General features: G+C 40.3%; 2 protein-coding genes across 3 annotated transcripts; one reads left to right on the top strand and one right to left on the bottom strand.

Moving 5' to 3' along the window:
• Window positions 1-18,242: 18,242 nt before the first annotated feature.
• On the bottom strand, window positions 18,243-24,228 carry LOC130161080 (uncharacterized). The gene is made up of 4 exons (XM_056364049.1): window positions 23,870-24,228; window positions 22,608-22,691; window positions 20,901-21,057; window positions 18,243-19,389 (listed from the first exon to the last, which is right to left on the bottom strand). The coding sequence occupies exons 1-4, from the start codon at window positions 23,882-23,884 to the stop codon at window positions 19,385-19,387; spliced, it is 261 nt and encodes an 86-aa protein (XP_056220024.1). The 5' UTR covers window positions 23,885-24,228; the 3' UTR covers window positions 18,243-19,384.
• Window positions 24,229-36,872: 12,644 nt separating this feature from the next.
• Window positions 36,873-58,830, top strand: pdcd6 (programmed cell death 6). Of its 2 annotated transcripts, none has more exons than XM_056364047.1 (5): window positions 36,873-37,090; window positions 44,498-44,559; window positions 53,966-54,010; window positions 57,677-57,847; window positions 58,613-58,830. In XM_056364047.1, the coding sequence occupies exons 1-5, from the start codon at window positions 37,008-37,010 to the stop codon at window positions 58,813-58,815; spliced, it is 564 nt and encodes a 187-aa protein (XP_056220022.1). In that variant the 5' UTR covers window positions 36,873-37,007; the 3' UTR covers window positions 58,816-58,830. The 2 variants fall into 2 exon arrangements, with proteins under 2 accessions (XP_056220022.1, XP_056220023.1); XM_056364048.1 differs by having other exon boundaries at window positions 36,878-37,090; window positions 57,677-57,835.
• Window positions 58,831-68,536: the final 9,706 nt, after the last annotated feature.

The raw sequence follows: 68,536 nt of genomic DNA on the forward strand, positions 1-68,536 counted from the left end.
ATTTTTGGAGAAAAGCCAACATGATTAGCTGTCAGTAAAGATGGAAAATTATGAAAATGATGAGACATGATTGGTCCACTGCGCTAAATTTTGCAGATGGGCCACAGTTATTGGCTGATGGAAAAAGATGGAAATGATACAGTCTCAAAACAAAAACTCAGAAGCAATTTAACGTAGCAAAGGTCTTAAGATGAGCAGATACAAATTGTATTAAAAAGGCTAGTTTAAATTAGTTTGAAAAATTAATACAGAAGTCACAAATTGTATAACAAAATCTACAACCTCTTTAAGATGTTTAAAACTGTGTAACATGTTAATGTGTAAAAGTATAAAAAATTACAACTACATGAACAGAAGAGTGGTATATACACTATTTTATGTCAAAAATTTTGATGGATGACCCCCCCTATAATGGGTTATTGTCTAGAGGTCATCAAGGTCATGATGATGAGAGGGGTGGGTGTGGGAAAATTCAATGTTGTACACTTTCCCAGGGGGGGATATGTTAAAGATGTGCACTGATGTGTGAGGGAGTGCATATATAATACCTTTGTGAAACAGCAGTTTTAAAGGAATAGGTCAGCATGCATCTGTATTCACTAGCAACAAGTATTGATGACTATGTGTAGGAAATGTACGTTCTTAAAGCATAAAAACTTTTTGAAACAAGTCTTGAATACCGGTCCTCCCCCCTCCCTCTCTGTCTCTGTCACTCACATGCACGCACACACACACACACACACACACACAGCTGTGAGTCCTCCCCCCTCCCTCTCTGTCTCTCTGTCGACCAAGGGTTCCCTGATATATGCGATGACAAACTGACGACTATTGGTTTTAAGATCCGTAGAACTGAACCCAGAATCAGAAATGTCCGTAGCAGACCAATATTACAAGTCCCTGTGTTTACGTACACAGCAACCGGTGAAGGGTGATCATGAGCGATACTACAGCGCTAGCAACGAAGTGCAGGACATGCTATGGGAGCCTTATCCTGCAGAATATTTTGTCGCAAAAATTAATCAAACAAGAATTAAAGACATCTAATAGTGTAGACCAATCCCTGAAAATCTCAAGCATTTAACCTAACTAGTTCAAAAGTAAGTATTTATGGAATTTGCAGTTTTTTTTAACAACATTTGGTTATTAGGGCCACAACCCCAGCCTCCATATCTCAGAAACTAAAGAAGATGCAAGCAAGTTGTCAGGTATAATGAAATTATTTCCACCAAGTTTGCATGACCCATAAGAAAATGTACTTGTCTAATGTGATTAAAAATGATCTCCAATATCCCATACATGTTTTTTTAAGGCATAACTGGAGCATGCCAGAATCAAATGAATTGCATTCCGCCTTTAGTAACAATCAGTCTCTTACATCCCACCCCCTCTTTAAACCCTCCACCAACTCACAGAGAATGTGCACATAGACAGGGACACTGAGTTGGCATGTGAGTCAGACTCACAAGGTAAGTATTTTAATATGGTCTGAAATGTAACCATGGCCATGTATTCAGGATGTCCATTTACTGTAGGGATGCCACAATTAAGTTAATTTGACTCTGATCCTTTAATATTGGGTATCTGCTGATATCGAGTCTGATCCTACAAATCTTATATTTACCAAAATGTTGATAAATATGCATCTGACACGTTATATTTGTCATTAGCTATTTGATTCAGATATTCCAGGTCCTGGGCCACAAATATTAAGTTGATGAACCTATATTAATAATAATCATCTTATCTCACTCACTGCGCTACAGAACAGACCTTAGCAAAAGGAAGTGGAATAATCTAATTATTATTGTTTATTTATTATTAATCGTTTTTATTATCATTATTAGTGCCAGGGGTGCTCAGCTCCGAGGCACTCCTCTACAGCTAGAATAGCTGAGAGGAGTGCCTCGGGGCGGAGCATCTATTAATATTCCTTCGGGCTTATTTTTATTCTTCCGCCAAATTTTGGCGCGTAACTCGTCCCGCAGCTTTGAGAAAACCCTGGTAATATATACATCAAAACGTGCGTCTTGATCCCGAAAGAGGTGCTATGACTTTTGGTGTTAAAATTCCAATTTTTCCATAAGTTATTCCCAAAATACTGGGAATAAATAATGCATTAGGAATGCATTGGAATTTTCTTTAAAAACCCATAAAATTTCACCTTTTTTCTACAAAATTTCACCTTTTTTCTACAAAATTTCACCTTTTTTCTGAGTCACCCAGCTCTCTCATACCTGCATGTAGAAATGTGATTCAAACTATAAAAGGGAGGAAAACTTCTGCTCTCTCCAAAACACAACAACTGTTTTTACATAACATGTAAACTTTTCAAACTATGAGCACTCAAAGGAGGAGGGGAAATCACTTTTTCTTCAAAGTCAGAGTGACGTCAGTTGACTAGAGTGCGTGAAGCAGTAAAAAATAACCTTTTTTTTATTTTTAACTCGAGCTCACGGCCAAACCGTAAAGAGGAGACAAATAATTCTTTCTCAAAATGTATACATAGTTGTTGGGATTCATAAAATGTAACTTTGACAGGCAGGGTCTGCACAAAATTTAAACGAGGGTACCGAGTCCGGCAGCAATACCTGTCTCACTCTCATTGACACCTAATGTAAACATCTTTTTTTTTCAAAAGAATCTCACTCTGTCTTCGCACTGAGCTTACTCACTCATTTTAAGGAATATCTGAATAAAATAAAAGACTGTAAGAAACTTCTGGCTTCAGTGTCTGTCACGGTGTTTTCGGTTTTTGAAAAGAAGTAACGGTTTTCTCATAATTTGCAATTGTTTGAAGCCATGTAGAAGCCAAATTCTGGGCAGATTTTCACATTGCCATGGCAACGGCAGCTCCTGACCTGTGTGCGTGTGTGCATGCCTAGCAAACAGATAACCAACTCTCCAAGCTCCACTAGCTTTACATTAGCCGCATGTTAGGTCTTAAATTACATTTAGTTAGGTCTTAAATATGTATGTCCATTTACTGCTTCCTTCGTTGCTTTTTTTTTTTGTTTTGTTAAATGAGTGAATGAAGTTGTGACGGTCTCCGCTGAGACAGAGGAGAGGAGAAGCTACTAGCCCTCTCTCGCTGTCACTTCTAGTCGCGTTGCTCTCCTCCCCAGTAATGTTAAATTTAGCACAGAAAAAAAAAATAATAGTGGTAATTTAAATAGTGGTTCATGGGATTTATTAACCCTCAGGGGTCCCTCTGTCCTTTTTTGGAAATTTTCTTCACTTTTCTTTTTTGATTTGATGATCATTTTGGCTGTGTTACAGCTGAAGGTATGGATTTCTGCAAGAAAGTGTCTTTTTTGACATATTTTTAAAATCTAATGTCAGTTACTGTTACAGGTCTATTATACACTGGTAACACATTTTGTACCCTCTGGGGTTCCTCACGTCCAAAAAGGACACACAAAGAAAATGCTATAAAATCATCATATATCAATATTTTTTTCTTCTTTTTTTTTGCATACATCTCTTAAACCACTTCAGTTCTGCACAAACCTACCAAATGTTTATTAGTTTTCAGGATTTTAACCCTTTAAATGCCAGTTTGAAGACATGTTGCCTCTTGTTTTATTAAAAAAAACAACACAGAATATGAGATATTTCCCACATAATACATGATGGAGGGATGTGACATTGTTTTATATCAGTCTTTTATATCAAGACATTTCTCAAAACCAGAATATGATCAAGGTGACTTTTGAACACTGGAAATAAATCATGTACTCATCCTGTGGCACTCAAAATTTCCCTGGAATTTTCTAGTTATTATTATTATTATCAACAATGAGCTACATAGCTACATACATTTTCCCTAGGGGATAATTAAAGTATCTATCTATCTATCTATCTATCTATCTATCTATCTATCTATCTATCTATCTATCTATCTATCTATCTATCTAAGTGTCTAGCCTTCTACCTCCAGTGCTTTGCTGGAGCTGACAGTCAAGTAAACTCCTCTCCACAATGACCACGCTGGCAAGAGGTTTCAAGTTCACTCCCTTTACTAAAGCCAATCAGAGTTGGTTAAAAAAAAAAAAACATACATTGCCATTACAAACAATAAACATTCTCACCATTCAGATAGAAATTTATAATGCTATTCAAACCACCAGTGAAATCCACCATCACGAACTTAAATGCTAAATATATCATATTTCATAACCAGGTGTGGCCCGTTCCCTCGTTATTTCATGCTAAATTAAGCAGATAAAGGTCTGGGGTTGAGCCCAAGTGTTTTGCATTTGGTAGCAGTTCGTCCAACTAAAGTGGATGCTCCTACTAGATTGCTGCTAAAGAGAGACCTGCTCATCATCTTTGACCTCTTCACCATCATCGGTGAAGGCTCGAAGATTAGGTATTTGAGAATCTACATTGAAATTTCTGCCACCCCTCTCAGTACAATGAAGGTTAATGGAATCATGATTATTGATGAAATACTGTTAGATGTAATCAAAAGAATTTTTGCTATTCTTTATACCAGTTACCATTGATTTTATTGTATCCATTCAATTTAACCCTTTGTTGCATATTTTGCAGCCTTAAAATGAGTGTTTATTGACTCCTCAAATAACATTTTTCACTTCCATAGAGTGAAAAAATTGTTGTTAATTGTTTTGCAGGTCAGCAACCTTTCAAGAGAACGATGTGGGAGAAAGAGGAGATCCTTGCTGTCAAGAAGCACATGATGTCCTTCATCACTTCATGTCGTGTTCCGGGGAATAGCGACTGTGATAAGTGCATTCAACTGGAAAAAGTAGCACTCAAAAACAGAAATTGGTTGGCCATAAAATTCTACATCAAATATCGAATCACAGCTCTCAAGAACAAAGTATAAAGTGATCATATAATGTATGTTGGCACCTGTTATGGGGGTTGTGTCACAACTTGTTAAATCTTATCCTTCATAAATTGTTTTGATGGCAACAAAATGACATTGAAATACCATTCAATGTATCTGCTAGATTTAAAGTATCAATGTTGTAGGGGGTTCAATGTGACTTCTTTCATTCTTTTTTATGGCTCTGAGCAATGGCTGTCCGTCTGCCTCATTCTTATGAACGCATTATCTAAGACTGTTGGAATTTCTTCTAATTCGGTACAAACATTAATTTAGACCCAATTATTAACTGATCCAATTTTTGTGGTCAGAGGTCAAAGGTCACTGACCGCACAAAACACATTTTTGGCCATAACTCAAGAATTAACTGCAAGTGGACCAGTTGGCAGAGGCATACAACTGCAAGGCAATAATTCTAGTTTAACTCGTTGCCTGAAGAAATCTACTATAACATTCAAATAAAAGACTTAAAAATAAATCCAACGGCCTAAGGTCTCTCATTTGGAGCAACATCTGTTAATTTCAACCAAGGAAATAAAAAATACAGGATTGTACTGCTAATACAGCACCTGGTGTGTCGATAATCTGAAGTTTATTAGGTACGTCAAAAAAATATTTTATGATGGCATGCAATTTTTAATTATTTGCACTGCATTTCCATTTTAACTAGTTTTTGTATTCAGTGATGTTGGTCTGACCTTTTTTATTCAGGATACTTTTATCAGTTTATCAGTTACTTAAAATCATTGCTGGGACTTTACAGAACCTAAATTGTGACGTAAACTGTCAAGCTCCAGCGGATGTATATCATACAGTTGCATGGTTGCACGGTTCCCCAAAGTAAGCTTAACCTGAAAATGTATTAAGTGGTTCCCCAAACTAAGGTTAAGCGGAAAGTGTGTTAAGTCTGGTCAGGTGTCCTTATAATGCCACAAAGTGGCAAAGTGTGTGTGTTTTTGTGTGTGTGTGTGTGTGTGTGTGTGTGTGTGTGTGTGTTGTGTGTGTGTGTGTGTGTGTGTGTGTGTGTGTGTGTGATTGTGATTCTGGCTGTTACTGAGCAATATCCATCAGCTGGAAGACAGAGCTCACATAAGTCTATGGGAGAAAGGGGTAACGCCTATTAGAACCTTCAACAGACCATGAGTAGCACAAGACCTTCATGCACAGAATATGTGGAGCAAGTAACAAAAAAGTCAGTTCTGGTTTTCTCAGGAAATTAGCTACTGAATTTGTATTGAGGTCTGTGGGAGAATTGGATGGTAATCCCGTCACTCAGAAAACCCCCGCCCACAAGTCAATAAGCCGCACACTGACATTGACTCTACTGTAAGAGACACAGACTGTTAAGCCACAACCCTGACATCCGCACATCAGGTATGTATTTTCTTTCCTTGTTTGATTGTAGATGAAATTAAATACTGTAGCTATTTTGTGTTGTTTTTTTCTCCTTTTTGTGTTATACATAGGATGTGGTGTAAGAGGAAAAATAAAGGGAAAGCTGATGTCTGTGTATTTTTTCAGATTTAGGGTTGTGTGTGTTGAAGAAGTTGCTCTTTTTTTGTATTAATGGGTGATTTTTTTTCTAACTTTTCATAGGTCTGAGAGAGGCATGTTACAGCCATTAGCACCAGTGCAGGAATGTATCCAAGGTGGTGGACGAGACAGCTCAAGCTGTTGAAGCACTTCAAAAGTAGTTGGACAGGGCAACATGGGCACATGTAGAGTTGGAGACAGCGTGTGCGGACCATTTCAATTAGTTTGAACAACAACTAGAATGAAAATGGACAATGAATGGACATTAGTCCAATCATTTTTTCAGAATGATGTCTGGTTGAATAATAGAGCCAGTACACCAATGACACACTTACAGCTCAGGGATACACTGAATTTGTTTGATGAGACTGTACAGTCACAGGCAAGTTGTATTCTCCATACAGTGCCCATGTGTCTTAGGCAGGATGATACTTTATCAGACACCCTATATGATCAGGGTCACCAGAGCGTAGCCGCTCATCCACAGTGTGACAATATAAACAGTCAATTCAGGAAATTGGACATCACTTTGATCGACCATATAGATAACCGTTTCAACAATTGGAGACCTCTTTATTCAACACAATCCAGACCCAAAGTGAAAAACAAATTTACACAGAAAAAACAATTAGGAGTCACGAAATTATAATACGTCTTATGCACAGGCTTTCAAATCAGAGTCAATAGGTCTGGATTCTCAGTTGTGATTGTTGTTGTGTCATAGAGGTCATTTATTAGCTGAAAACACGCCCTAAAAATAATTTCAAACATAGTGGTGTGTCCTGCTGGGGTAGCGTTAGTGATAGTGATACCAATTTCCCTAATACGACCCAAGGTTGCTAAAATTAACTGTTATCCATCAAAGCATTTTTATACACCAGGGTCTGACATGTCATTTGACCATGCATCCATTTGTTGATGGCTTGATTCACAACACAGAAGACTGAACTTACTATTAGATCAAAGGTTTGCACCTGTTGCTGCTGCTGCTGCTGCTAGTGAATTTGAAATACCACTTGTTTCTGCAATGTCTGAAAGTGTTGCTGCTGCTGCTGCTCTGTCTGATGGTAACTTGCAAATTGGTTCTGCAATGTCTGAAAGCGTTGCTGCTGCTGCTGTTGCAGCTGCTGTGTCTGATGGTCACATGCCATATGATTTTATGATAGACCCCTACCTAGGTGTTGATGATCACAGGCCGTATAATTGCATGCTAGATTCTGACCAAGGTGTTGACCCCACAGTGACTGATTGGGTCCAGATGTTAGATCATGACCAAGCTATTGCTACAGTTCACGCTTCTGAGTCTGGTGGGGGTCACATGCAAATAGGGGGATCCCTAGAGGGTGAGGGATGGGGAATCTGCAGGATGTGAGAGAGATCAGATACAGGTCAGGGACATACTTGCTTTTAACGCTTCCAAATTGCTGCAACGTCTTGATTTTAGAGACATTGATCTAGATAACCCGGAGCGCGTCTGAAATTGGGGCATGTGCCATATGATGAGATTTAAGTAAAGAAAGTGTGCTTTCTGTACAACCCTAACAATAGTGGTGACAACAATCTGTGTTTCTCTCTCTGCCTTGCGCATTTTGCCTATGCTGCTATGCCTCACTCTGAAAGATTGGAATATGCTAAACAACTGCACGGGGCTGTGGGATTTGATCACATGCACAAAGTACCCCTCTCTGATGTTGCCAAATTTGAGAAACACCTAGGTGTGAAAATTATAGTCTTCCACCACACTGCTGAGCGTAAATGACTGCAGTGTTTCCAAACAACCGAAACCCTCCACACACAGACTATTTGGCTATACCTACATGACGACCACTATTATTTGATTGAAAATCAGACTAGTTTTTTTTGGGGCTTCATATGTCTCAGTATTGCTACAAAACATATGAAAGTCCGCTCTACCACATTTGTAAGCATAGGTGCAATGTGTGCTTTACAGAGTGTCATAACCACCAGGGCAAAAGCATAAAATGTCCCAACTGTAAGCGCATTTGCAAATCACAACACACCCAACATAAACGTAAAGAGACTAAACATAATGTAATACCCTGTGACACAATGAGGCACTGTAAAGGTACCATAATGGCAAGCCTGAGGCGAATTTTGTTTACGCATTGGACATGGAGGGAAACAACTTTTGTTTCAACACATTAAAATGTGTGAGCGCCCTCATAAAACACTACAGGCGCCCGAAATACAGCGGATATACATTCATTGCACATAACACGTCCAATTTGATAATTACATACTGTTGGAAACTTTGTCAAAGACGGAATCGCACCCATGGTGATGATGAGAAGTAGCAGGGTCATTCTCATGTATGACAAAGCATTCTGACAGCAGTGGATTGATTCGTTTAGCTTCCTACCTATGTGCCTCACAAAAACACCGGCAGCCTGGTTTTGAGGATCTGGAGAAAGGCTATTTCCCCCACAAGTTTAACACCAGGGCCAATGAATATTATGTAGGGCCCTACCCAGATCCTTCCTACTGTGGATATGACAGTATGCGTGAGTGCGAGAAAGAGAAATTTATTAAGTGTTATGACACAGTCCGTGAAGAAACCTTTTATTTCCAAGCGGAAATCCAACGCTACTGTATTAATGATGTGGAGGTGTTGTGCAAAGCATGTACAATTTACAGAGAAGCATTTCTCAAGTGCACACAGACTCGTTCGCTTTCACCACTCTGGCATCCAGCTGTATGGGTGTGTTCAAAGCACTGTTTCTCCCCAAAGACACGCTGGCGCGCACGTATGAAGGTGTGTACATAGAGCAGAATAAGGTGCATTCATATGTGTCTATGCATTGGCTTGAATAGCTGGCTCATACAGAGAACAATGAGGTAAAAACACGCGCTCAATGGCGGTAAACAGTAATTTGGGCCATACTTTGTGGATGGGCACAATGCCTCTGCAAATAGGTGTTATGAATTGTGTCAAATGCCACGTGCAGTGTCATTTAAGTCCTGTCACCTATGGCGAGCTATACCGCATGTTCAATTAGAAAATAGTTGCCTTGGGAACACGATACAGTCTACAGATTGTTGTGAAATGGGAGTGTGAATGTTAACAAAGTCAGACCCATCAGTCCAAGATTTCTAGCCAGCTACAAAAAGACAAAAAGGCTCAACCCCAGAAACGCACTGTTTGGCGGTCATACAAATGTAATGAAGTTACACCATGAGGCCACAAATGATGAAAAGATTCATTATTTTGACTTCACCAGTTTGTACCCGACTGTTCAGGGGAAAAAAGACTACCCTGTTGGGCATCCCCAGATTATCTGTCGCAATTTCAAACCCATTAGTAATTATTTTGGGTTTGTAAAGTGCACTGTGCTCCCACCAAGAGGTCTGTACCACCCTGTTCTGCCCTATAGGTGTCGTAACAAGCTCATGTTCCCGTTGTGCCGCAGGTGTGCTGAAGAGCTGAATCAGACCAGTGAACGCAGGCACTGTGACGGTGACAGACAGCTGTCTGGCACATGGGTGTCATCTGACCTTGAAAAAGTGCTTGAAAAGGGGTATCAGATTGTGCACATTGATGAAGTGTGGCATTTTCCAAACAAGACAAACACTTTGTTTAAGGACTGTGTCAAAACATTTCTGAAATGCAAGCAAGAGGCATCGGGTTACCCCAGTCATGTGAAAACATGAAATACATAGACAAGTATTTGGAAAAGGAGGGCATCGGGTCAGATCATGATAAAATCTGCCTTAACAAGGCCTTCAGGAGCTGCAACAAACTCCTAAACTCACTGTGGGGTCGGTTTAGCATGAAAAACAACATGCCATCATGTGAGTTGATTACAGAACCAGACAGATTTACACAACTAATGTTCAGTGACCATTATGATATGCGTCAGTTCTGTTTCATCTCAGATGATGTGGCTATTGTGCAGTGGTGTCATGCTGACGGCAGTGGGTCCAGGATAAGAGATGGAAATGTCTTTATAGGAGGCTTGATAACGGCCTATGCCAGGCTCATGTTATATGACTTATTGGACAAGCTGCAGCAACGGGTTTTGTATTGTGACACAGACTGTAGTTTTTTCCTCATGGCCAGGCGAGTTGGTCCCACCCCTTGACGGACAAACTCAACGATGGTGGTGGTGGCCCTGAGGAAGACTACATCACAGAGTTTGTCAGGGGGTCCATAGTGCTATGCCTATCGCGCATTGCACGGAAAGACACACAGGTAAAATTCAAAGGCGTAACACTGAACACCAAAAATGCAGCAGTGGTTACTCACGAGTCACTGGTGGGTTTAGTTCACGTCTTTGTGGCCAATCACAATACAGATGCACACATGGTGACTGTATCTGATACCATCAAACGAGATAAAAAGAAGTTTCATCTAAAAAATTAGTTTTTAAGACGGTCCAGGTTGTGTACAAAAAGCACAGTGTGCTGCCTGATTATTCTACATTTCCTTATGGATACTAAACTAGATCAAGGGTTTGATGGCAGACTACAACATCCATTTAGTTTGGTAGTGAGCATTCCTTCAAATTGTGGGAAGACATTTTTGTCAAGAGAGTTATTACCAATGCATTGACAATAGAGATTGACAACATTGTTTACATTTACTCGTGCTGGCAGCCTTTATATAATCAACTTCTTCAGATAAGAGACATTAACTTTGTGAATGGATTGCCTGAATCTCTGTGTGATGATGTACTGCTACCCCCAGACAAGAACAATTTATAATAATTTCTTATAAGAGACGATTTAATGAATGACGCTAGTAATAATATTTATTTATATAATATATATATATAAATATGTCCATCATAGAAATCATAGAAATCTCAGTTGTATATATTTAGTTCAAATTTTATTTATTCAAGGTGAGGCTAGACGAACTATTAGTTTAAACCTCAACTACCTTGTTTTGTTTAAAACCCTAGGGATAAATATCAGATTTCCTTATAAGCCAGACCAATGTGTCCGGACAAAATATTTTTAGAGGCCTTTAATGATGCCACAGGGGCTGCCTAAGGGTATCTCCTTATAGATTATAAAGCCAAGACACCAGATTATGTAAAACTCAGAACGTCTTTGCTTTCAACTGGTTGTCTACATCCTTAAGAAGCAGAAGGGGTAACAATGTTGTCACATGTGCAGAGAAATTTGGTTCTGTGTTATCTAAATCACAGCCAAGTGTGCGAAGGGTTATTGTTAGTAATGCAAGTGCAGACTTTATAAACGCACTGTGTAAGATAGCTCTCAATGTAATGAGAGGTAACATCCCGCTGACTGACAAACAGTACAAACAGCTAAAAAAAGAAAAAGACAATCATCAGACTAGTTGCAGACAAAAAAAGTCAGATATTTGAAAAAGACAAAAGACTATCAATCAGACTGGAAGAGGATTACCTTACTAGGCGCAGCTATTCCATTTATAACAACTTTTTTGAATTGGGGGTGACAATGGAGCACAGCCAAAAGATGTTTTTGGTTCCACAACATCAATTGGATTCATTAAAGTGAGAAAAAAAGTTATTGAGTTTATCAATGTCCATCAGTAGAAGTAATAATACAAGTGGCGCAAGTCACAGAGCAACACGTTAAAAAGGACGAGGTTATAGAAGAAGTGTTAAAACACATGCCTAAAAGAAGTAGAAAAAATGCTGAATACATTTTGGTTTACAAAATGTCATCTCTTGGACAGATCAGGGAGAAATCATTGTCAGAGGTTCACATCTGTATGATTTGGTAAAAAGACATTTCGTAACCCTTGGGATGGACTATGTTTTTAAAAACACTGGCTATCCCAAATTTCCCGAAAAACCCCAAATGTTATTTCAGAATTTAAAAGGGGTGATGACCCAGCTAATGAAGTTTCATAACCCATGACAGCTCAGACACCAGCTAGCTGACTCACATAGGTCTACTGCTACCCCTCTTAATACACGTGGGTCTAAGGGTTTTAAGTCACCTAGATTGGACCTTTCTGGTTGGTTGTATTTTTGATTTCTATGAAAATTATCATTGTTACATTTTTAAAAAGTAGTTTAACTTTATTTTCCATATTGCACAGATATAAAATGGTATCTGTGGCATACACCTGGTAATATTTTTTTTAACAAATCGACACACCATAGCATTATTACAGGCAAGATTAGCTCCATACATGTTTATCAGTTTTGTATAAGGTATCCCTTCTGGTATGTGACATAGGAAAAACACAGTGTTGACCACAGGCTGTGGCATTATTAATCTGAACCTGTCTTCTACAATAAGATACATCTGTACAGTTTTTCACAAGGAAATCGTTAATCTCTGACGGGATATTGTCACAGTAAGGTGGGTTGCCAAAACTGCCAAAGAAATATCCTTGTTTGTGTTTCGTAAAATAAATAGCCGACCAATGCTCACCAGGCATGTTAGACGGATGTGTGTTTACAATCAACATAGCGGGGTATTTACAAACATTGTATTTTGGTAATTGATCGCATTCAAACTCCAAAGAAATTTGTACCATTAATAATTCTTTTTCTAACAATACTAGTTAATTCTATTGTATTCCTTTTTAATAGTATACTCAAAAAAATGACTCATTGGATGAACTCAATTAAATTGTGGGCAGGATTTCCATCCAATAAATATATGTAGCCCCAACTCAAAACAAATACATCTATGCAATATAATGTATTTGAGTTAATCTAACTCACTTTTTTTATGTTAGTCCAACTCAAACTAAAAGTATTTATTTAATATAATTTAATTGAGTTACTTCTACTCATTTGTGTCAAAGAGAGCTAAAATAAAGTAACTACATAAAAGTAGTTTAAATGATTTGTGTGTGTTCAACCTAAAAAAATATATAATTCATTGGAAATGAAAGTAAGTGAAATTAATTAATTTGATCCCCTTCCCTTAGGAAACACATGAGACCATACCTGGTTGAGGTGCTTTTATTCAAAAGCAATCAAAACTGGATCAATAGTGAAGCTAAAAGATTATTCGTTAGAACCAAGACCTCAAAATGTAATCAGTAAGGTCAATAACATTCCTTATTAAACTTCAGTGCCTGAATACACTCTTGTACAACCCCAACCAAGAAAATGCTGGGACGATGTGAAAAATGTGAATAAAAAGAACACACAGTAATTTATAAATTTCCCTTAACTTTTATTTCATGGCAGGGAGTATGAACACAAGATAAGTAATGTTTTTTTTTTGTCGACATCATTTGATTTGTAAATAAACATCCATTTTTGCCATTCAGGCTTGCAACACTTTTCAAAAAATACTGGGACAGTACAGCATTTACCACTTTGTACTGTTCCCACGTCTTTTAACAACACTCAAAACACGTTTAGGGACTGAAGTAATCAATTTATTAAGTGTTTCAGGCGTTAGTTTGTCCCATTCTTCCTGCAAACAATGTTTTAGGTGCGCAACAGTTCGGGGTCTTCTTTGACGCATTTGGCGTTTCAAAATGCGCCAAACATTCTCTATAGGAGACAAATCAGGGCTGCAGGCAGGCCAGTCAAGCACCCGCACCCTTTTCTTACGCAGCCATGCCTTTGTTATGGCTGCAGTAAGAAGCCTGCTGCGGTTTGGCATTGTCTTGCTGAAAAATGCATGTGCGTCCCTGGAAGAGGTTTCGCCTTGAAGGCAGCATTTGCCCCTCCAAAATCTCTATGTACTTCTCAGCATCGATGGTGCCATCGCAGAAGTGCAAGTTACCCTTGCCAAACGCACTGATACAACCCCATACCATGACAGACCCGGGCTTTTGGACTTGTAGCTGGTAACAGTCCGGATGGTCCTTTTCTTCTTTGGTCCACAGCACACGCCGTCCATTTTTTCCAAAAAAGACGTGAAAAACCGATTCGTCTGACCACAGTACGCGTTTCCACTGTGCGATGGACCATCCCTGATGTTTCCGAGCCCAGAGAACTCGACGGCGCTTCTGAACACTATTTATGTAGGGTTTTCTTTTCGCATAGTACAGGTTTAGCTGGCATTTCCTGATGTAACTACGTACTGTGGTGCTTGAGAGTGATTTCCTGAAGTAGTCCCGAGCCCATACAGTTATGTCACTTATTGACGAATGACGGTTTTTAATGCAGTGCCGTCTGAGGGCTCGGATATCACGGCCATTCAGTTTAGGCTTGCGTCCTCTGCCTTTGCGCACGGTAATTCCTCCGGACTCCCTGAATCTTTTGACTATGTTATGTACGGTAGATGAAGAAATACCCAAATCTCTTCCTATCTTTCTTTGAGGAACGTTTTTCTTAAACAGTTCAACGATTTTTGCCCTCACTTTTTGGGAAACTGGCGATCCTCTTGCCATCTTCGCTCCAAAAGGACCAGGCCTTACCTGGAAGCTGCTTTTGTACCAAATCATGATTGCAGTCACCTGTTGACATCACCTGTTTCAAATCACATCATTATTTAGTAAGAATACATCATTACTACCCATAAACTGCCCCCGTCCCAGTATTTTTTGAAACGTGTTGCACGCCTGAATGGCAAAAATGGATGTTTACTTACAAATCAAATGATGTTGACAAAAAAAAACATTACTTATCTTGTGTTCATACTCCCTGCCATGAAATAAAAGTTAAGGGAAATTTATAAATTACTGTGTGTGCCTGTTATTCACATTTTTCACATCGTCCCAGCATTTTCTTGGTTGGGGTTGTAGTTAAATACAGCAACATGACTTTAAAAGAACACGTTAACAAGGGTGTTATAATCAAGTACCTTGGAAATATGTCAGTACTGCCACAACAATATCAAAACTTCCCAAGCCCAACTATCCTAAATGCCCCACAGTTGTTAACAGTGATACTATGGAGGTGGATGGTTTGCACCATTCTCAAAACAGGATGTCACTGGTTGATTTTGATACCACAATTGGCACAATTACATGCATAAGCAATTACAGAACAATGCTCTACTCCCTATGGCTCTCTGTCCAACCAAAACCACATATCTATGCGGACCAGGTTCCATTGAGTTAAGACTCAGCTCAGTTCAGACCAGGTTCGGTTAAGTTCAGTTCAGACTAGGTTCAGTTCAGACAACAACAAAACAAAAACAACAAAACAAAAACAAGTCCCCAGTCCCAGTGTTATTTGTCACCAGTCTGGCTCACCAAACTCATCTCTTCGGAATGTGTAAATGCCAATAACTGTGGTGGCAATGTCATTCTCGGCATCCTCAGCAGCAGAGGGCTGAAAAACAGAAACACACAACACTCATGTTACATCCAAACACAATTTATTTGCATAGAGCCAAGTTGCAAATAAGATAAACCTCTGACAAACATTGAAATATTGATGAATACAGCGAATATTGCAGAGGTCAATGCTGTAGAGAAAAATGGTGAATATGGGTGCACCGGCGAGTGTTGTAAGATTCAACTTGTGTGTGCAGGAGAGCCAAGAGACATTTTTAGAAGTGTCTGTCTGTGTTCATCTCATTTCTTTAGAAGATAATCTCCGTTTTGATTTCAGTTTCTCTTCTCTGTCGCTGTTTTCACATTCAGGTATCTGCTATGTTCTACTGTCATATTCGCTTTGAGCTATATACAGGTACATCTCAAAAAACTAGAATATCATGCAAAAGTTCTTTTTTTCCCCCGTAATTTCATTTAAAAAGTGCAACTTTCATATATTGTAGATTCATTACACATAAAGTAATATTACAATCATGTTTTAATTTTGATGATTATGGTTTACAGCTCATAAGAAACCAACAATCTAGTATCTCAAAAAAATAGAATATTACATAAGACCAATATAATATAGAAATGTTGACCATATGAAAAGTATGCTCATTTATGCACTCAACACTTGGTCAGGTTCCTTTAGCATGGATGACTGCATCAATGCGGTGTGGCACGGAGGAGATCGGTGATCAGTCTGTGATCAACCTGTGATCAGCACTGCTGCGCTGTTATTGAAGCTCAGGTTGATTTGATAGCGAATTTCAGCTTATCTGTACTGTATATAAATTTTGATATATCCACTCCTTAGTATTTCACTTCCTTTTTAACTGGAATCTAATATAAAACTATCAGAGGATGGTCATATATGGAACCTAAAGATTTAGAAAATTTCTCACCAGGGGGGAGCTGTTCTGAACTCTTGACTAAGATTGTCCTATCATCTGCCAGTTCACTTATGTACAGATGATTTCCTTGGACATGTAAGGGCTCTGTATCAGGGCGGTTTTTTAATGAAAATAGCCAACAATTACGCAACTAAAATAAATACTAAACTGAGCAGGAACATCCCTGCCGAATTCCCTATTGAACCTCGAATCTTTTCCTTGAGGGAGAGAGACTGAACTATTACAGTACAGACAAGCTAAGGCCGATATCAAAACAACCTGGGCTTCCATAACAGGCTGATCACAGACTGACCTCCTCCATGCCACGCCACATTGATGCAGTCATTCATGCAAAAAGAGCCCCGACCAAGTATTGAATTCATAAATTTACATAGTTTTCAGAAGGTTGAAATTTCTGTAATATAAATCCTTTTTTGATTGGTCCTATGTAATAATCTAATATTCTGAGTTGCTGGCTGTTGATTTTGGTGAGCTCTAAACCATGATCAACAAAACAAACAAACAAAAAAAGGCTTGAAATGTTTTACTTTATTTGTAACTTTTCGAATTAAAATTTAAAAAAAAAAATTTTCCTTGATATTCTAATTTTTTTAAGATGCACCTGTATAAGTCATGTCAAGTTACTACTGATGTAGAGGCAAAGTAAGGTTTCCTGGTGACAACTTCACCAAATTACAAGGTGCATGGAGGATGAAAGTCTTGAAGAGGTCTTCATTAAGGTCATTTTACCATGATGTAATATTTGAATGTAATTTTTGGCCAGTTTTTGCCAATTTCAGATGCAAATATATTTGTCAGCTTTTATTACATTTAAAGTAGAAAATTTGTGTGCATTAGAAATACATCTGTGAACCTTTTGTGCATGTTGATTTATTTTTCTTTTTATTCATATATAATGAGAAATATTTTATGAGCACTGAAAAATTTTTGTTTACATATAAATAACAAAATACATGTGAATATTTCATTTGTTAATATCGCAGCTCATCTGATTCCATAATAGTGTGCTATTAGGGGAAGTAACTGGGAACACTGCTCTGCACTACATGGGAAATACTGAAACTTACCAGGTATTCCTTGAAGAGAGAGTTTGGATCCTCATTGAGATATGACCAGGCTTTTGAGGATGCACTCCCTCCTGATGTTGATGTTGTCACACTAAAACACAGGCCTAAAACAGGAGAACTCTTCATTCACCTTGAAAATATTACGAGACAAAAAAGCCATTTGATTGTTTGTTGTAATTACTCTCATATAGGGTTGCGGGGCTATCAACAAATTCAAATTACTATTTTGCAGCCATTAATTACCATGGACAAATAAAAACAGGCAACAAGTAACTACATCTACTCACAGGTCTATAATTAAGTCATTGTTTAGGGCACTTGTACTTTGTACAATCTTGTACAGAATACCGTTACATTACTGAAATAGTTTTAATTACAAGCAAAGCTGCTGGTACTAATGTAAAAGTAATTAGAGTACTCTGTACTAGTTACTTTTTAATCATTGATGTTTAATGCTTTATTTCCTGTTCTCTTCTGCTCAGTGCTCATGGTCACCTCTCCAGACCTGAGTGTGTTGCCGTGCGGGGGTACGTCACGTCATTGGCTCGTGTGTGTAAACTTTTATCTACATTTGTGTAGCCAGTAAAGTTTTAAATGTTTATTCAAATGTACTCATTACTCAGTTATGAATTTAAAACTAATGCATACTTAAGTTAGAGTAAAATTACAGACTTCAAAAATTTCTAAAGGGAAAATTTATTTAATTGCAGTAATTTGAGTAGAAGTTAGGTTCACCCTGGCATACACACGTACGGATGTGCTTACTCCACTTTCCTGAAACAGGGCAGGCCATCTGTCTTTCAAGTCTCCTATCATTGGCCTCTGCTCCACAATCTCCAGGTGGATGTGGGAGAAGGTCTTCTCCATTTTTGCTTTTATCACCACTTCATTGTCATGCTTTTTCATTTCTGATAATAAAGCGATTCTCTCATCCTCCAAGCTCTCTGCAGTTTCAACTTTTGGGTGCAGAGGAATGTAGTTAACTTCAGCCTTTCTTGGTTTTTTGATGTTGTGCTGCAGCTTTGCCCTGGCCTTCTCGTTTGTGCTTCAAGGAGTTCACACGGATTTCCGGATGTCCTAGTCACCCGAGTTTTCTTTGACAGTTTTGCACTTTATACTTAAGTGATTGTTTCAAACCCCAAAAACCTGTCTTGGTTCCCAGCTGTCCCAAACAATTCAAAGCTTCTGCTACCTCTTCACATTGATAGTCTTTTGGGTATTTTGTGTATTTCATCATTTCTTGAGCTAGGCCATCAAGGATGACTCCCTTCAGCTTTGGGCCAATGTTGAAGTATGTGCCATTTTTCTCAAACTCTGTATTCTTTTGCTGTAGCTCAAATTCAGCCTCGTAAGTGAACTTGGGGACCACAAAACCCCGAGGTCAGCACAATCCTGAGAGCTGAACTTCTTCGGATGAATGTGGGGTTGCTGTGGACAGGGGGTATCATCACTGCAGGATGAGGCTATAGATGAGTTATAGTTGTTTGAGGCTCTGGGACAGTGGTACTTGAGGTTTCATCAGTTAAGTCTACTTGGTACAAGGTGATGTAGGGCTCCTCAGGTGCCAAGATCAGGGTGTATATTACTTTCAGTGTGCTTTTGTTTTGAATTTCATACACTGAAGTTTGGTCATGAATGTATTAAAGTCAGCATCCATGTATTGCAACCGAAAATCCTCTTTCAATTGAAAGAATATCTTTATTGTTGTAAGCAGTTCTTCCACTGTTGCTGGAATTTCAGACACCAGGGGCAGTTTTCTCGAGTCAGACTCGTCACCACAGATGATCGGCAGAACAGCAGGAGCTGCCATTATGGAACACCTTTAATCTAGAGGAGAAACAAGGGAGAAGAAACCAATAAATGTATGTTATAGTTCAGATGAAAATAAAAATAGGGTAGCACTTCACATTACAGCATGGAAATAGGATGGTAATAGTTGATTAATAGATTGATAAAAATGGGAATAATACTTATGTAATAACCAAAATAATAACTAGGTAATTGCATGGTAGTAACAATGGGTATATCGGTGTAGTGTTTCATTGAAATTTATGTAACAGGGCAATTATGGCCCAAATCTAAGGGTAATAATGAGGAAACATATTTAAAGATGGGAAATAGATAAAACTATTTGTTAATAATACATTAATACTTTGCTAACATGCTGGCAATAAAATGGTTATATCAGTACAATATTTGGATTCAAAATTCAAAACTACAAATGTTTCCAGGTAAGAAATCACAGGATTAAACATATATTTTGTTCAGTATTTCTTTGAAAAAAAAGGAATGTTTGGAACAGAAGGGTTGGATGAATTTCAGTATTAAAATATAGTAATAACCAATTTTGACTTCCAAGAAGTTTCATCTAATTTAGAGGCTATTATGCAGAGTAGCCTCATAATTATTATTATCAACCTCATTATTATGTTATCAGTTGAATGATCTTGGGAAATGTAGGCAGTCCATCTGCAGATCCGTGTACAATATGCATTCCCTCACTGTAACGTATACCGCTGCAAGACACATTCTTTGCCATATGAACCTCAGTCATATCTGGGTATCTCTGCTTCAGTACAGACACAGCTCCCTCATTAAGGACATCAACAGGCACAAGTGAGATATCTATGACCTCCAAGGAGTACCTCTTGAGAATGGAGGAATGTGTGTGATAGGCAAGCATGAACTGATGTTTAATAGCTATAGCTAGTCACCAACCATTCTAATTTGTGCTACTTTCATAAAGTTGTCGCCGATCATGTTATCATACTGTGGTATCTTCAGATATAAATTATTCCAGGCAGAGACACATTTTCAGTTACGCTGGATTTATTACCTAAAACATTGCAGCAATATTACATGCTAACCAACATAAGGTGACAACTTCTTCTCCTCACTAGTTACACCAACTGCGCATGGCACTACCTACACCTACTATTACTATTACTACAGCACTGGTGCCCCTTATTGGTCCTGAACTACCATAACAGATAACTTCATAACACATACATTTCTTTTATTTTGTCAGAGACGCTCTCTGTTGATTGTAGCTCGTGCAGGATACTCTCTGCAGCACCTTGGACTCGGCCCTCAGAGCCTTTGATGCCATTTGCTCTCAAGAATCGGGAAATGGCGGGGACAAAAGATCAGTCCAGAGTCTTTTCATAAGGCTATCAAAGTGGCGCTCATAGAAACACCCAGTGATCTCCAACAGGTACTGGTGAAGTTTCTGGCTGGAGTGACTGATCTGGCAGCCGTAGCAGTTCTCCTCTCTAAACTTGTACATGATACTGTTAAGTAAGTAGAAAACACTGATTTTAACGCCGTCCAAGACCTACCAGTCGGGTTGTTGTCGACAGCAGAGCCGACCCCCACTGCATTGTGTGAGTCAGCAGGGGGTGGTAGAGACACTGGAGATATCAGGGGTGTCCTAATCATCAGAGATGGAGGAGGAGATGGCGATGGTCGAGGTGATGGGGGAGGTGTCCAGGACGGCTGAGAAGGAGAAGATGGAGGAAACGGTGTTGATGATGATAGTGATGGTGGTGACCAGGACGGTTGTGATAGAGGGACCCTGCTGCACAGGGTATTGTTTGTAAAAAAACTAAAGAATAAAACATCACACACTGTTTTAAAAATCACTTTACGCAGACATTTGGGCATACAACAACAAAACATATAGAATATAATACACATACAACCTACCTACCATTCGTCATTAGTAGTCTGTGTGTCAGATGATTTTCGGCCTACACAGATAACCAGTTTGTGCACCATACGGTATATATCGTCGATGTTTTCTAACACCTTCATAAGAAGTGATGATTCTGTCTCTTTTGATTGCCTCGTCAACTTCACTAAACACAGCTTGCAGAGCCTGCCAGTCGCACCAGTGGATGAAGAAAAGGGTTTTAAACCATGCATCATATTCTTCCAGAGTGACTGGGTATGGGCATAATAGCCATTCTTCACGACCTCTGGTCACAATCACCCTCTCTCTGTCTTCACAAACACTGAGAAAAATGAAATCCTCTGACGGGCAATTGAAGCGATCGGCTTCAACACTATCCATTTTCGGACATGTAGCGGACATGACACTGTGACACATGAATAGTCTCAGGGAAACCAGGCTGGTCAAGGTCGGGGCAGACCACAGAGTAAAACAATTTCCAATCTTTCACAGACATGCCCTGTTATTCAGCATTTCTGTAAAAAACGCCTGACCTAGTACCCCCACACAGTGTAACTTTTCCATCATGATATTCAACAGAATGAACGTACTCTTCTTAAAACCATCCAAAGGCTATAGACGTCTCTTTTTGCGATTAGGCACATCCTGTCACACGGTGAGGTTAAGTTGGGGTTTTGTCCTGTCTCCATGTCTTGTCATTTCCTGTTTTATTTTGAAAAGTAACTCTCCTCTCGTTTCAGGTCACTTGCCCTTCCTCATGTGTCACCTGTCTGAGTGTCTTCCCTGATTCCTGATTGTGTCCACCTGTTTCCCATTGCCCTCATGTGTCTTATAGTCTGCGTCTCCCTTTGTCTTGTGCCAGAGTGTCTCGTTCCAGTCGTGCACCCCAGCCTACTATCACAGTCCATGCCTTGCCTTGTCTTTGCATTATACTTCGTCTTTACCTCCTTGTGAGTGAGTTTTTGTTTGTAATTTCATAGAATAGAGTTTTTTGTTTGTCAAGTTTATAGTAGTTTTTGTAACCTCCTTGTGAGTGATTTTTTGTTTGTAATTTCATAGAATAGAGTTTTTTTTTTTTTTTTTTTGTCAAGTTCATAGCAGTTTTTGTAGCCTCCTTGAGTGATTTTCTGTTGGTTTATTCCTTTTTTGTTTCAGCAGTTTTGTCCCTCCAGTTAGAGTGGGTTTTGTTTATTAGATTCTTCCCGAATAGCATAATTTTTTCATAGTTGGTTTTATTTGTCACTCCCTCTCGAGGTAGCAGTATTTCAATAAAGACTGCCTTATTGACACTCTGCATCTGAGTCCTCATTCTAGTCCAGGCCTGACACATCCGGTTCAGAATAAGCACACATACCTGCAATACTGCAGGCATTGTTGATGTCCTGTTTTCCATTGTTAGGCGTGTTTTTGTGAAAAAGCGTCCTCGTCTTCTTCTTCTCTGAAAAAAAAGGTGGAAAAATGACGGCGGATGAACAGCGCATATATACAGTATCACCAGTGGCGGCTGGTGAAAAAAATTCTTGGTGGGGCTGGTGTGCCAATAGATTTCCCTGCCTAGTCCAGTATAAGCACTCAAATGAAAAGTCAGAAAATTACTACAATTCCACGATAATACTTTAATTTCTTTCTCAAAATCAGCAGTTCCACAGATAAAATGATCAAATGTCCATGCTACAACCCGGCTCACAGGGGAAAGGGAAGCAACACAAAAACCAGTTGTTGATAGCTGTAGAGTTGTTTATTGCAACATAAATTCGTGGAGGTAAAGGTTAACGGGGACAAAATAAACCAAGGAAAGGGGCCGGTGGGTGCTGTTCAAATCAAAAACAGAATAGAACAAAAGGAGGACTCTCTATGAGCTAATACTTTCTTATCTAACTAATTCACGATAAAAGGAAAACAAAGGCTGACTACTAACGCTAACTAAGAATCAATTTAAGATAAACACAAAGCTTGTGCTACAGAAAATGGACCAGACTCAGTGAATAGCTCCCTAAACTTAACATGTCCTATGATAACTATTAATTTAGCTGTACAGACTAATGAGCAGTGATAACTAACATGTCTTTGGGGTCATCAGGTGGGAACCTCCTTTCACCAGTGTTTCGTCTAGTTGGTCCCACAACACCTCCAGGAGGCTAGACAGTGATCACTGGCGTCCCAGAGTCACTCCCCTAATGCCAGCCATCACTGCTCCTCACACCACCATTTTCTTTATCTTGCCTATGCTACCACAAACAACACCATCATCAACTCTGACAAAACACACTAGCAGATTCAGCAAACAAATTCCCCTAAACAGTTGGAGAAAGTGGCGGCCATTTTGAAGGAGGCAGAGTCAAGGAGAGAAGCCTTTTTGAGCTATCTCTCCCCCGCCGGATTAGGCTGTGCTCTTGCCCCCCCCACCCCCCCACTCTCCAAGACAATGAGGGATGTAGAGTCAGGGAGAGGGGCCTTTTTAGGCTGGCTCTCCCCCGCCGGATTAGGCTGTGCTCTACACCCCTCATACTCTAACACCACACCATGCAACTCACCTAAAACAAACAAACTCACCTAAGCAGCCACAGACACACTACAAACCAATTCGATACAAGCAAACAATACAGGCCACCTCACCTGGACTAACCGCATGGTCTCAAAGAGGCTCACACAGGCCACACCCCCACTTAAAAACACTTCCTCTTCCTGGATTTCTTCCTTGCTTCTCCTAAGAGTCTATCTATCCTAAGTGCTCCCCCTGCTGGGCCCCCAGCTACCATTACTCCTTCTCATCCAAATCCACTGACTGGATCTTGCTGCCTCATCTGACATGTCCTTTACAATTTTCCTCACACTCTGTCCACTTGCTCCTAACTCCCTTACCAAAGAGACAACAGACCTTGCTACAAATCCTCTACATCCTACTTCCACTGGACAAATCCTAACTTTCCATCCTCGCTGCTCTGCTTCTGCCCCTAACTTTGCATACCTGAGCTTTTTCCTTTCATATGCTTCCTCAACTACGGCCTCCCACGGAACAGTCAGCTCTATGAAATATACTTTCATTCTACTCCTAGACCACAAGACTATATCAGGCCTTAGCTTTGTAATGGCTATTTCCTGGGGAACAAGAAGCTTTCCTCCTAAATCTACCTGCATTTCCCAATCACAAGCACCTTCTAAGCTGCCTTGCCTTCTTGTTGTCTTACCAACTTTCTCTCCCTCTTGAACAAACTTGATTGCACCTTTCTTTGTTTTAGGTCCTCCTAAATTTGCCTGCCTCCGTAACTCTTCAATTCCTGCAGCTAAGCTTTTTAGAACCTGGTTATGTCGCCACGTATACCTGCCTTGCGACAGACTAACCTTACACCCTGACAAAAACTAACCAAAAAACACAACTGAAGCAGCACCCCTGCACCTAGTGTGTCTTACAAAAGTAGTGTGAACAGGTGGAGAAATCAGTAGTTTAGTCAGCATTTCAAAGTCTAGCCCTGGCCCCACTTCCAGGTTTTAAAGAATACACAGGCAGGATTAAACACAAAACAAGCTAACAATAGCTGTTTTATTTCAATTTCTTAAATTCACCAGCTCTACAATACAACAAGGCGAGCTGCCACCAACTGTCAGCCGCCTGGACTGACAGGCTGGCCGGGGCTCTATAGCTAAAATATGTGGCAATTATTTCACATATAAAGTACATTAACAATTTACAGGTATATTAGGCTCAGTGTTCAGAAACACAGTGTTGACACTCTTGTGAATACAAACAAGACAAGTGGTGTGTGTGTTTCTGAGATGAGGGTAAGATTTCTGTGTGAGTGAGTGTAGGATTTGAAGTAACTGTCCAGTTCAGAACTTAGAGACAACACTTACCAAAACTAACAATAATAACAAAGACAAGTTCTGATTCAACAGTGGCATTCCGCTAGGCAGATTTAGTCCTGCATCTCCTATGTCCAAACTACCAAGGGGAGAGTGATATTCTTGATTTGAGTCAGAGAGAGAGAGAAAGTGTGTGTGTGTGTGTGTGTGTGTGTGTGTGTGTGTGTGTGTGTGTGTGTTTATGAAGATGGACTGTGTAGTGAGTGATTGAGTGAGGAGAGAGTATGATGTGATTGTATGTATATTGTATGTGTATGTGTGAGTGAGTGAGTGAGTGAGTGAGTGAGTGAGTGAGTGAGTGAGTGTTTGTGAGTGTGTGAGTGAGTGAGTGAGTGTGTTTGTGTGTGCGAGTGTGTGTTTGTGAGTGAGTGAGTGTGAGTGAGTAAGTGAGTGTGTGTGTTTGTGAGTGAGTGTGTACGTATTTGTGAGTGTGTGTGTGAGTGAGTGAGTGTGTTTGTGGGTGAGTGTGTGTGTTTGCGAGTGTGTGTGTTAATGAGTGTGTTTTTGAGGGAGTGTGAGTGAATGAGTGTGTTTGTGAGTGAGAGTGAGTGAATGTGTGTTTGTGAGTGTGTGTGTGAGTGAGTGAGTGTGTTTCTGAGTGAGTGAGTGAGTGAGTGAGTGTGTTTCTGAGTGAGTGTGTTTCTGAGTGAGTGAGTGAGTCAATGTGAGTGAGTGAGTGTGTATGTGTTTGCGAGTGTGTGTGTTTGTGAGTGAGTGTGTTTGTGAGTGAGTGTGAGTGAATGAGTGTGTTTATGAGGGAGTGTGTATGTGTGTGTGTGTGTGAGTGTGTTGAGTGTGAGTGATTGAATGGGGTGGAGATTTCTTATTTGTACAAGAACTTTGCTCGTCTGTCTTCCTGAGTGGCAAATTTCTCAATAACCCTGGTGTTGAAATCAGGAATGACCCATGTCAGTTTTTTCTCTATGGAGAGCATAGCCAGAGCGTTGAGCCGATCTTGTGCCATGGTGTTTCTTAGGAAAGTTTTTATCCTTTTTAAAGTGGAGAAGCACCTCTCCGATTCTGATGTTGTCATTGGTGTGGTGATGAGGATGTTTAGAAGACTCACAGTTTCGGTGAATCTGTCTTGAAGGTTATTTTCCATCAAAACCTGATAGAGAGCCAGTGCACCACTGCCACTCTGGAACTCCTCGTTCTCATAGATCAGGGACAGTTCTGTTTTAAGTCTGGCCTTGTCCAAGGAGGGATAGGCTTCCACCGTGGTTTCCAGTGCTGCATCTGGGAACTTTCTGCTGTGTTGTTGGAACAAGTCTCCTTGCAACAGAGTGGCGCTGATGAGGTGCTTGGTGGATGAAAACCTCTCCTTGGCATGGCTCATAATGGTGTCACATACCTATGCAATGATATATAATTTCAAAAAAGGGAAAGAATTAGGTCTTCACATGTCTCACTATAATCAATATTCTGAAGAGCTAGCCTATATTGTGTAATAAACCAATATGGCTTACTGCAATTATTCATATCATAATATCACAATATACATTTCAGTCTGGACCACTATATCAAATGGCCAGCATCTTCATTAGATTTTATTTGATGATCTGATTCAAATCAGACTACGAAGCAAGTGCTTACCTCCAGTGCCAAATGGTGTTGCGTGTCTTCTCCCAATGTTCTCCGTTTCTTTGTGGGTGGCTCCTGAACAGGTCCCCTGTACTCCTCATCCTCAACCAGGTTAGGAACAGCCTCCCTGATCCAATACAGACGTTTCATGAGTAAGAGTTCTGAAAACTGGCTCGGGATATATTAACCAAACCCAAGGTTGTTATAATTACTGGCAATTATATTTCATCTAAATTTTACAGATAAATTCATTGTTTGAATAGGATGACATAAACATTTAAGGCTACACAGAATCTATGCAGAGATAATTAACATTTAGGCTAGGCTATGTATATATCATCATTATAATATATATATTAATGCATTTAGCATACCTGATAGCCTGCACGTGGTTGATGAATGTCTGGGTGATTCCTGCGATGTAGACAGAATCGATGTTTCTCTTCTGCAGCTGGTTATATAGCATGTCTACATGTGGCATGATCTTGTGAAACAAGGATAGGAAAAAACAGAAAGCTTCATCTTCCAGCATTCTCACATAGCCACCAGCCTCTCTCTTCGTAGGGCCATCAAATGCTTCTCTGTTCCGGATGGTCTGAAAACACTTCACCAGATTATCCTTGTGCTCATACACTGTGTTGACAGCACGATTGTTGAAGTTCCAATGTGTTGACGATGCACTTGGAAGTCGGTGCACCACCACCTCATCAAGCACTGCAGTTCTCTTGCTGGACTTTGTGAAAAAAGAAACAAATCCCCCCATGTCAGCAAAAAAGTGACTGATCTGAGGGATGTGGGAGGTTGCTTGTAGCATCACCAGGTTTAACTGATGGGCATAACAGTGAACGTAGTGAGCGTTTGCATAGATGTCCTGTACCTTACGCTGCACTCCTCCAGTGGCACCCCTCATTACCGCGGCTCCATCATAGGCCTGGGCGATCAACTTTTTTTCTTGTCCCTTGGGAAGGATGGTGTGCAGCCTCTCCAATAAGGCGCTGGCTATTGCAAAAACACTCTTGTATATTGTTGCGTTTGTCGATGTATCTTAGTACCAGGACTAACTGACAGTGTGTGCGGTAGTTCCATCAGCTTGGATAGCGATAAAGTCCGCTGTCTTAACTTCACCCACAATCCGTTCTCTCAGAACTGCCAGCATACAGTCCAGGAGCTCGTTCTGAACTGTCCACGAAGTGCCTTTAAATACGTTCGCATTTTCAAGGTGCTCCCTCAAGTCCTGATCAATGGATGCCATTAAGTCGACGAGACCCCTGAAAATCCCGGGATTGTCTGAGGAATCACTTTCATCATGTCCCCGCGTTGCTAGTTCAAAAGCACCACAAAACGTAACACAATTGATGATCTTAGATAAAATATGACGGTTTTTATCTACCTCTTCATTGTGCCTTCTTATAGAAATACGGTGCCCATCGTCTAGCTGCACTGCTATGCTAATTTTTCCGAGCACAGCTAGCTTTACACAGTTTTCTATGTGAACTTTTGATCTCTCATGCTTATTGGTGCGTTCGGAGAGGTGTTTTAAGTCAGTTAGTCTAGACTGTGTCCACGTCAAATCACACTTGTCACTTTCGAAAAGGATGCAGGGGAAACAAAAAAGTGCATTGGCTGTTCCACACCCTGTTAGCCACGGCTTACGCTGGAACCAACTCCTGCTAAATGTCCGGTTATATGCTTTACCTTTCTCCTTGGTTGGCTGGTTGATGCTAATTTCGGGCTTGTCGGGTCCCAGCTCCTTAACACAAATTTTTTCCTCCATAGTAGTGACGTAAACCAATAAACTGTAAACCATTAAACCATTAAACCAATAAATGAAATAAAAAATTCTCCCTAATTACGGGCCTAAGGGAGGAGTCAATGTCGGGAGTGCACAAGGGTGCCATACTATTACTACTGAGAGGCTACTTCCTGAAAGGGCAACAGGCCTGGATGGTGTGTGTGTCTGAGGCTGTTAACCCATACGGAAAAGAAATAGAAGAAACTTATAAAAAAATGTATAACTTTCCATCGCCTTCCGTTTATGTTTCATGTATTGTATGTTTCATGTATAATATATGATTTACTCTTGAAAGTGGCCACTTTTGCTATATTTTCATACAAGATAATAAAAAGAATTATATAACAATCATGTGAAAACTATATATGTAGAAAATAAGGAAAGCACATGTCAACATATGTTTTCCATACACGCTTCATATAATTTTTGCAGTTTTTTGTACTATGTCTGTTTAAAGACATATACTTTACATATATGAATAAATTCCACTATATGTATGTTTTCTGTATGAAAAGTGAATATTTGTTGCAGGTGAATTATGCTGTCTTTATATGTTTTATATAAGTTTATTAAATGGCATATAATAAAAATCTGTATAAAAAGATATAGGAATATAATATATGTATGTTATAGGAATGTAATGCCACAGTAAACTATGTTTTCTTTATGTTTTTTGTATAAGAATTCTTAAAATGAAAAAAAAAACTATGAAATTTGCAATATGATTATAAAAATTACATACTTTTTTATGAATGATTTCATACAACTTCATATACTTTTCCATCATAAGAAACACGTGACTTACATATGAAAGTGACAAAACCTAATTTTTCCCTTTACTACTGCAATACTACTTTCTACCATCCCAGCTACATAACTGCAGTCTGTCTATAAATCAATATCTGTAATGCTGAAAAAATGGCTGTTAGGCAAACTTTTAATTTGATGGACTTTATTTGCAGTGAATTGATATTAAAATGAACATCAACATGGACAAAACGAGGGAGGGATAAAAACCTGCCCACTTAAAACAATTTCCCTCTAACAGGTAAAACCTGGCTACAAATGTGACACTGTAACAGTAACAGTTACGACCAGGTGGATCATGTTTGTGGTGTGGTAAACAGTGTTTTAAGGGGGTTGTTGTAACAGAAACAATTTTACTTTTGGAACGGAGCTCTGTGATCTTGGCATTGATTGTGCTGCCAATGCTGGAGGGCTGGGTCCCAGGCCACCTCTCAAGCGTTGCACCTATACATGAACACAATAGAGGAAAATGGAAATGAATAACAGTACAATTATTAATCTGAAAGTAACCCAAAAAAGCATCATTACATAATATAATGTCTAATGGTGCTAGCTTTATTGCACTGTATTGGATATGCATAGAGAAGTTAACTAAAAGGAAATACATCACAATGTATAACCTTCGATGAAGAGATGCCTCTATCAAATGCAAGATTATATGTCAGACTAAAATATACTTATTTTCCTAAATATGTTCATTTACTTATTTGCTGTTGGACAAAAAATAATTCAGAGGCACTTGAAACAGGAGAGAACGAGGTAGCTTACAATAGCATGTCATGAGTAGACCAATATTACACCTGCATATATAATACAGTATAAGCAAGGGAAGATCAGATAGTATTCTATGAATTAGGTTCTTCCATTTGGCAAAGGCATTGTTTCATTAACACTTATACAATGTAGAAATGTTGGGTAGCTACTGTACGTATTCCATGTGTCTCATAGAATTTAACACAACTGACACTTAAGTCTGACACTGTAGAATGCTTGTATGGTGTATGAAATCAGTAAAAAAAAACAAAAAAAAAACAGCATGGACTATTGCCAAAACACATACCATAAAAAGTTGAAAACTTACTGTAGATGGCATCCAGTTTAGTTTTGTCCAGAGGTAGACGAGCATCTCCTCTGCCTCGTTTCCCCCCGCGAAGATTGCTCACCAGCAGTATCTCCATTGGGAAGACTGCTGTGAGAAGATGCCTCACAAATACTGTAGCCGAATTTGCATTAACTGCATAGGCCCACGCCAATTTCTCTACCATGACTCCAGTCCCAGGATGGATCTCCACCTGTTTAAACAAGAAGACATTGTTAGTATTAAGGGTTTAAATATAATTTGCTCACCCCTAGAGACTTAAGACATCAAAACAAAAATTAGATCTTCCATACTCATACATGTACATCTGAGAGGCAGTAGATCCAATTTATGCACTGGATTTATTTATTCTTTAAAAATCAATTACCTTGGACGACTGGCAGTCCCTTATAACAGTCTCTGATGTGGAGCTGGATGCTGAAGATCTGGGGAGGGACAGCAGTGAATCTGCAGATGATAAACCGGGCCTGGACTGTGGAGAATTTTGGGGGGGCAGTGGTGGTGTGGTCAGCTCCAAACTGGATCTCTTAGGATTTTCAGCCAAATCAATGACATTCTTCATGGTCTTTAGGAGATCAAGCACATCTATACACAGAAGATGACAAACAAAAACAGTACATCATTCTTTAGTACAATATAAAGTATGGCTCAAGTGTTTTGGTTGTCTAACTGTTAAATAAGTGATTAGAAGTGATACCTTGGTCAAGCAACTCCCTCAAATTAGCATTCTCTTCTTTCAGATCTTGGATCTCCTGCTTTAATTCAGCCACTGTCTTTGACAGATTTTTATCACGATGAATGACTGAAGGTGGTGAATCGCTGTACATTGCAAGGAATTCCTCTGCAGGGTCTTTCCTTGTGAGAGCCTTTGACTTCTGGGTATAGAGAGAGAGAAAGAGAGAGAAAGAGAGAGAGAGAGATTCTATTTATATGAAACAACCGAAAAATATGGTAACCTCAAAATAGTTAAAAGCAAATAGATGTCACCTTGACTTGCAATGGCTGAGTCAGAATCTGAGTCTCATCTGGATCTGAGACATCTGAATCATCCTGATATTTTTGAGGGCGGACTGATACCCTCTTGGTCAGCTCTGCAGGTTCATTTTCCTTCAGCAGTGCATTAAGTTTACGGGTTGCCTCATAACGAGTAGCTAGAGAACAAAAGAAGAAAGAATACAAACAAACAGATTTAATGACAAACTGCTTAATACTCAAGAGCAGTTTTTGTATCACCATATTATGTTATGACATTATCAGTATCATAGTATGTGTTGTGTAGAGCTGTGGTTCACACAGTGGGCTTTGCAAAAAATGCTAATAATTAATATTTTACTACATGTATTTCAAATCCATATAAAACTTGTTTAATAAACTTTATGTACTAAAACAGCTATAAGAAAAATCTATCAGACAGGGGTTTGTGTTCCAATTTGTGTCAGGTTATGGGTACTTAAAAGTAGGGAACCACTGCTATAGACATTAACATTATGAGATTACTGTGGTATAGTGTCGTTCATGCATTCACTTAGAGAGGAGGGAAGTTGTGTAGATAAGCATTTTGTAGAGCAGTAACTTACACATGATAAAATGATGACAAAACTGTTGTAAATAATAGTGTAACGTTTTAAATCAAGAGTTGGCTTATTTAAATAGGGCCCATTTGAAATGATCTTCCCACCAATAATACTGTAATTTATCATCATGTATCCTGCAAAACATTTGTTGGAAAGCATTTACCCACCTGGCAAGGAAAGTAAGCACACAAATTCAGACAGGTAAAACAGAACATTAACTTACCACTGACAAAAATAACAGTGGCCCGGTAGTGGGGCCACCCTCCACGCTGTTTCTTCCCATGGCGCCATTCGATGACGGCTGAGTAGGTGGAAATGGGATTCCCATGTTGGTCCATCTTGGAATCATCATACCGGCGTATATTGTTAGTCTTTACTTCACTGAGCTTCCCAGAATCCTCCCCTTCACTCCACTGCACCACTGCAAATTTCCTGTCCTTGTGTTCTGAAGTGAAAAATAAAAAATCTATTATTTCTTAGACGAACAATATGACCAATAGACATACATTTAAAAAAAAAAAAAAAACAATTTTACAGGCTATCTGTTAAAAACAAAAAACTGAGAACAAACACATTTCTCACTTTTTTAAATGTGTGTTACCTTTTAGCATCAAGCCAACTATCACTTTTAGCAATGCTACATAAACCGAAAATCCGATGTAAGCGATGTAACCTTCAAATACGTTATTTTACTTATCAGTAACGGGAGGTTAATTTGTCTCCATTGTATCCGAATGGCCTCTGATATGCAGAGAGGACTAACAGAAGGGCAAAGCATCATCTCGATTCTCTCCTTTGCATTGAGACACAACACAACAGGTGTATTAATGGAAGACCTGCTGAAACTGCTCAAATTGCATTTTGCTCGGACTAGTGCAGTTCCAACAAGCAAGTATTTTAAAACCATTAGCTGATATTACACATCAGTTCGAACGACAGGTCATTGCACAGGTCAGATGTTGGTCCCTGCTTCGGCCTTCCGGCCTGTCGCACCTCCTCCGGTGCCAGTGCGGGCAGCTGCAGGGTCATCAGCTGGAGGCCGCCGTTCACGGATGTTTCGCCCCCTATGCCAGTACATCTCCCGGCGGGGGGGCAGTGGCGTAGCCCCTGCTTCCCACCTCTACAGGATGTACCCCATTACTGTGGAGTTTGTACTAAGTACATTGGTTCTTCACAATCTCTGGAAGAAACACTCAAATGTGTGTCATGTTCCTCATTCACAACAGTGAAAGCCAGTTTACAGGAAGGACATTTCTTTATTAGCATACCATTAAAGGATCAGCTGAAAGATATTCTTGAGCACCAGGATATGCAGGATCTATGTTTCTGTGCTGATGCCCATACAAAGCATGTAATAAAGGACATATGTGATGGCACCTTATATCAGACCTTGAAAAATAACAGTAAAGAGGATTTTCTGTCCCTCACATTCAATCGTGATGGTGTAACACTGATAGAGGGCATAAGCATTCTGTTGGGGTCTGAATTAAATGCTGAGCTGATAAATCATGCGCATGACACATTAGTGTACTTTGTTGGAGGTGTGTAGTCACTGTATGGGAAAGAGCACATGACATTTAATGTTCATTCACTACTGCGTTTAAGCAAAAGCGTTGTACACTGGGGTCCTCTGTGGGCTCACTCAACCTTCATGTTTGAAGATTTCAACAGGTACCTCCTGAAACAAGTAAAAAGTAGTCAAGCTGTTCCACAACAAATATGCAAACAAGTGGCATTATCCCGTGCTTTCCCCCGTTTAGCAAAGCAATTCTTGACAAATGCACCAGCAGAAGTTAAAGATTTCTGCAATGAAATGAGACAGGGAAACCAGCATGCCAAGAAGTATAAAAAGTTTACTGAGGTGACTGCCCTTGGTCCACCAAATGTGAGATTAATATCTCTTGGTGACCAAGCTGCTCTCCACACAGTGAGATAAGTTCCCACAAACTCTGTGGTGAGTTACTATAAGAGAATTGCTGTAAATGGTGTTGTTGTTCATGGTCATACCTACGGCAAAACAAAACAGAGAAACAACTCTGTTGTGCTTTTGAAGGATGGAAATATTTTCACAGTCTCACACTTTATTGACATGGGTGATCAATGTTTATATGCCATAGGAAAATATGGCAATTGTACAGAGCAGAAGTTGGCCAGAGGTTCTCTAATCAGAACTCAACTGAGCTACATGTCAACTGTCCACTTTCCCACAGGCTTCCACAAAGCCATAAATACCACTCTGATAGTTAGACCATGTATGTACATACAGTGTCCACAGTCCACCTCAATTGTTTGTCAACTAAATGTGAAGATGGAGTTATTGATTTTGGGTTTCTCAGCAGAAAATGAAACATTTGTCCAAACAATTACTACTGTACTGTACTGATCTAATGTAATTTGCTGATCTTGTGCAAAATTAAAAATATTTCTACAAGAAGAATGGAATGAATATTATTTGATATAATTGCTCATAAAATGTTAAACAATGTTAGCAAAAAAGAACAAAAAAAAAACAGTCCATTGTCATTATAAGTTGAAAACCTGCTTTTAGTCAATCATGCGTTTCCCTGTAATTTCATTGTCAAATCATGTTGTTTATGTAAATGTCTCACATTTGTGGCAACACAAGTAAAATTTGTAAGTATTTTCTATAATATTTGCAACAGTTTAGTTTCATTGATGGTTGCCCAACTTATATAGGTTTGATATTACATTTTCCTACTAAGGATATTGTATGCAACATCACTGTCATATATTGTTCTGATAAATACCCAAATCATACAAGTTTCATTTTGTTCAAATTTACTAAGGATCTTATATCTGGTTTCACTGTTGTATGCTTTACATACAAGTTTCAGACAAAGGAGATACAAATTTGATAAGATTTATCTATATCTTTTCCATATGGGATAGGAATGTGCAGCCCAGCTGGCTGAGCCTCTCCAGAGGATCTTTAACTTAAGTCAACAAACAGGGAGGTCAGTCAGTGGTGGCCAGTGTACAATTTTATGCTGCAGTCAGCTGGGGCAGCAGCATGTGCAACATGAACACAAAGAGACTGGAAAAGCTGGTCAAAAAGGCTGGGTCTGTGCTTGGCAGGAGTCTGGACTCACTCAGGACTGTTGTGGAGAGATGCATGCATTGTAAGATGGAGGCCATCTTAAACAATACCAACCATCCTCTCCACAACATTCTGGCAGGCCAGAGAAGCAGCCACAGAAGCAAGCATCTCATCGCATTGCATTGCAGTTATATAATTCTGAGTGTTACTGACCTTGTCTGTGCTACCAGCTGTTGAGGAGTTAAATTCTGCATTTTAACACTGCACTGTCTCTGCTCTTCTTTGTTCATAGTAATTTTTACCACTAATCAACTGCAGACTAAACAATCTACTTCATGTTTATACCAGTTTGCACATGCCCAGAGTACGTGATTGCTAAGGTATGTGTGCGTTTTCAGGTGTGATAGTCTGGATAGAGAAAAAACACTCATCTGGACAGACATCATTTTTGTTTGAAAATGCTGTTTTAAAATGAAAACATTAGGGTGGACGTTGTCTGATACTGAAGCAGCTATTGGGATATTCAGCCATCATTAATTTCAGTATTTACACCAGTGCTTCATTTAACATATGTCTAAATGTCTTTGGTAAAATGGACCTATTATCAACACACATTTGTCTTAAACACTGGCACCCAACAGTGGTTCTGGCTTGTAACCCCTTAAAATGAAACCAATTTTTTTATGAACCTTCAGCAACAGTTCTGCATAGATGCTAAAATAATTTTAATTAATTTCCCTTTATCAATCTACACTCAGTGCCCCCATAATGACAAATACAATTTTCCAAATTTATTAAAAAGGAAAAACCGAAATAATAAATTTGCAACAATTTCTAAAATTCTGATTTTGTTACAAAAACCAGAGGAACAACTGAAACTCATTTTTTTCTGGTTTACTACCCTTTTAATCATCTCACCACACCTCAGATTGATCTTTTTGGTCATAGTTTCTAAAGAAGAAATTGTCCCTTTGAAAACTGTCAGTATGCAGCATGAAGAAAATGTTTTTTTTTTTTTTAATAATTTGGGTGACATTAGCCTTTAATACAGTGATAAAAATGATTCAATTATATGACATTTACTGGGACTTACTGCTTAGTAAATAGGCTACTTTACTTTCAGGTACAATGGGCTTCATGCAAGAACCTGTTGTATGGATACATTCATTTTTTTTTTTTTGGCTTTTTATGCCTTCATGATAGCACAGTAGAGAGAGAGATAGGAAATGGGGAGGCAGAGAGATGGGGAATGACATGCAGTAAAGGGCTATCCGATGCAGGATTCAAACCGGGGCTGACTGCAGCGAGGACTGTAGCTTTTACATATGGGGCGCCTGCTCAACCCACTACACCACTCGATGCCCCTGTATGGATACATTCTTAAACAGTACATACAAACAATTTAAGAGAATTTATGGTATTCATCAATTTTCTCATACTTACAGTTTTCTCTTATGTATAAACAAAATTCATGATTGATCCCGACCTGTCGTACAAGTTATGAACAGAGACTGCCCTTAACAGGGCAAAAATGCACTCCTTTGAATTAATTCTAGTTGCTAAATCAGAATGAATTTTGAGTTAAATATGATAGGAAATTGATTTGATAGTATCTAAAACAAATTTAAAGCAATTTCACCATATCATCGTCAATTTACTGACAAGATTTTAGTATTTTCAATGGCATATTTTGGCACATGAATTTCAAAATGTGTTTTTTTTTTATATCAGTTTGAGTAGTCTAAATATCAAAGTTTCTATTTTCACTAATTTGAAAGCCAAGGAAAATGTGACGTCACCCTCCTTAGGGTAGTGGTGATTGTGGTGAATGATTGGCCACGCCTCTGTGCGCGAGAATTCAGGCAGTAAAGTGAACGTCGGGTGGTGGAGTGTGATTGAAGCTACTGAGGAGAAACTACAGCAGGGGGAAACACAGTCTGCCAGTCTTATTTGCACAATTTTGACAGGCTATTTCCTCTAAAATGGCGTATCACAGTCCTTACAGAGCTCCACCGCAGATCAGCGCTCCCCCGGATCAAGGTTTTCTGTGGAATATCTTTCAGAGGTGAGTTGGAGCAGGCGGTTTGTTTCGCTGCTCTCAGCCTGTCTGCTTTGCAGACTGCTGCCGCTGGTAGCACGGAAGAGACGAAGGGAGTGGGGCTGAGTGGTGGTGTTTCATTGACTGCTAGTTTTTTGTCTACACTCCTGTGTAACTATTTTTGGCTGACAACAGAGCTCCGCAGTGTAATTCGTGATTTTTTGGTTCTAAGATTACCTCTCAGCTGCGGAGCTTCCTGGCAGTACTGCTGCACAGTGTGAAATAAATAGCTATAGCCATAGCTATAGCTACGACACGTCACTGAGCAGGCCACATTACAATTCATTACATTACGTACGATCGGTGTTACACAGCTTTATTATAGGTGTTGAACCGTCTTGAAATTATGCTGGATCAGCGAACGGTCACCTACACCAAGGACCTCCAGGAGTCCTTGACGGGGTTTTGCCCAGCTGTTCCCCGCAAAAGAAAGACAGTTCAAATTAAGTTTTTTGTTAAAAGCAGATATATATATATATATATATATATATATGTAATGAATGACTCCTTCTACCACAATTTGAATGATTCTGTATCAAGTCGGCCGAGATAAAACGTCTCAAATTACGGATTAAAAAAAGTCTGACAATTGTAGGTCTATTTGATGCAGTGTTTATGGGAGGATGGCATGAATACTAGAAAGCAGATCTGCAAAAATAATGTTATCTGTCGTATCCTGTATTATTATTTCCCCATTTTGATTGTATAGTCTCAGTGGCAATTTTCAACCATTGATAGCCATTCATTTCACAGTAGTCTGATCAAAATTGTGTCAGCAGCTAAGAAGGTCGCAGTAGTAGGCAGAGAGATAAATGGCTGTTATGCTTTGGCCACTGGTATTAGTAAACTATAGACTTATGTAATACTGCAGAAAATTTTTGCTGCTTTGCTTTCTCTCACTCAACATTGAGTTGCTGCTGGCATTGCAAGGCTTGAAATCCCCCAAATGAATTATTTATATGTAATGCCACATCCCTTAGAAATTAGGTCAGATGTATTTATTTTGACTTATATATATCATTTGTATATCATATCATGTTGTTTGTTGCAATCATTACCTCTCATGCCTATCATGACGCTGTATACATATTGCTATATACACACACACAGCATTGTCTTGCTTCATTTGCTGCCTCTTGAGGAAAATCTGGCATAACAGTGCTGGAATTCCCTCAGTCATGTGATCAGATTCAATAGAGCATAGTTGACGTGAGAGGCCTCTCTATCTGACTCACCCCTACCAATATGACTCACTGTCCTACTGATATGCTCCATTCAGCTCAGGTCACACATTGTATCTCCATTTTTATGCTGTCTAATCATGAATCTGTCTTTTTCTGACTGGATGTGTCATTCATTCTCAATGTGTTTTGCACAGTGAATGGTGAAGGTAGATGCCAACTAATACAGTCGTGCTTTAGTTGGCCAATAAATTGAGTGCACCAGCCGCGACAGCAGCGCTGGTTATGTTTTCACCATGTGGATCTATGTGTGTGTGTGTGTGTGTGTGTGTGTGTGTGTGTGTGTGTGTGTGTGTGTAATCATGGCAACATGGAATCCTCCAAATGATTTAAAAAATTTTTTGGTGTATATTAGTTTACTTTTGGCAGATTGACATCTATCATACGTTGTTTTGTCTGACGATGGAGTAAATAATGTGCATGAAGGAAGAGCTCCTGGCTTTAAAGTGTACCAGATATGGAATTAAAAATCCCATACCGGCTGAGCGGTAGAAGCCATACCGTGGATGCAGAGCCAGGGCTAAGATAAAGGCTAGAAGAGGAAGATATAATGCTTTTCTACCATCGATGTTCTCGTGGGAAATGTCAACTCCTTGACTAACAAGTGTGATGAATTGGAGGCACTAGTGAAGAACCAGGAGCAAATCGTGAGTGTAGTCTCGTGTGTTTCACAGAGACCTAGTTAAACAACAGCACTCCTGACCGTTGTTTGGATTTACCTGGCTTCACTGCAGTAATAGCAGGCAGAGATGCCAGAGCAAGTGGAAAGAATAAAGGTGGAGGACTGATTCTGCTTGTAGAATAGAAGGTGCAACCCTGGTCTCATCACAGTGAAGGGGAAGATCTGCTGTCAGGATATTGAACTGTTGGCAGTTGGTCTTAGACCTTACTATGTACCAAGGGAGTTCTCTCACATCGTTGCCATATTTGATTGAATTCAACCATGAGCGGCACCTGTAGTCACATGTAGCAAAACCCGGTATTAAACGTGGCTGGAGTGTCAAAAAGCTCTGACATTATCGGTTCTGCCTTTGGTACTTGAGAAACTAAGAAAATAGAATTCCTGTTTATAATTGTGACATAAAAGTTCTCCCATGTCACCGAAGAGCACCGTACAGCACACACACATACACACAACCCTTCTCTTAGTGTCTATGGCAGATGGAGCTAAACGTTTTGAAGTGTGGTTCAGTCTTTTGCATGTAAGAGCGATCTCTGAGTGCAAATGAGAAAATAAGCAATGTCAGTTCTTAATTTCTTTTTCTCTTACAAAATGACAAAAAGTACTGATAAGAGTACCGTTAAAGTACCGGATTGATAAGTGGTCTGCATCTCCCTCCACACTAGGTCAAGTCTCCTGTCTTTTACAGCAGAGGAGGTGAGGCTACGTCCTGGAAAAATCAAAAGGCCTAGATGGTGTGTGTCTGAGGTTGGTAAAGGACTGTGCAGCCCAGCTGGCTGAGCCTCTCCAGAGGATCTTTAACTTAAGTTTACAAACATGGAGGGTCCCAGTTCTGTGGAAAACATCATGTCTTGTCTGGTACCCAAAGTAGGGCGATGGGCTGAGATAAATGACCACAGACTGGTGGCCCTCACAATACACATCATGAAGACCCTGGAGCGGTTGCTTCTCTGCCTTCCGAGGCAGAACATATTGGAGTGGATTATGCTGTCCTTTACATGCTCCAACGGGCCCATTCTTACTTGGATGAGCCAGGTGGTTACATGAGGATTATGTTCTTTGATTTTTCAAGAGCATTTAAACGCACAGTATGTAACTTCTGCTGCCAGGGGTCTTTCAATCAAAAGTGTATGAAAAGATTGTATTGGGTGACATCCTAAAGGAGTTTTAAATCGAAAAAACAACTGGACTTGATTATTTGTCTGAGAAGACGTTTCACCTCTCATCCAAGAGGCTTCATCAGTTCATGTACGCATCTGACCAGGCTGGGACTGGTCCTACTTTCTGGTGTGGAGACCCAGGTATTTAACCTCTTGTGGGCGTTCACAAGGCTGATGATGTCACTGGTTCCCTTTTTCCCCCTCGTCTTCCCAGACAAATAATCAAGTCCAGTTGTTTTTTCGATTTAAAACTCCTTTAGGATACTATGACCTGGACAAATGAGAATATGCACAGGCTATTGGGTGACAGCAGATTTTTACTGGCAGCCCAATAATTCACAGTGATCTCCTCCTCTCCATAACAAACGCAACAGGGGATTGAAACCGGTAAACAAATAAAGCTGTGTAACTTTTTTCAAAATCATTGATTTGTTGACACACTTCGGCAGAAAGGCAGTAGCCGTAAACTGATACTGCTTGTTTGTTTTTTTTGCAATAAAGTATGAAGCAGACATTCAACAGGTTTTTCCCAGCTGCCTAATTATCCACAAAGGTTCCCTACTCTCCAGTAAACGAATAAAGTTTCACTTCAACCAAGATGTAAAAAGTGAAGTGGATTACTAGATAAAAGTCCATTTTGAGCTTCTGGCAGGCAAACGCAACAGCTACCCATGCATAGGGGATATGATATTGACAGGCGACCAAATGACGTGGAACGTTACCATATCAAAATTACATATTTCTCTAGGTTTGCAAATTACTGGAAACATTTGGGAAAATGAATAAATATGGGGGTGGATCCCTGCTTCACGTCTTTGATTGTGTGTTACCTGATGATCACAGTACGTCAGGCTGGGTAACTGTGTCTCAGGGACAGTGATGAGCAGCACTGGGGCTCCACAGGGGACTGTTCTAGCACTGGGTCTGGCCACATCCAGAAATACTCGAATAAAATGGCTATTGTGGTGTGTGTTAGGAACAGGAAGGAAGAGGAGTACAGGGATTTGACAATGGCCTTCAGTGAACGGAGCGACAAGAACTGTCTCCCTCTGAACACCTCCAAGACCAAGGAGATGGTCATGGACTTTTTGAGGGTCTTGGCCCACCCTTCAGCTAGTTAAGATTCAAGGGAAGGACACTGAGGTGGTGCACACTTATTAATACCTAGGTGTGCACCTGCACAGTAAACTGGACTGGTCCCTAAACATGGATGCCATCTACTGGAAGGGGCACAGGTAGCTCTTTTTCCTCAGGAGGCTCAGGTCCTTTAACGTCTGCAGTGAAATGCTGCACATGTTTTATCACTGGTGGCCAGTGTTCTTTTTTATGCTGCAGTCTGCTGGGGCAACAGCATGTCTGACATGAACAAAAGGAGACTGGACAAGCTGGTCAAAAAAGCTGAGTCTGTGCTTGGTAGGAGTCTGGACTCATTCAAGAGTGTTGTTGAGAGACACATGCAATGTGAGATGGAGGCCATCTTGGACAATACCAACCACCTTTTTCACAACATTCTGTCAGGATAGAGAAGCAGCTACAGCTGCAGCCAACGTCTCCTCTTGCTGTGCTGCAGAACAGAGTGGTTGAGAAGATCCTTTGTCCCCACTGCCATCAGGCTACATAACACCTCAATCAAAAAGAAGTGGCTCATGAAATGGACTAATTGAACTGTTATTGTTTATTATTTATTATTATTATCATTGTTGGTGGTGGTGTTGTTGTTGTTATTATTATTATTATTTTTACTAATGAGCTACTGGACATCTGGATTTTCCCTAGGGGATAAATAAAGTATCTATCTATCTATCTATCTATCTATTTATCTATTTATCTATCTATCTATCTATCTATCTATCTATCTATCTATCTATCTATCTATCTGTCTATCCGTCCATCCATCCATCCATCCATCCATCCATCCATCCATCCATCCATCCATCCATCCATCCAGGAGACACCTTTTGAGTGCTTTGGCAGGTGTTTGCATGTAGGGGTGGGTGATCTAGCCAATATATCATATGACATCTTTTTAGGTAGAATCATGATCCACAATCTGAATCATGGCTCTCCCCACAAATTTAGTTGAACTTGTAATCACATGACTAGTTATGCATATGGTTGCCTGAACACAAAGCCAGTAGAGTTGATACACACCCATTGCTGTACAAGAACAACAACACACTGAATGTCTGCTAGTTCAGTGTCAATACTTGTCACTTGGATCTTTGGAATGACAACATGTAACAAGTGGTGTTTCCCACAGTTTTGTGAATGCAGCTTTAATTTGAAAGTTCTCTGTTTTTCTGCCATGGAAGCCACACTGACCTTGCCTTACTTTTGGACCATTACTGTGGAAAGTAGGGCAGGTTTTGTTCCACAAGCCATATACTGACTGCTTAATAGGACAAAGTGAAACATAGGAAAACATGAGTAAAGTAACTGACTCAGCTATGGCTATTTTACAAACCACTTTTGTATTTGATAATGATGTTCTACAGACAAGAGGGAGTTTTAATGATGTGATCACACAACTAGTCATGTGATCACAAGTTCAACTAAATTTTGTGGGGAGACTCGCGATTCAGATAGTCATATCATCTTTTGGTCAGATCAACCACCCCTATGTCAGTGGAAAGGTTGGGCACTGCCTGCACTAACACAACCACTCCTCACGGTCACTCTGACAAAGCTCTCATTTATGGAGGTATGCTAAGAGCTATTTGTCTCTCATATGTGACGAGGCAGGTCTCCTTATGTTTGTTTTTCTTTTTTTAGGTTGGGGAAGTTAAAGAGGAGTACACAGAGACATAGTGTATATCTAATGGCTGTATATAAAGGTTGCTGATATTGTGATACAACCTCACATAAAGAGTCACAGTTGGAAGTGGAAAGCCACCCCACAAACTCAGCATTGGGCTGGTCCTGTGGTTGTGTTCACTGGGGTTTTTTTTTCCTGTCTCCTCCTCCCTTGCGACTTTGCTGGTATTCAGTGTGTTTACTGAGTGTGCTCTATGTTGATAGGTTGGGCCTGACAGGTTGCTAAGGAGCAACCGAGTCACTGGATGTTTGACTGTACCTACATTACTGTGGCTTACATTATTTCACAGCTGTGAAACCCAGTATTCGTGTCATAGTCCAGTCTTTTAATTTTTTTTATGTCTCTGCATCTCAGTGAAAAACTCGTGGCTGATATAGCGCTTTTTAAGAATCAAAAGAAAAAGTAAGCACAGAATAATTTCCCTCATGCCTGCTCATGACCTAAAACCAATGGATGTTGGTCTGGAGATGATGCATCTACAATGTATTTCTCTTTGACTCTGATACTTAAGTGGCATTCCTTTCTTTGATGTTTGCCAGTGGGTCATTACCTCCCTTCTCTTTATTTCTAGCTGTTATTTAAAGATGGGGCAACCCCCATTATCACATCAATAACCCCAGGTGGACTGCAATTTTCCCTTATTGTGACCATCGAGTAATCGTTTCCATCATTTACCAAGAAAAAAAAAACTTTATAAATATGTTGCACTGAGATTCTTATAATTTTACACCATGCAATTTAGTTGAACTTGGCTGGCACACTGCCAGCGTTCCGCGGCATCTTGGTTTTCATTTTGGTGCCCATGTTAACAGGTTAATTTAGCGATATGAGAGATGCGTCTGACGCATGGCGCAAGTTTTGGTTATCACCTATTTTTCATACGTGGCGCATGTGGTTATATGTCAATGATTTAACAGGTGAAGGGCAGTATTTTTCTGATATGTACTCTCGCTCTCTCTCTCTCTCTCTCTTTCTGTTGCTCTTTATGAGGGTAAATGATGGTAATAAGGTTCATAATGAAAAGAAATCAAAAGCTCAATCATTGATGGCTTTTATACAAGGCAAATTCAATCTTGAAAGATAGAGCTGGCAGTAGCAGGGCCACAGCAGACATGCAAACGGTGTGGACACACAAGCCACAGCAGTTCAGTGAGGTAGCTGTCACGGACAGACAGTATGTCCCAGGTGTAAAAGTTTTATGGTTGCCAACATTCAGTTTCACTTTTCAGGATGAACACACACATATCCAGCCTGTTTGGCCGGACTCAGGGTAGTTAACGAGTGTACATGCTTTCTCGCTTGTCTTGATCATAGAACTCCATTCAATCTCAGTGGACTGGTGAAATACTAACAGGTGCTCAGGAAGATAAAGTTGCAGCTGACAAGTGCTGATGCCAGCTGCTATTGTGTGTTGGAGTGTGTGGGTCTGTGAAGTGGTTAATGCAGGCAGTATCTAATCTGTGTTTTTCTCCCCAGGGTTGACAAGGACCGGAGCGGAGTGATATCAGACTCAGAGCTTCAGCAGGCCTTATCAAATGGTATGTATCAATGCCAACACTCAGTTGGCAGGTTACCCTTGCTAAAACTAATGTCTAATATAACAGTCTGGTAATAAATCCTACCATCATAATGAAATTGTTTTAGAGGTGTTAATTCAACCATATGTCCATTATGAATAAGTAGGATAACAGACTTTCCTCTTCTAATGTTAAAAATGAAACAGGCCATTTGAAATTTAGAACAGTAGAGGAAAACTCTAACCTCTGTCTGACTTAAACAAGCATGTAAGCTAAACAGCTAAAACAGGAATTTTGATTTTCACTTATAATTCTAGGAGTCATTAGCTCTAGATTGATGGCTCATCAACTGGTGATGATGCTAGCATTTTGCCTGGGATAGCCATCAAGTGTATATTAAAGACCTGAGAGGAAATAATAGTCAAAAATCAACATGCAAATTACCCAGAGAGTGAATATGAGGATAACAGCTGCTAGTGATGGAGGTGCAATCACTCTATGCCCTGAGTAGCTCAGGAGGAGAAAGGATTCAAACAGTATTAAGGGTTCAGTTCCCAATCTATAGGTTACACAGGACATCTCTGCACAAATCTGGGAAAGGGAAGTCAGTTTTGTTCTTGCTTGGACTTTGAAGAGCTGCCACAATGTAACAGGTTGGTAAAAATATCTATTTTCATGCCCACACACAACACTGCACCAGCATTGCATCTTGCTCTCAATGTTACAGCAGAGCTTAAATACAGTACTGATTAATGAGACATTTATTTCAGAGCACAGTTTACCTAGAAACTTTAACACATGTTGATGTTTTGTCTTCTCATTAAAATATAATGTGTTCCCCATCAAGTTTATGACTGAATTGCTTGGGCAGTTTTTCCAAGACTGTTGAACAGATTACTCTCCCCAGAAATCAATTTTTGGATTTGGATTTTTGTAAAAGAGGAGTTAAAGCCAGCAGCAGCAGTGAAAAAAGGTTTTACCAGTCTGTGCAGAGGCTGCGGATCAGCATACTGATAAGAGTGAGTGCAGCATTTCCCACACATAGGCCCTACTTTTATCTACCAGGTAGATAAAATCACTTGGTTTCAACGTAGGTAAATTTTTGGCCACATACCTGTTTGAGTTGTGCGCGCTGCAGTAACTGAGTAGGGACTGGATGCTGTTCACAGCCGCCTAGCTAGCGTCTACTAATAGCTTACATGTGAGGCATTAAGGGAACATCTGTAAATTGTAACGTCTACGATGGTCTGCATATGAGGCATTTAATAGGGTTTTAGTTTTCCTGCCCAAAAGCATAGCTAACCGTTAACTAACTACAGCAGATAGCCGGTGCTAGTTAATTGATCTGGTCGAGGGACAAACTGAAAGCTAGGGAAAGAAATAATGGAAAACCACCCGTTTCCTGTTTTTTGTTTTGATAATAAAAAACAGAGCATATGTTGCATTAGTCTTGCAGTTCGCTCACTCACTTTATTACACACTTTGGGGATAAGACTATACGAAAGGAGCAGAGGAGACAGAGCCAGACCCCGGCTCTTAGACTTCGACATTATTGAGATGCGGCAGAGCTGACAGTAAACGCATGTTCATTTACAGGTAAGTGAGTTAACTGTTTTGTGTTTAGTTTTCCTGCCCAAAGGCAACTACAGCAGATAGTCGGTGCTGGTTAATTGATCTGTTTGAAAGGCAAACTGAAAGCTAACTGTTGTAGCAGACACACAGCCGCATGCTAACGTTACTTGTTTATTATTACTGTCAGCTCTTCCGCATCTCAATAATGTAGAAGTCTCAGAGCCGGGGTCTGGCTCTGTCTCCTCTGCTCCTTTCGTATAGTCTTATCCCCAAAGTGAGCAAGCGAACTGCAAGACTAATGCAACATATGCTCTGTATTTTATTATCAAAACAAAAAACAGGAAACGGGTGGTTTTCCGTTATTTCTTTCCCTATTTCTGAATTCTCATTTCAAATTTAAAATTGTTGATGGGCTTCAACCAAAATGCCTCCATTTTAACTGAAATGCCTCCGTTTCCACTGAAATGCCTTCCTTTTCAACTGAAATCCTCTTGCTTGATCACAATATTATAAGGGAGCATCTCAGCTGTGTATATGAGAGCATTTTACTAGTATGTGTGCAAGCATTTCATTTGTATGTGTGTGAGAGTGTTTCAGTTTTGTGTGTGAGATTGTTTCAGTTGTGTGTGTGAAAGTATTTCAGTTGTGTGTATATCAGTTGTTGCGTATGAGTGTTTCATTTGTGTGTGTGACAGTGTTTCAGTTGTGTGTATGAGAGTGTTTCAGTTGTATGTGTGAAAGTGTTCCAATTGTGTATGTAAGAGGTTTCACTAGTTTTTATGAGAGGTTTTCAGTTGTGTATGTGAGTGCATACTTATTCCGTTTGTGTGAGAGGATTCCAGTAGTACGTGTAAAAGGTTTCACAAGTATATATGAGACCTTTTCAGTTGTGTATGTGTGAGTATACTTTTTCAGTTGTGCGTGTGAGAGGGTTTCAGTAGTGTGTGTAAAGCCCCTCATAGCCACCAACCATAACTTCAACTAGCTTTGTCTGCCACGCTGCTGTTTTCTGCTTTGACCTCTTACTTTATCATCTACCTCTTCTTTCCTCCTCTCCTTTTTTACTCCTCCTTCAGGGGAAGAAGTAGAGAAGTAGACAGTATCAAAGCTTTGTAGGCTGAGGAAGAAGGCCTGGTTTGTTGATGCTGCCATTGTTTACACTACTCCATCCACCTACTTATTTTGTACCACATAGTCTTCTCTCCTTTTTGCATTTTTGAAATATACCAACACAATTTCCCTGTTTCTACTTGGTGGAGGTGAACATTTTTCAAGGTGAAAAATCCGCCAACAGGATGAGATATTTTCAACTCTTTCCAACACAGTTTCTCTCTTATCAAATGTTTTGATTCTCTTGAGACTGTAAACTCTTTATCAAGATGATGTAATTTTTTTCTAGTGTTTCAAACTGCATTAATATCTCTCCCTACTGGCAGATCAGTATTTTTCCTTTTCTTAAATACAAACTAGTAAACTTAGTACCACTGAGTGTACAAGTGTATGTGCATGTCTGGGTTGTGTGTATTCCTTGTAGCCCCACCACTTTCTATGAATATAGAATTTACTCAGCAATGAGTAGATATCATACCAGTTATCTACTCTACTGTCCAGTTACAGCAGATGGAAATGAGCTATTAGCTAAATCTGGTACAATGCTTCTCTTCTCTTTGCATGAGATGAATGTTTTTGTACATGGTCCCTAATAGATAAATGTAATAGGTTAAATGAAACTGAACACGATTGAGGAAGCACATGCTTTCTGTACATATTTGGCTGAATGACTGGAGCTTAGACTTAAGCTAGATGGTGGTGAGTATTGATTTTTGTAAGCCAGTGTTAAGCTAAGCAATATCTTCTCCATGTTATCAATCACCAATGCTGCTTAGCCATTTCTGCTTCAGCTGACTAGTGAATGAGATGCTTCATGCAGTCACTGTCTGTTAGTCCCTGTAAGTTTTATATAATGGTCTGAAGCACCCGTGTTGTTAATGAGTGCCTGGATTCCTTGGGCCTAGCCTGCTCTATGTACTGTGTCTATGTCACTCACATCATGACTATTGTGTGGCATAAACCACAAAAAAACACAGAAACTGAGAATGACTTGCTGTGTGACCCATTGGCTAGTTATTATTTCTAATGTTTTATGGCACATTAGCAATGATTTGGTTGAATCCCAGTGTTACTATATAGGAATTGGAAAAAAAGAAAAAATTGTATTTATGGACTGACCTTGGCAGTATTCTCTATCTATGTCCGTTGGGAGATAAAACAGAAATATCAAATGTGACAAAAAGTGCATACTTAGTTTTGATGGTCGAGATAGTCTCAGCTGCCAGAATTATATTGAGACATTGGAAATCACCCATACATCCAACACCTTCAGAATGGAAAGTGTCAATGACTGAAATTGCATCATATGATGTAGGGGTGGGCGATATGACGATATTAGATCGTGAAGGATTACAACGTGAAGACGATCTTTCAAACTGCAGAGATCGTGGGATCGTCTAGGGCACATTCTATAAATTGCAGATCTATGCTGATGCACCGACGCACCAGACGTATTGACGTCGTCAACCTGACCGACCAATCATAGCGAATTACGGGCAGTGACGCGCTTTCCTACTCGCCTCCTTGTTTGTGTGTGTAGCAGTAGCACATGGAGAGCGATGGCTGAAAGCCGAACGGAGTTGGTCGCTAAAAAAAATTCCACCTCCATTATATGGAATTGGTTTGGATTTTCCGCAACTGATCAAGCTTAAGCAAATGTAATTTGCAAAGTTTGCACAGAAACCGTTCGCACGTCGGGTGGTAACACGACTTTACTTTCTGTTACTACTTTTGCAAGAGTGCACTTTATTAGAATGTTGTTGTTGTTTACCTTAAACTTTACGTTGTTTGCACATGCAGGCAAAACTGCGACTATTTGAAATAAAATCTGTTAAGAAAGGTTCTTTGGTCTAAATTGTCTGTTTTTTCTTTTTCCAATTTAAGATCGTGATCAAATCGAAATTGTGATTTTATTTTTAAAAAATCATGATATGATATTTTTGCCATATCGCCCACCCCTAATATGATGTAATGTTGGCCAGAATAAGGGGGAAAGGGCCTGTGTCTTCCAATTAGAATCTTTTATGCAAGACAATACTAAGCTGTGTGTAGCACTGTGTATACTTAGTGCAATTTGATTCCCCTGTGTCCAGGAACACTCTTTACTTTCTTAACCTATTTGCCAGTCCACTGTCTGATTTTATTTACTTATTTTTCTGCAATTTGTGAAAATTTCGGTGCTATGTTCTCTGCCATGTTCGAAATAGTAAAAACTTTAATTATAAAAATGTATTTATAATTATAATGTTGAGATGGTGGATTTTATGACTGATATTAGGGATTATGTTTTCACCTAGTCATGCTTTCTTAATGTTTAATGAGAACTGCAATTTTTTTCCATTTCAGGGTCAAACCGTTGCTTTAGTATGAAAGAATTCTGAGTTTTCTCAGAATGAGTTCTGAGTTTTCTCAGAATTCTGAGATTAAAGTCAGAATTGTGTGGCCCTAATCCTCTTCCATACTTTGGCAAACAGCATTTAACTTATGTGTGTGTATATGTGTGGCTAAAAAACGTGTGTATTTGCAAGCAACTCACTGAGCCCCAGCACAGCTGTTATATGTATGTGCGCACTGCACTCATTTCACTCTCTTCTCACCTTCTATATTCCCTCTCTCTCCCCTTTACCTCACTCGTCTTGCTCAATCTCACCACTGGCAGTTAAGCTCACTTGTGAGAGAGCCCACTGTGCACACTAGACAGAGGATGTATTGTCCCAATTGGCAGTCAGACACACACAAACATCTCAACCATACTGACCACCTCACACTGGGCATCCACTGCCATTTTATTGGTTATTTGGAGTCAGCATTTACATTACATAGTTTGTTCACCAGAGAACACTGATAAGTTTATTTAAACTGTAAAATGTCATCTTGGTATATGTTGGTCACAGTTCTTTAAAAAACAAATTAAAGCCGCCCTTGTCAAAAACTGTTGTGTTAATATTATACATCTATGTTGAAACAAGCCAAAAAGTCTCAAGCTTGTGTTTGTTATACTGTCCCTTAGGCAGAGTGGTGCTTTGAGCTAGATGCTAACGTCAGCATGCTGACATGCTCATACTGACAATGCTAACATGCTGATGTCTAGTAGAATTAAACACAAAGTATTGTTGAAACCAATGGGATTGTCTTTAGATTTGCAGGTAGTTGGTAATAAAGCAAAGTATTGGACACATAAAAACTTTGACCTGATGATGATAGCACTAGATTAAAAGGTACCACTTTACAATAAGACTATCCTTATAAAGGATTTATGAATGGTTTATAACTAGTTTACTAATTATCTTGTTAACACTTTATAAATCATTTATAAGCTGTTATAACACATTAGATAAAATGCATGATTGACATTTGGAAATCAATCATTACACCTTAAATGTGAATATGACAATGTTGACCATTTAATTTGTTTTCGCTAGATCTTTTGCATGACATATACTTTAGTGATCAGATCTTCAAGCGCTTAAAAATGTAGATACATTTCAACCGGATTTTGCAAACTGCAGATATTTTATCTCATCACTTAGAGAAAAAAAGTGGGGGAGCATCATTCCGGTGCTCGTTCAGCACTACACCTAAACTCACCTGACCGGATCTTGTTGCGTCAGCTTCACACATCCACAGGAGAGTGTAAAAGACATATCTTTAAAGATCCATCTTGGGTTTTATGAATCTATAATTGTCCCAGAGATATTACAAATGGATCATATCTTCCTTTTTTGGCATCTTTGCACTGGCATCCATTTGATATTAAAGCGATTTCAAGATGATGCTGATTGCCTTTCCACTGCATGGTACCAGCTCCCCACTTTACTCACCTTTTTTGGTCTTCCATTGGGTAGAAGTTGTGGATAGTACTTGGTATCTGGTCCTTCTTTTGGTGTCACCTTCATTGATGTTACAAGTGAGCTGAGGCGATACCAAAAGGTGACATGTAAACACTGCAGACTACTGATTGGTCAGAGAGAAATGTTACTGCTGTGTCATCAATGTGCGATATGGGATGTTCTGGACAAACACACCATTTTTGAACAGCCAAGTTACTGTACACCGCTTACTGTAGCCTGTTACATTTCTGTTAGTTATTGTACCATACTTTTAGTAAGTCAACCTGCAAAACCACATCAATTTAGGAGGTGCAGGTGTTTGATATCCCTTCCATATCCTCCATTGCTCTTGTGTGTCATGTTGAAGATGACATGACATGATAGTTTTGTACATCGTCGCTATAGTAACAACGCTGCATTGAGGGGATACTATCTGCAGTGAAAAAAGTGTACATGGTACCAAGAGTGAGTAAAATTGAGTAGAGTCAAGTTGAGTCGGTACCATGTGGTGGAAAAACACTATAAGGTCCTCTGATTTTATTTTTTGTTCCTAGAACTAATAAACTCAAATAAAATGGCAGACAGTACATATTGTATAGTAAAAAGAGAACAAAGCTAAGGAACCTGAAACTAACACAGCTAAATGGAATTAAGCCATAATTAATTCAGTTTTTTACACTTGAATTTTTCCTACTGTGACATGTCAGAATGTCTTAAGTGATAAAGATCTGTGTATGCAAATTGTCATCCTTTTAATCTTGAGATAAAGAGTTGTCCCACAGGCTTTCACAATAAAAATGAAGAGCATAACATCAATTGGCCTGCACATATTTATATCAATATTATTCTTCTCAAGATTATTATTAACATGGCTATCATTTCTTGTCCCAAGATAATGAAGTGAATATTCCAGGGGTAAAAGATTGTAAATTTTGAGAAGATAAAATCCTTAAATTAGTATGTTGTGATACAGTTGTTGGGACTCAATCATTCAATAGACCAAATGTTTCTTTGCTCCACTGGACAAAGGAACTCACACTCCACAGTTCCTCACTGTTCACACCTGGGGATGACCCTTCCCCCCATGGACCCCACTGGCCAGCCACTGACAGCGTGTGACATGTGACCCCCAAGGGTGTCACCAAACAAAACCAGTCCTCTAGACCTCTTCTTGCTCTCTTCCCTTTTTGGCTTGCTCTGGAGAGCAGCTCCAGCCCTCTCCTCTCTGGTTCTTCAAAGGGCAACAAGGCCCCAGCCCAGGTCAGCTCTGCTACCTGAGAAACTTGCTCTCTCGCCGGCCTGCCACCAGCAGCCTGCAAATGCTCTTCTCCTCTACAGCAGCGACCTGCTTCGGATTAACTGTGAGTGAACCAAATCCTCTTCAGAATCAGCAGCTACAACACAAGGCCAGCTGATTTTCCAAGCAACAGGAGTCGTAGCAGAGTTAGCATGGAACAGCTAACTCTGTGAGGAGAACAAGGGAGATAACTGCGAAGCAAAACAGCCAGACAGAACTTTACTCCACCAGGAAACCTCCCAACTCACTGGATTTTACAAAACACTGGAAAGGACCTCTTTGCTTGTTCCAAGGATTGGGTAACGTTAACGGACTGGGCCTAACCTTTCCCAGCACAGCACAGCACAGCATAGCTAAGCAGCAGAAGTCTTAACTTGTTAATGTACTTGTTGATTGATGTCTTGTTGTTGCAATGTTTGCTTGGGTTGTGGTCAGTCATACAGTTAATCGAGTACTCGTATGTTCACACACATAGCAGTACGTCTCAGTTCTAGAACCTGCATGAAGCTAACTTCCCCCTCTAACCTGGTACCTTTAGATTACATGAGCTAGGCTAACAAAGAAACTCACACCTTCCCTCTCACACACACTAGGTGGTCTCAGCGTCCATTTTAGTAGTTTCTTTGTTTACTGCCATCTTGTGTAGTCTTCTTTGTTCAGGTCATGTGGTCACAGTGACCACTTTGAGTCAGCCATCTTGCCTATGTCTGTGTCTCCACAGACACACACACACACACACACACACACACACACACACACACACACACACACACACACACACACACACACCTGTATATACTAGATTAGACATTGTATTTTACTCTGCTCCATTGTAAATAAATGCCTTTTAAGTATAACTACTCGTGTGTTTAATGTTGCACAAGCGTGAATATTGCCAACCTCTACTCGGTAGAATTCCAATACTTCAACTTTAACTTACTGTTGATATGGTAATTTGGTTATAGTTAGTAAGCTAATGGTTAATCAGAGTTCCAGATTAGTGGTAATAAATTGAGACTAAACCCATATTGGCTATTTTGCCTATTAGTTTAGGCTGGTGCCCCGTGAACTTTAATTCATTTTAAAGTTATTATTTAATATTAATATTTTTAATATTAATATTTTCTTAATTTTTGATAGCCAATAAATTGATAAACAAACGAAATCTAACATATTTGGTGTCCAGCTCATGAGTTAGAGCTCAGACCCCAACACAGTGATGGTCCATATTACAAAATAAATATAGACCACCACAGAAATATTTATCTTGAGTAAATGTGGTATGTGACAAAAAAACGTTATTTTCTGAAGATGTAAAATTTAAGCTGTGATGTGGAGCTACCTGCCCAACAAATAATTATTATTAAAGCTGCTGCAGCTCCTTTCAGCTTCTGTTCTTTTTCAGCTGCATGTACTCTTACCAAATATTTAAACCCTTTATTCAATCATAATTGTTACCTGTGTAGCTCTATGATCTGTTATGTTTTATCTATCTCGTGCATCTTTAACTGCTACATAAATTATTATAGATTTTTTTTTTCTATATTGTTCTGACAAGAAATACCAAAATAGCCCACTAGTTGCATTGGTAAGTAACTGGTATTTCTCTGTCTCACAGGCACATGGACTCCCTTCAACCCAGTGACCGTCCGCTCCATCATATGTAAGTAACACCTACACTGACATTGAGCTCATTTTCACACATTTACTTTTTAGTGATAGACTATGCAAGTTGCTGATTTGCTCCCTCCCCATGACAACCAGATAGATTCATTAAGGGTTGAGAAAAATGATGGGTACTTATTTTTGCATTCAGTATTGCTTTAGTTGGAACCTGCAGGCAGCACTAAGAGAGCAACAACAAGGAAATGGGACAGCTCATCTCAAAAGGCAGCTGCTGATTGCCTCAGACTCCAGATATAATGATATATAAGTATAATATCTGTTTTAGTGTTCATAATTAACCATTAACTGACAATTTGAATTTTGACCAATTAATACTATAGGTTGAACAGTTAAAATATCCTGGGACGCCAGTACCATCTGAGTGGGTGTTCTCTGCCATGGGTCTCACATTTACAACTGCGCACCAGACTAACCCCAAGTATGTTGACATGTTGGTATTTCTGAATAAAACTAGTAGACAAGCTGCCCACTATGCTGGGGGGCTGAGGTAGGCCTGGCCTGGTTCTTTTATTTTGAGGTTTGAAAAATTAGGTTTTTATTACAGTGTCCTGGAGGATTCAATGTGTGTTTTCGTTTCGTTAATCTGTTCTATCTATTATATGCTGTTTTTTTTTTTTTTTAATTTTCCTACATGGGATAGGGTATTATACAGTACACAGTGCACTCTGTGCCAGAGGATTCAATGTGTGTTTTGCTTATAGACACCTATTCTAAATAGTACATTTTAATCTTATCAGTGAACAGTTAATGGTTGGATCCCTATTGCGTGTACACATTGCACTATGCAACTGCCATATATACAGTGGAGGAAATAATTATTTGATCCCCTGCTGATTTTGTAAGTTTACACCCTTACAAAGACATGAACAGTCCGTAATTTTTATGGTAGGTTTATTTTTAACAGAGAGAGACAGAATATCAACAAAAAACCCAGAAAAAACATTAAATAAAGGTTATAAATTAATTTGTATTTGATTGAATTAAATAAGTTTTGATCCTCAAGCAAAACGTGACTTAGTACTTGGTGGAGAAACCTTTGTTGGTAAGCACAGATGTCAGACGTTTCTTGTAGTTGGTCACCAGGTTTGCGCACATCTCAGGAGGGATTTTGGTCCACTCCTTTTTACAGATACTCTCCAAATCCTGAAGGTTTCGAGGCTGTTGCTTAGCAACTCGAAGTTTCAGCTCCCTCCACAAATTTTCTATGGGATTAAGGTCCGGAAACTGGCTAGGCCACTCCAGGATCCTAATGTGCTTCTTCTTGAGCCACTCCTTTGTTGCCTTGGCCGTATGTTATGGGTCATTGTCATGCTGGAAGACCCATCCATGACCCATCTTTAGTGTTCTGGCTGAGGCCAGGAGGTTCTCATCCAAGAATCCACGGTACATGGCCCTGTTCATCGGCCCTTCAATGCAGTGAAGTCTTCCTGCACCCTTAGCAGAGAAACATCCCCAAAGCACAATGTTTCCACCTCCAAGTTTTACAGTGGGGATGGTGTTCTTGGGATCATATTCAGCATTTTTCTGCCTCCAAACATGGCGAGTCAACTTGATGCCAAAGAGCTCAATTTTGGTCTCATATGACCACATCACATTCTCCCAAACCTTCTCTGAATCATTCAGGTGTTCATTGGCAAACTTCAGACGGGCCTATACATGTGCCTTCTTGAGCAGGGGGAACTTGCGGGCACTGCAGGTTCTCAATTCCTTATGGCGAAGTGTGTTACCAATGGTTTTCTTGGTGACTGTGGTCCGAGCTCCCTTGAGATCATTTACAAGCTCCTCCCATGTAATTCTGGGCTGATCCTTCACCATTCTCAGAATCATCCTAACCCCACGAGGTGAGATCTTGCATGGAGCTCCAGAGCGAGGGCGATTGACTGTTATCTTGTATTTCTTCCATATTGAATTATCACGTCAACAGTGGTCACTTTCTCATCAAGTTTCATGCTGATGCTCTTGTAGCCCATTCCAGCCTTGTGCAGGTCTACAATCTTGACCCTGACATCCTTTGACAGCTTTTTGGTCTTGCCCATGGTGGTGGAGAGGTTTGAATGGAAGAGATTGATTCTGTGACAGGTGTCTTTTATACACATAACGAGTTGAGAATAGGAATACTTTCCTAAACGGACAGGGCTAATTTGACTGCCTCATGGGCACATAACCGGTCTGTGGGCGTCAGAATTCTTGCTGGTTGGTAGGGGATCAAATACTTATTTCACTCAATCAAATACAAATTAATTCATAACCTTTTATTTGATGTTTTTTTTCTGGATTTTTTTGTTGATATTCTGTCTGTCTCTGTTACAATTGTCATGGTTTGCTATGGCAGACCTTTTGTTAGTTTTGTTTGGACTTTTTGCACTTCCCATTTTATTTTCTAATTGGTTTCCTTGTGTGTCAGTGTTTTTGCTTCCTGTCTTGGTCCTGTTTCTGTGTGGTGATTGTCTGCCCCGCCCTAATGTGTTTCACCTGTGTGCAATCATCCTTGCCTCCTTTGTCTATATAGTCTTTGTTCTCCCCTTTGTCTGGGTCGGTTTGTCTCTGTTGTTTCTCTGTTGATTTCTGGGTTTGTCCTCGTCGGTTCATGTGCCTGTTCATGTCTGATTGGTCGCAAAGCTGTTCATGTGTGGTTGTTCTCAGTCTGTTCATGTCTGCTTTGTCCTCGGTCTGTTCATGTTGCCTGTTCCTGTCTCCTGTTTTAAGCTCCTGTGTTTCTCCTGTGCTTCACCAGTGTTGTGTGTAAGCTTTAAGTTAATAAACCTTTTTGCACCGTCTCCCATGTGTTGGCTGCATTTGGGTCCAGCCAAACCCTGACAAACCCTGACAGCTGTGACAACAATAAACCTACCATAAAAATTATGGACTGTTCATGTCTTTGTAAGGGGGTAAACTTACAAAATCAGCAGGGGATCAAATAATTATTTCCTCCACTGTATACACTGCTCAAAGAAATTAAGGGAACACTTGAATCATACATCTGATTTTGATGAACAAATTATTCAAGTTGAAAATCTTTACTGATGTACATTGTATAACTTGTTGAGAACAAAATGACGTAACCACGTTCAATGGAAACCAAAATCATCAACCCATTGCGGGCTGGATTCACAATCACAGGCTGATCGAACTTGCGTGAATTTCATCATGGCAACTCAATAGTGTGTATGGTGCCTGCGAGTTGATGGGTGGTGTCCTGGGGGATCTCTTCCCAGACCTGAATCAGGGCATCAGTGTGCTCCTAGACAGTCTGTGGCGGTACTTTGCAGTGTCAGATGCACCGATACATAACGCCCTATAGGTGCCCAATTGGATTTGGGTCAGGGGAACGTGAGGTCTAGTCAATGGCATCAATGCCTTCGTCATCCAGAAACTGCCAACACACTCTGGCCACATGAGGCTGGGTATTGTCCTGCACCAGGAGGAACCCAGGGCCCACTGCAATCATTTGCTTAATAGTCCCACTGAAATCCTGTAATAACAATCCCTTTGTTGGGAGGTAATTGAATTTGACCACATGGGGGTGAGGAGCGGAGTATGGTTTGGGGATCAAACTGTTTCTACGTGTGTGTGTGAGAGACAAAGAGTGACTAATATCTCTTACATTATACCTTATTCCTGACTTCCTCCTTCTTTCTTTTAGCCATGTTCGACAGGGAAAACAAAGGTGGGGTGAACTTCAACGAGTTCGCCGGTGTGTGGAAGTACATCACAGACTGGCAGAACATCTTTAGGACCTATGACAGGGACAACTCCGGCTTCATCGATAAGAATGAGCTTAAACAGGCACTGACTGGATTTGGTGAGCAGCAAAGTATGCTTGTACATTTAAATTTAATCAATGTTGTGGAGGGTTCTGTGGCTGTTTATAGGACTGTCCTATCTCTGGGTCAATAGGTCAGATTTAGTCTTTTCAGTAGCTGTGTGTGTGTGTGTGTGTGTGTGTGTGTGTGTGTGTGTGTGTGTGTGTTTGAATAGCATGTCTATATACTGTAATACTTATAATAAGGGAACAGTTTGGAATTCTATCCCTACTTTACAATCACCACTTGCTGCTGTGGCTCAGGAGGTAGAGCGGGTTGTCCGCCAATCAGGCCAGTGGTTTGATCCCCAGTTCCTTCAGTCTGCATGTCGAAGTGTCTTTGGGCAAGATACTGAACCCCAAATTGGCCCTGATTTCTCATCAGTGTGTGATAGAAAGGTGCTGAATGAATAGAAAAAGCCTTGTATGAATGTGTTAGTGAATAGGTGAATATGGCTTGTAGTGTAAAACACTTTGAGTGGTAATTAAGGCTAGAAAAGCACTGCAAGTGCAGTCCATTTACCATTTACCATTCATGTAGCAACTATTTTGTTGTTTTTATTTGACAAACAGCTCCAGCCTGTCATCTACAGTGCAGTGCACTTATGTTGGGATAAAAAAAAGCTGAAAACCAGAGGTTAAATGATAGCCAACTAAGGAGACAAAATCCATTTTAGAACTTCATTCATCAAAAAACAGACTTTGAAAGGGAGATTTTGTAGTTTGCCTTTGAAACGTTGACTGTATTACTGTTGTCATATTTGCTGTTGTGTACAGGCTATCGTCTATCAGATCAGTTCTACAGCACGCTGATAGAGAAGTTTGACCGCCAGAGGAAGGGACAGGTGGCCTTTGATGACTTCATCCAGTGCTGCATTGTACTACAGGTGACATATTTACACTATATCAAAATAAACACACATAAAATAAAAATGTATTTTGCATGCACATGCAAGCTGGCCGCTTACACAGGCACCTAGGAACATTCAAAGCTTTACAAATGGTTTTATACCCTTTCTCTGATCCATGCCTGGACTTAATGGCTTGGTTTTTGTCCTGACCTGCAATGTAAATTGCGGGACCTTCATACACACAGGTGTGTGGCTTTATAAACTGTGTCCAATTAGTTGAGTGTGCCAAAGGTTTCTCCAGATGAATTCTAGACAAATCTCAAGGATAATTCAAGCAAAGAGGGGGTACTTGATCACAGTTTAGAGTACTACAGCTCTCTAAATGGAATACTTTTTTACATAATACTTTTGTTGATTGTTAATAAATAATTATTAATAAATTTGCAACCATTTCTTGAAAAATGTTAAATATAACATAATAAAGTGTAAAAAGTGAAGGGGTCTGAATACTTTCTGAGGCTAGGGTACATGAATATAGGATATCCTTAGCACTTGCATCACAACAAGCCTACTCTTGTATTTATAAGGCAGTTTTTAATTATGCACATTTAAGAAATTCATTACAGTCTAATAATTCAGATTATTAATTTCTACTGCCAAATGTAACAGCCTGATAAACTCTTCAGTTACAGTAGAGTGGTAATATATAATATAATATAATATAACAGGGTTTATAGCCTTTTCTAATGGATTTGTCTGATCACATTCCTATATTTCTAGATTTGTATATTAAAAACAAGAAAAATACTTTTGCATGAAGACTGAATTCAATTGTACGGAAGAGGATTAGGGCCACATGTTAAACTTTTTTTTTTTTAAATTCTGACTTTAATCTCAGAATTCAAAACTCTACTGGCTAATGTGACAGTAGGAGAGTTGCAGAAGGCAATATCAAGACTCAAACATTATTTACAGCTGAATGGTATAAGACCTATAGCTACTCTCTATCACCACTGCTACTGAAAACATTTAACTGGGTTCTACATGTAACGGGATAGTATGTAACCTAGTTAATTAATTACTGGTTCGACTCAAGGAGCGAGGGACGGTAAGTACAATTTTATTCACACAACAAAGAAGAATCTGTTCAAATCCCTTTTAACAATAAAAGAAAATAACAACCCAAAATAAAGTGTCCACTTTTCAGCTTATAGCTGCTCTTAAGTTCAGAGTTCAAGTAGATAAGTTCTCACAGTTCAAAGTTCACAGTTCCATAAAGTCAGTCCAATGTCTGTTATGATTCAAGTTCAAGTCTGTCTACCCGGGTAGTGTGTGTATGGTACTCTTTTGGTGCTCATCTGGATCCAGGGTTGGAAGGTGAAGACGAAGGGTGGAGTATCTCCCCTCGATCCCTGTTCAGTCAATATCAACGCTGTCCAAATCAATACGGATCTAGCCAAAAAAAACCAATCTGCATAGCAGAATATAAAATCATAAATTAATTTCTGTACAGAATTCTTTTTTTCTTTCAAGTAAGTGCAACCTGTAATTCTGACCACAAGAATGAATAATTGTACTATGAGATATAAATAACTCAAATCATCATTAATGTTAGTTTACAGTATCACATAAATCATGTTGCACCAATTGTCTTTTATCTTATCTTAATCATGTTCAACCATTTCAAAGTGAACTAAACACCACGTTCACATTAATAATTCAGGGGAATCCCTACAATGTACATAATATAACCCTTAACGGACAATTTTTATCCACCAACCATGAACATGGCGCCCAGAAACGGCGCATAAAAAGTATGGTTGTCATGGAAACAAATATACTCGTAACTAAAACTCAGCTTACCACTCATTGAAACATCTCATAATAGTTATTGTCAATCTCCGATTGGTTTTTGTTCTCTAACTTGGAACTTCACAATTAGCATTCACTACACAGAAAGATACATCTTGGCTAGCAACTAGCATGTAGCATTCAACTAAAACTCACCGGAGTCCTCGGTGGAAAAAAAAACAACAAAACATGGCAATTCCTCCGTCACAGCCGTCATGGAACATCGGTCACAACTCAACCACACAATAACACTGATATGCATGAAAACAAAACAACACTCTTCCCACAAAAGGCAAAACTCGTGGCACTCGTGGCACTCGTGGCATTATCAGTATCGGAGCTCAACTATCGTGTCTGTCTCCCTGCATGCAATGCACGCGACACTACATTTCCTGCACTGTCTAAACAAGGAGCGCCCCCTTGTGGTTGCTTAAGGAAACTACAGTCACAACACAACTCTTTTAGTGAATGTGCATAGAAACGAAAACAATTTACATAAAACAATAATAAAATATATTTCGTAACCTGTCTAAATTTTCATGGGGTTACATCCACCCGCCCTTAATTGGCATGCGTCTCTGCATGTCAACTTACACTTAAATATCAATAACTGGACTTATGTAAGGCAAAGGTGAAGGGCTTGATACAATGGGCAAATCAAGGGCTTCTGTGAAAACTTGGTCAAGACTATGCAATATGGAGCGCATGACCAGAGTCAAGGGGTTTCCAAGATTTTGGTATGACAATCTGTCAGGTTCTCTTCTAGTTCTGGTTGGCCATCTAGCCTCTGATTGTCTTTCATCCTGAGCAGAACTAGTGTCCGTCAGTCCAATTTCCTCTGCAACATTGTCTCTTTGACCCTTGTTTGCCAGTTCTGTGTTGGCAATTTCTTTTTCAGGTTCTCCATCGACGGGTTCGTTAGGTACTGCTAGACTTTCGTCAACAGGTACATGAACAGGTAAGTCAATTTCCTTCCCAGGTAAGTTTGTCACATCATCCACAGGTAAGTTAACATCCACCTCTGCTTCCACACTTGAGTCCTGAAATGTGTTTGAGTGTTCCTCCTCTTCCACTTGATGGAATTCTCTAGCGGTCGGGTTGAGATTCGACCCTTTTAGGTTCACATCCAATTTCAATGGAGGATTGATCTGTGTTCTGGGAATATCATACACAACTGTGAATGATGGATGAGTAACATCATCTTGGCTCATTGATGGATAGTGCAGTTCCACCTCTTCATCACTATCATGCAGATGTTCTGCTTCTTCAACCTCAGGTACCGGACTTCTCCGGGAGGTTTTGGCAGTTTTCTCTTTTCGGTTGTTCCGACTGACCTCATCGACTTCAACTGACTCTGAAGGTGCAAGAAACCCACAAGGTAGGAGCAGATCTCGATGTAATGTCCTTTCAGGACCTTCAGAGGTGAGTGGAGCCACTACATACACTGGGGAATCACCAATGTGTTTCACCACCGTATAGACCATTCGACTCCACTTATCTGCAATTTTGTGTTTTCCCCGTATCCCCACGTTTTTCACAAGGACACGGTCTCCAATTTGCAAAGTGGATTCTCTGACCTTCAAGTCGTACCTCTGTTTGTTGCGCCGTGCTGTCTGATCACTGTGCTCAACAGCCAGTCTGTAACTCTCCTCCAGTGTTTCCCTGAGTTTTTTCACATACTCACTGTGAGTGACTGCTCTCTGTCCTTCGGGATGTAATCCAAATGCAACATCGATAGGCAGGTTCGGTTGTCTTCCATACATTAGTTGGTAAGGGGAAAATCCGGTGGTGTCGTTCTTTGTACAATTGTAGGCGTGGACTAACGATTGCACATGGTCACGCCATTTCACTTTATCCACTTCTTCCAGGGTTCCAAGCATTGCCAGCAAGGTCCGGTTGAAACGTTCTACCGGATTACCACGTGGATGGTAAGGCGTCGTCCTTGACTTCTTTATCCCCAGGAGGTTACAGAGATTTTTGATGACGGCGGATTCAAAGTTGCGGCCTTGATCACTATGTAAGCGTTCAGGTATGCCATAGTGTACAAGGAAGTTATTCCACAATACCTTGGCCACTGTCTTTTCCTTTTGGTCAAGAGTAGGTACTGCAACAGCATACTTTGTGAAGTGGTCAGTTATCACAAGTATGTTCTTCGTGCCATGGCCGTCTGGTTCCAGGGAGAGATAATCCATGCACACTAACTCAAGTGGCCGGCTGGTCTTGATGTTGACAAGGGGGGCTGTTTTCTCTGCCCTTGCCTTGCGTCGAAGGCACCTTTCACATCTTTTGATTTTCTCTTCAACCTCTAAACACATCCTCGGCCAATAGAACCGTGCACGTACCAGATCTACTGTCCTGTCATATCCCAAATGACCAACATCATCATGGAGATTTATCAATGCCATTTGTCTGTATTTCTTCGGGAGAACAAGCTGGAAGGTAGGTTGATTCTCACCCTTGCGCTTTCGATACAAGACTTCATCGCTCAATATCAGCTGTTCTTGAACCCTGAGCAGTAACTGTACCTCCCTCTCCTCTTTCCGCCTGAGACGGTGGGTGAAGCGTTTACCTGCTCCGACGATGTCTATTACTCTACTGATGGTTGGATCATTTCTCTGCTCCACAGCCCAATCCTGCTGAGACATTTTGGGAAGTGTAGTGGATCCAGGAAGCAGGTCGGCGTGGGTATATTCAGAGCAGATGGCACGTCCATCCATTGCTAGGCACTCCACAATGACAGGTAAGTGACCACTTTCTTCCTCTGTTTCAGCGAACCTGTCTAGCTGATGTCTCTCACAGACAGCTCTGACCGCTTCCTTCGGGAAAGTGTCCTCATTTCCCTCCTTCATGAACTTTGACATGAACTGCCGCACTCTTTCATCCTCAACTGCTGCACTGTTGTCAGTTTCCGCAGGGGCATGTGGACGTCTCGATAGCCCATCTGCATCTTGGTTCCTTTTGCCAGCCCGGTATTTGATGCTGAAATTGAAGTTGGAAAGGTCAGCAAGCCAGCGATGACCACAGGCATCCAGCTTTGCAGAGGTCAAAACGTAAGTCAGGGGGTTATTGTCAGTCAGCACACAGAACTCCACTCCATAGAGATAATCAGCGAACTTATCTGTGATTGCCCACTTGAGGCTGAGGAACTCAAGCTTGTGAGTGGGGTACCTACGTTCACAATTGGACAACCCTCTACTGGCATATGCAATAACCTTCATTTGACCTTCTTGTTCCTGGTATAGAGCAGCTCCAAGTCCATATGAGCTAGCGTCTGTATGCAATATGTATGGCTTTTTGGAGTCTGCGAATCCCAGTACAGGTGCTGTTGTTAACCGCTCAATGAGGGTTTTGAATGCCTCCTCACACGAGGGTGTCCATTTGTCATTAAAGGGTTTCTTTAAGTCAGCGTTAAAGAATGACCTTTGACCTTTCGATGTGTTCTCTTTTTTCCTTTTCTTCGCAGGGACATATCCAGCTGTCAGGTCGTTTAGAGGCTTTGCAATCTTGGAGTAGTCTCGGACAAACCTTCGATAATACCCTGTGAAGCCGAGAAATGACTTCAACTCGGATATATTGTTCGGGCGGGGCCATGAGGTAAGTGCTGCAATCTTGTTAGGGTCGGTCTCCACACCATTTTCTGACACTATGTGACCTAGGTATCTCACAGACTTCCTGAAGAAATGACATTTCTCTGGGGACAATTTGAGACCGAACTCTCTCAGCTGGTTCATCACCCTCAAAAGCCGTTCCTCATGTTCTTCCAGGGTGTTGGAAAACACGATGAGATCGTCTAGGAATACCAGCACTTCTCTGTGATTTAGCGAGCCCATACATTTTTCCATAACTCGCTGGAAAGTGCTTGGAGCATTAGTTACTCCCTGTGGCATCCTATTGAACTCCCAAAAACCCATTGGGGTGACAAAGGCAGTTTTATGTTTATCTTCTTCCTCCATTTCCACCTGATAATAGCCTGACTTTAAATCCATGACAGAAAACCACTTGGCTCCTGTCAGGGATGCAAACGCCTCTTCAATGTGTGGTAACGCATAAGCATCCTTGATTGTCTGGTTGTTCAGTTTCCTGTAATCCACACATAGGCGGATTTCTCCATTTTTCTTTTTCACTACGACAATTGGCGAAGCAAATGGACTCTCTGACTCCCTTATGATGTTTGCATCATACAGCTCTTTCAGATGAAGGCGGACCGCCTCGTAATCAGATGGGTGGATGGGCCTTGCCCTCTGTTTGAAAGGCGTCGGATCAGAGAGGCGGATCTTGTGCTTTACGGCTGTCGTGTGTCCATAGTCAAGATCTCCCCTTGCGAAGACTTCAGGAATGGAATTCAACTTCCTGATAATCCGTTCTCTCCACTCCTTCGACAAAGGGGAATCACCAAACTCAAACTCGATCAAGTTTTCAGGGTTTACCTGGTTAGTTGTGAAACACTGAGCAGTAGTGTCAGTCTGGGTTGAGGTCTGTGCTTCTCCTTTAATGTTATTGGTGGAGATCAATGGAGAGACGGACAGTGGCACTGAGACCTCTGCCAGAGTCCGATGGGCGGGGACTACAATGTCACTTGTGGACTCATTCTTGAGGAGGATGGGGACTTTAAAGGAGGTCTGACGTGGACTCGCCATTATGTAGCTGCAGCATATCAAGCCACCTGGCAGACTGACATTGGTGGGGGATTCAACCAGGAGAGGTGCACCATGAACCGTGTGGGCATGTCTCACACGGCCGTCTACTGCCATTTTCATTCCAGCCGGAATAACTATGGTGTTCTTTGATTGTAATTTCACTCTGCCCACTCTCCCATCTTGTTGTGTCTTGCTTAAGTAGATGCTCTGCAGGTGTCTGACAAGCGGAGCATATTCACAGTCTGGTGAAATTGTTGTCCCTTCATTGAAACCTTTGTACAGGATGTCGAGTGTATTTGTGCCGATGAGAACTGGAACGTCTACACTTGTTCTGGGATCGGGGACAACTAGAGCCAATGTGGTGACCACCTTAGACTCTCCTGTGAAATGTTCTGAGAAAATCATGTCAACTTCAATGCAGCCGCGGTAAGGAACAAGCTGACCTGCGGCTCCCTCTATGTGTAAGAGGTCCTCTATGGGAATGATCGGATGAGAAGGTAAGTGGGTATCATGAAAGGATTCGGTGATGGTCGTGACCTGTGAGCCTCCGTCCAATAGACAGTTTTGCTGAACTCCGCCAACTGTGACTCTGGCCACATGTCTTGAGCCAACCAATCTATTTGTAAGCCGACGTGTGGCTGCAGTGGCTTGTTGACATTTGGTTTCACATCTCCATTTTGACATGGGACTCTCCTCTGTGTCCTTGGTTCCAGTAGGTCCCGTTACTGGAACCCGTTCCAGTTTAAAGGCTGTCTTGCCTTCCACTCATCCTGCTTGTGCTTGAGCTCGGTGTATTTTTGGTCTACGAGGGCTTTGTTCATGGGTTTGTCACAGTTCCTGGCGATGTGGCCATCCTCTCCACACTTAAAACAAAACCAAGCCTTCGGTTGAGGTCTTAGAGTGGATGTGTTCTGCGACATCACTTGATGAGCCTGTGCTTCAGCTACCGGTGGAGGTGAGTTATTGATTGACACTGCAGCTTTAAATTCCTGTTTTCGCTCTTTCTTGTATTGTTTGCTGTTGAGTTGCATCTGTAGCTGAGCTACTTGTTTCCTCAGGCTTTCAGTTTCAGAGATGTATGACTGCAGTAGGTCGGCATTGGAATCACAGAGAGAGATGTCAGGCACAGAGTGAACGTTTACTGAAGACTTTGTCTTGGAGGAGCCAAAATGACGTTGCATCCTGTCGTGTTTTGATGTTCTCCTGTCCTCTTCAGTACGTACCTGTAGCAACAGCTCTGCAAAGTTAGGAGGCGTTTCATTTTTAAGCTCCAGCTGTAAGACCAAGCTATGGTCCCAGCAGCCACGCTTAAACTGCTTCAGTAAGTGTCGGTCTGCATTCACCCGTTTTACACCATCTCTCTTCACAGCGGTGCACAGGAGACTCTGCAGTCTCTGTAGATAATCAGATGACCTCTCACCTGGATTCTGATTAGTGCTCAAGAACCTGGCGAACACTTCTTCTCCATCCTCTACAAGTCCATATGCAGAGTCAAGCAGCTGCACATACTGCCTGGGATGTGCAGAGGTACCAAGCTGCCGTACCACATCTGAAGCCGGGGGAAGCAGGCTCTCTAGTATCTTTCTCCGCTGTATATCAACTGAAAGACTATCATCATTAAACATCAACTCTGCATGTAATGACCATGTCTCATAATCTGCCTCACCTGGAGGCTTGGGTGTTTTACCAGAGAATGTCCTCATCCACTTGGAGTTACTTGGTTGACTTTTGATCACGTGTTCCACCACAACACGTTGGATTTCAGGTGGGTTTGTCACTTCATTACTCAGGATCGGACTTGTGGGACTTGAATGTGAAGTGGGTTTCTTTGTAACTGCACCTAAATCATTTGGTTTGGATGTCACAGTAGTTGTGGATGGTGGGAGGGGCCCATCATGTTCATATTTCCTCTTACTTCTGTGCATTAAAGGTGTGGTGCTGTGATCTGAGAGGGCAACACTGTCAGAGTCACTGCTGTCGCTTGAGTCTGCGGGTGACACAGATAAAACAGCTGCAGCCTGGGCAGCAGACGAGGTAAGTGGTGGAACAAGGTCTACCTGCCACCTCACATTCGGATTAGTCACATTCACTACTTCCATGGGGAGAAGAGGCTCAAGATTAGCCCTTGTAGTTCCTGACTTGAATTCAACAATGACTGTTTCTGGGTTTCCGGGATTTTGAACTCTCCTTATCCCAGCTACCGGCCCATATTTCTCAAGGGAATCAATGACATCCTGATCTACATCAGTACTGGTAACACCAGACACACATACAACCAATTTGTCATTACTGTCTGCCATTGTCCAGTTCAATTAAGTCAAGAGTAAAATAACAATTAACAGTGTGGGAATAATCAGATTAATCGAATAACAATTTCCTGTGTTCAAAATGACAGTTCGTATTGTACAGTTACCCTATATAACCCTCGCTCCTGGCTGGCTCGCCAAAAAATGTAACGGGATAGTATGTAACCTAGTTAATTAATTACTGGTTCGACTCAAGGAGCGAGGGACGGTAAGTACAATTTTATTCACACAACAAAGAAGAATCTGTTCAAATCCCTTTTAACAATAAAAGAAAATAACAACCCAAAATAAAGTGTCCACTTTTCAGCTTATAGCTGCTCTTAAGTTCAGAGTTCAAGTAGATAAGTTCTCACAGTTCAAAGTTCACAGTTCCATAAAGTCAGTCCAATGTCTGTTATGATTCAAGTTCAAGTCTGTCTACCCGGGTAGTGTGTGTATGGTACTCTTTTGGTGCTCATCTGGATCCAGGGTTGGAAGGTGAAGACGAAGGGTGGAGTATCTCCCCTCGATCCCTGTTCAGTCAATATCAACGCTGTCCAAATCAATACGGATCTAGCCAAAAAAAACCAATCTGCATAGCAGAATATAAAATCATAAATTAATTTCTGTACAGAATTCTTTTTTTCTTTCAAGTAAGTGCAACCTGTAATTCTGACCACAAGAATGAATAATTGTACTATGAGATATAAATAACTCAAATCATCATTAATGTTAGTTTACAGTATCACATAAATCATGTTGCACCAATTGTCTTTTATCTTATCTTAATCATGTTCAACCATTTCAAAGTGAACTAAACACCACGTTCACATTAATAATTCAGGGGAATCCCTACAATGTACATAATATAACCCTTAACGGACAATTTTTATCCACCAACCATGAACATGGCGCCCAGAAACGGCGCATAAAAAGTATGGTTGTCATGGAAACAAATATACTCGTAACTAAAACTCAGCTTACCACTCATTGAAACATCTCATAATAGTTATTGTCAATCTCCGATTGGTTTTTGTTCTCTAACTTGGAACTTCACAATTAGCATTCACTACACAG

This window comes from Seriola aureovittata, chromosome 20 (genome assembly GCF_021018895.1).
Source record: "Seriola aureovittata isolate HTS-2021-v1 ecotype China chromosome 20, ASM2101889v1, whole genome shotgun sequence".
Taxonomy (NCBI): domain Eukaryota; kingdom Metazoa; phylum Chordata; class Actinopteri; order Carangiformes; family Carangidae; genus Seriola; species Seriola aureovittata.

Excerpts from the sequence above, each read along its gene's own strand:
- LOC130161080 (XM_056364049.1), bottom strand. Across the intron at positions 21,058-22,607 it reads CAATGCCTGCAGTATTGCAG|CCGTCCTGGACACCTCCCCC; the intron begins GTATGTGTGCTT and ends TCTCCTTCTCAG.
- pdcd6 (XM_056364047.1), top strand. The coding sequence starts at position 37,008 with ATGGCGTATCACAGTCCTTACAGAGCTCCACCGCAGATCAGCGCTCCC. Across the intron at positions 44,560-53,965 it reads TCAGCAGGCCTTATCAAATG|GCACATGGACTCCCTTCAAC; the intron begins GTATGTATCAAT and ends TCTGTCTCACAG. Across the intron at positions 57,848-58,612 it reads TGGATTTGGTGAGCAGCAAA|GCTATCGTCTATCAGATCAG; the intron begins GTATGCTTGTAC and ends TGTTGTGTACAG.